Raw genomic sequence first — 72089 nt, 5'->3', positions numbered from 1 at the left:
AAACAACCTGATTTCATTAAATTATTACCAAAAGGTTTTCAATTCAGTTAAATTAAAGTATTCCCAGAATCACATCACAACATAAACATGAGGAGCGGTACAATCACGCCTTTGCCTTGCCACGGTCTCCTGAAGAACCTGAAAAACACAAAATCACTACTGTAAGCCTGAAAGCTTAGTGAGATATCCCCAAAATACCAACCACATATACCATACACGCATAACATGCCATATTATATCCGATCACAGAACAGCCATGCACTTCGGGTCTACTGTGTGACTGGTCCGCCGCACCGGCCAACAGTCCACCTGGTCCACCCTCCCAGTCTAGCCATATACCTCGAGTCTGCAGTGTGATTGGTCCGCCCGCACCGTGCCTTCAATCTACCTGGTCCACTCTACGAATCTAGCCACATACATCGTGTCTACAGTGTGATTGGTCCGCTCGCACCGGGCCTTCAATCCACCTGGTCCACTCTCTGAGTCTACACTATGACTGGTCTGCTCGCACCGGGCCTTCAGTCGGCCTGGTCCACTCTCCGAGCCTCGGCATGTCTGGTCCGCCCTCTTGGGGCCTACAGCCTATCCGGACCGCTTGCTGGGCCTTCAGGACAATCGATCCGCCCTAGGTATCTTGGCCTACAGCACAAAGCAGGACCCGCCGCAACCCAACTCCAGTCCAACAACCATGTGCACATAAACATACAATCAAATAAAAATTCACAGTCAACAAACCGATGAAACAGATCACATAACATTTCATCATCCTAACTAGGATACCGACCTAACCGGTCACTAGCATAGCATCACCCTACATCTCAGGATACCGACCTCAGCCAGGACTCTAACATATACCACCCTAGCTACCAGGATGCAACATATCAAAGCAATATCATAACAACAAATACTCGGATCTCAATCCGATAAAGGGCCGACCTTGGTGCCTTAGATCCTGTTGATATAGTGAGGATAACTCACCTCGAAACTGCCGAATGAACAGATAACCCAAGCTGCTCCGATCACTGATACGATCTCCACCACTGGCTAACCACCAAACACTGAACTCAAAACAATATCCAACAATTACCAAAATGCCCCTGGAAGTCAATTGGTCAACCCTTGGTCAAAGTCAAAGTCAACCCCTGACTGACTCTACTCGCCGAGTCAACCCGATGACTCGCCGAGTCCCCATGCTCAAAACTTTCCCCAATCCACGACTCAACTCGCCGAGTCACCCCGAGACTCGCCGAGTCCAACAACTATGAGTCCTTTCATACTCGACTCACCGAGTCATCCCTTGACTCACTGATTCACAGCTCAACCAGAAGAAAAGGATAGGACCTTACGACCAGACTCGCCGAGTCCAAGAACAGACTCACCGAGTCCAAGGCTATCTTCAACCTACTCGCCGAGTTGTTCTTTCAACTTGCCGAGTTCCAAACCATCTTCAAGCAACTCGTCGAGTACACCTTTGTGACTCGCCGAGTACTACCAGATTTGAATCCATACAGAGGCTTTCCAAGCCATGCAAATGTTCTAAACCATAGATCTATCCTTCCTTAAGCTATCCATCACGTAAAGTGGCAAACTTTATGTGAATCCAAGTAGATCTAGGCATTTTACACTTTAGGGTTTTGGTTTGGGACAAGATAGCTTCACCAATCATTTATCAACAGGGACTTTATGCTATTTTGGATCATCACTACTCCAGATCTGAGGCAGCATCCTCAGATCCATCTTCAAATCCCGAAATGACTCATGAAATCCTCCAAAAACCCCAAAACAACCACCATGGATGACAATAAGGGAAAATGGGTTCAAGACAGAGGATTCTTACCCTAAAGATGAGCCTAAACTGATGTAGACTTCAGATCGACAAGCCCTCTTGGTGCTATCCTCGAATTCCTCCAACTTCTCTTCACAAATTCCTTCATCCAAGCTTCAACTCTCTCAATAATGGAGTTTCTCACGATTAGGGTTTTCTCTGGAACTCTCAGGGTAAATAGAGGCTGAAGAGAAGGCATAACATCCTTTAAATAGGGGGCAAACATCGAAGATTAGGGTTTTCTTCACCCAGCACCAACTCGCCGAGTCCAGCCGCCGACTCGCCGAGTTGGCCACTTAACACGCGACCAGAGTCGCGACTCTACTCGCCGAGTCCACCCATGGACTCGCCGAGTTGCCCTTTTATATTTTCACTTTGAACCCTGAACTCGCACTCCTGAACTCGGGATGTTATAATTCTCCCCCACTTAAATTAGGCTTCGTCCTCGAAGTCTGCGACAACTCAACTCCAGATATACTCCCGCAACGCACCACCTGGCATTAACCAAACCAGTTTCCTTAAAGCACAACCATAGAAACCCGAAACTCACTTTTCCTTCCCGCGGTGTTCCGACCACCGCTTCAAGCCGGCCACCGGCTTCGACCTCTGATAACCCCACTTATCAACCGAGTACTACCCATAATGCAACACTGCTCCGAATCACAACAATCACTCAACCCATATGAGCTAGATATAACCCTGAACCACCGGGTTCCCGATCCGAGTCCTACTCTATCCACTCCATGCTGACAGAATGACACATTCTTCAGCTTCAGAGCAACTCCCATGAGTTCTCCTCTAGCGATCACATGCACATGCTGAACTAGCTCTAGTACCCTTGGAATGGGAAAACCCGCCACACTAACGACACCTCTAAACATCCCCCAGGAAGAATCACCACTACATACACAATTCCTTGATCAGAATCAAACTGGAAATCCAAGACTCCCTCCCAGCATCCTTTCCGAGCCTCTTGGCTCTACCCTCGCGGAAATCCTTCCGTAACCTCAGCAGACATCCCATCCGGATGTGATTCCATACCACTGCCGCAATCATGCTGCTCAAAGACCCTAATTGGATCACTCCAATCACAACTCTGCACTGCCGCTTTCACTCCCGTGAATTTACACTCCCTCTCGGAGCTACATTCCTCTCTCTTTCCCTACCAAGGAAATCCACTTGGCCGCCTTGTCACCGCGACAAGTGCCAAGGTGCTCGCTCAACGCTACATCACTCCTTTATAGCGTAATCGTTATCCATGCAACACATGCTCTGAATCTACTCGCAAGGATTCTCGAGTCCATGCACCAATTCCACTAATCAAAATCAATACCCGAGGCCAGACCTTCTAATGCTAACACATCGCAACAAACAAAATCCCTTTCCTCGAACCGGTCTAACGATACCTGCAGAGTCTTCAGCATGACCGGACCGCCTTACCAGGCCTTCAGTCAATTTGGACCACTCTTAGAACCTTCAGCCAATCTGGACTGCCCTGTAGTGCCTTAAGTCTGGCTGGACCGCTCTCCGAGCCTTTGGCCTGACTGGTACGCCTACCGGCCTTCAGTCTATCCGGACCGCTCAACCAACATTCATTATTCCGAGTTATCTCTCCGGGAAACCCTCCCATGCGTACTGTTCTAGCCCTCTAGGGATTCCGAACTCTATCTCCATCACACAAACTCAAACCCGACCTGATCCCAGGCCCTCCCCAATCAGGTACCCTAGGTCTGTATCTCACCCCGCACGCCTGCCATTTACTCATACCAGCCTATGCTCTTGGCTGACAGAACACTACTGAATCCCTTACAGCTAAACAACCTTACATGCTCATCGATCTTCCGGAGAATTTTCCAATCCTCCCCCACTTATAACACTGACTATCAATCACCGGTCGCTATCACCGACCTCCCAAAACAACCCTGCACAAAACCAACACTTACACGCGGACTGATTCCCACTATCACTAGCAACTTTCACAAAAATCACATTTCCACACTGATCATCCTGCTCGAAAGAAACTCAATCTTCAGCTAACTACTCCTCAGACTGCAGATGCTACCCGACATTCAGACCAACGCCATATTTCCCCTAATAACCCTCATGAATGATAACCAACAAAATTCCAAACATTAACCCATAACCCTCAAAGAACAACGAATACCACATCAAAACCACGAAATGAAACTAGCAGGTAAACAATGCTCCTCAATAAAAAAAGATAACAAGACATCAAGAAAGAAACATACCCGCAGCTGCATCCGACACTGCTCTGACCTCCTCTGCTGTAAGCTGAAAAGAACGACCCTGAGCCCTTGGGGGCTCCGCTCCACCCTGACCTCCACCCATGATCCTCAAAGTGCCCGGTGCTGGAGCCTGCACCGGTCCTGCAGCAAGCTGTGGACAGTTGACCCTCAAGTGTCCAACCTGACGACAATGATAACAAATCCTCAAATCCCGAACTGGCGTTGCCGACAATCCCTCGCATAGTGCCCCTCCTTTCCGCACTTGCGGCATGCACCACTGGACCTACAAACTCTGGTGTGACTCCTCCCACACTTCCCACAAGTGTGGCTACTCAGATCTCCCATTCTAGAATCAACGGTCTTGGACCGTTTTGGCGCCGGCTGCGACTGCACCGGAGCCTGCCTCAGCTCACGCAACTGCAACTCAATCTCTAACTCACGCCGCCTGGCGGCCTCCTGCAACTCCAACAAAGTCTCGCACCTCTGCGTAGACACAAACTGTCTGATATCCCTCTTGAGCATGCTCAGATATCGAGACATCTGAGCCTGCTCCGAAGCGAACTCAGGGCAGAACATCGCCCTCTCAGTGAACATCCTGGTTATCTCAGTCACCGACTCCGAACCCTGCTTCAGCTCAAGGAACTCCTGAGCCAATCTTTCTCTCTCAACTCGCGGAACATAACGAGTGCTGAACATCTCTCTGAACTGATCCCATGAAACCGTAACCCTCTGTGCATCCGAATATGACCCCGTGGTCAATCTCCACCAATCCTTCGCCCCGAGCCTCAACAGGTTTAGAGCACACCTCACCCTCTGATCAACAGGGCATGAACACGTGATGAAACACCCCTCCACGTCCGATAACCATCTCATAGCAACAATTGGGTCCTAAACTCCATCAAAGGTGGGAGGCTTCGTATTATCGAAGTCCCGATACTGAAAACCCCGACCAGCTCCTCCCCCTGTCGTTGCTACAGCCGCTGTAGCTGCCGCGGCAGCCGTCTCTGTGAGAGCTGCATAGCGCTCATCAAAATACTCAACCATGGCGGTCTTGATCGACCAAACAGTTCCGGCAACTCAGCCCGGAACAACGCAACAATCTCATCACGCAGGATCTCATGAATCCTTGCATCCAACTCGCATGTGCTCATCTGACCAATAACCTCGGGCGGCACTGACCCACCCGGAACTCCCTCTCCTGCTCCCGATCCTGACCCGGATCCACTCCCAGCATGCCTCGGAATCTCCATACTGAAAAACACCACAAAATCTCAGACACTTCCCACTAACTCGGGAACCAACTCTCAACCCAACCCTAGAGGTCATGGTTTCCCTGATACACGTATGGGTCCTGTGCTTTCAGTAGTATGGGCCCATACTACCTTCCACACCTACCCATATTTGTATGAAGTACTACCACAACACCCTACTGAAAACATGCATAACAAACGCTCAACCCTCGCTACTAGAGGAACTCTGGAAATCTACCACAAGGAAACCCTAGGCTAACAGGCATCAAAAATCAGGCAACACTATCATGAAATCCTGTAGATCCCTAGCCTAGCACTAGCATGCTGTTCTATCAAAGCTCAAAAACAAATATCATGTATGGTATTTTGGGGTTACTTACTGGCTCTGGCTGATCGTACCTCCGCGTCCTCCTTTACTCATTTTGAAAACCATTTTAAATTCTCTTTTGAAAACCCTCCTTGATTTGAGACTGGAGTCACACGAGTGTTCCTCCAATTCACTCAAACCAAGGCTCTGATACCAACTTGTAACGACCGAAAAATTCCAACCAATTTAAACTTTTCAAAAACAACCCGATTTCATTAAATTATTACAAAAAGGTTTTCAATACAGTTAAATTAAAGTATTCCCAGAATCACATCACAACATAAACATGAGGAGCGGTACGATCACGCCTTTTCCTTGCCACGGTCTCCTGAAGAACCTGAAAAACACAAAACCACAACTGTAAGCCCGAAAGCTTAGTGAGATATCCCCAAAATACCAACCACATATACCATACACGCATAACATGCCATATCATATCCGATCACAAAACAACCATGCACTTCGGGTCGACTGTGTGACTGGTCCGCCGCACCGGCCAACAGTCCACCTGGTCCACCCTCCCAGTCTAGCCATATACCTCAAGTCTGCAGTGTGATTGGTCCGCCCGCACCGGGCCTTCAATCTACCTGGTCCAATCTCCGAATCTAGCCACATACATCGTGTCTGTAGTGTGATTGGTCCGCCCGCACCGGGCCTTCAATCCACCTGGTCCACTCTCTGAGTCTACAGTGTGACTGGTCTGCCCGCACCGGGCCTTCAGTCGGCCTGGTCCACTCTCTGAGCCTCGGCATGTCTGGTCCACCCTCTTGGGGCCTACCGCCTATCCGGACCGCTTGCTGGGCCTTCGGGACAACCGGTCCGCCCTAGGTATCTTGGCCTACAGCACAAAGCAGGACCCGCCTCAACCCAACTCCAGTCCAACAACCATGTGCACATAAACATACAATCATATAAAAATTCACAGTCAACAAACCGATGAAACAGATCACATAACATATCATCATCCTAACTAGGATACCGACCTAACCGGTCACTAGCATAGCATCACCCTACATCTCAGGATACCGACCTCAGCCAGGACTCTAACATATACCACCCTAGCTACCATGATGCAACATATCAAAGCAATATCATAACAACAAATACTCGGATCTCAATCCGATAAAGGGCCGACCTTGGTGCCTTAGATCCTGTTGATATAGTGAGGATAACTCACCTCGAAACTACCGAATGAACAGATAACCCAAGCTGCTCCGATCACTGATACGATCTCCACCACTAGCTAACCACCAAAACACTGAACTCAAAACAATATCCAACAATTACCAAAATGCCCCTGGAAGTCAACTGGTCAACCCTTGGTCAAAGTCAAAGTCAACCCCTGACTGACTCTACTCGTCGAGTCAACCCGATGACTCGCCGAGTCCCCATGCTCAAAACTTTCCCCAATCCGCGACTCAACTCGCCGAGTCACCCCGAGACTCGCCGAGTCCAACAACTCTGAGTCCTTTCATACTCGACTCACCGAGTCATCCCTTGACTCACTGATTCACAGCTCAACCAGAAGAAAAGGATAGGACCTTACGACCAGACTCGCCGAGTCCAAGAACAGACTCACCGAGTCCAAGGCTATCTTCAACCTACTCGCCGAGTTGTTCTTTCAACTTGCCGAGTTCCAAACCATCTTCAAGCAACTCGTCGAGTACACCTTTGTGACTCGCCGAGTACTACCAGATCTGAATCCATACAGAGGCTTTCCAAGCCATGCAAATGTTCTAAACCATAGATCTATCCTTCCTTAAGCTATCCATCACGTAAAGTGGCAAACTTTACGTGAATCCAAGTAGATCTAGGCATTTTACACTTTAGGGTTTTGGTTTGGGACAAGATAGCTTCACCAATCATTTATCAACAAGGACTTTATGCTATTTTGGATCATCACTACTCCAGATCTGAGGCAGCATCCTCAGATCCATCTTCAAATCCCGAAATGACTCATGAAATCCTCCAAAAACCCCAAAACAACCACCATGGATGACAATAAGGGAAAATGGGTTCAAGACAGAGGATTCTTACCCTAAAGATGAGCCTAAACTGATGTAGACTTCAGATCGACAAGCCCTCTTGGTGCTATCCTCGAATTCCTCCAACTTCTCTTCACAAATTCCTTCATCCAAGCTTCAACTCTCTCAATAATGGAGTTTCTCACGATTAGGGTTTTCTCTGGAACTCTCAGGGTAAATAGAGGCTGAAGAGAAGGCATAACATCCTTTAAATAGGGGGCAAACCCCGAAGATTAGGGTTTTCTTCACCCACCACCAACTCACCGAGTCCAGCCGCCGACTCGCCGAGTTAGCCACTTAACACGCGACCAGAGTCGCGACTCTACTCGCCGAGTCCACCCATGGACTCACCAAGTTGCCCTTATACATTTTGACTTTGAACCCTGAACTTGCACTCCTGAACTCGGGATGTTACACTGATGTTAAAAAGTGTTTTCTCAACAGATGGTGAATACTTTTTTTAGGTTGAATTTTAGAAAATGGTCATTTTACCTCTTTGTTTGGGGATAATTAAAAAAGAATAGATAATGGATAGTCCTATTGAGCAAATTGACCACCTTTTTTTAGATTTAGTACATCAATAGTGCAATTGTCTGGAGTGCTTTTAATCTTGATTTGCTTTTTAGCTCCAATAGACAATACTAATGATGGCTGGGAAGTTGTAGGATTGCATGGAGTGCAATTTAATGTTGATTTGCTTTTTTGTGCCTTATTAGGTTATAATTTGTTTGTTCCAAAAAGGTTTCTAAGGAAATTTTATAAGTTTAATTAACATAGATTGTTATATCAATTAAGGTAAAACTAATTAACCTTCTATTTTGTGAGAGTTGAGAAAACAAAAAGAATAATGAAAATAAATCCATAAACGTCATGAAGTATGCATTTATATAGATCTTACAAGTTCAATGAATAATTTGAGTTTCTATTGGTAAGAGATTAAAAAGGATGGTTGAAAGTTCAGGATTATATGGAAAAATACATTTATTTAGACTTTGAAGCCCAAAAAGTCATATTTCATGTACTGTTATCAAGCTTACTAAATAGTTGATCTTTACTAAATGCATTATTTTATGGATTAATGTCATAATTTTAATCTAGACTATAATAGTTATTGGTGTCAGAAGTTGCCTTTTTTGGTTTGGAACAAAAAGTACAAGTCTTTAATGGTGTGGGTAAATTAAAAAAAATGATGAAAGCACAACTAGCCATTTTTTTTGTATTTTCTCTGTAAGTTTCGAAAGGTGATGCTTTTGACTGCAAAAGTCAAAGTTGACTTGCATCCTTTTTGAGTGGTTGTCTATTAAAAAACTTATAGTATTAGTATTAGCTTTATGTTTTTATGATCTGTTCGTGATTTATCAATATATCTTCATTGATTTTCTTATTATAGCATCTTACTTTCAATTTATAACATCGTCATAGGGCAAAATGGAAGTGGGATGTTTTTTTAGCACATAATTGAAACTTTTCATTGCTATTTTATCCTAACCGATACATAGCAACTTACTTTCATTGATTTGTTTATTATAGCATCTTACTTTCAACTCTACAAGGTTGTAATATAAAATAATGAAAGTGATGCCTATTTTAACCAATTTTAAGTACATTTTTTTTATTTAAAAATAGCAAGCTGCTTCCAATGATTTGTTTATTAAAGCATCTTACTTTCAGTTTTACAACATTGTAATAGAAAATACGAAAAGTGGAATGCTATTTTAAACACATAAGTGAAAATACGTTACTATTTTAACCAATAAATGCAAATGTATTTTGTAATTTAAAACAACTCTAATCTTCAACTATGTTTCACAGTGAGCTATTTTTTTTGTAGGGACCATGTTTTAGTTTGGGGAATAAGTGTTGGTTGAAGGAATGCTCGAAGGATGTTATCTATATTTTTAGGTGTTGAAGTTAATTTTGGTCACATGTGTTGTTATATTGAGTTGATTTATTAGGTTGTAGACTTGAAAACAAGTGCTGACTAATTTGTCAAGTATGTTATTTTACTTTGTAAACCGTGGTTTCCACGGGTTATAACCTAATATTATTATATAACCTTACAATCAACAAAGTGGCATGAACAGTATATTATTATTTATAACTTCTTTAACCGTTTTAGAGATGTTTTATAAAGAGTTTTTGTCATCTTTCTAACGAGATAAAGACGCGAAAGACGAGAGGATGGTTGGTAATTAAAGGCATGCTATGAGGTTTTTGATTACATAGGAACAATCCTATGCTTCGACATTAATCTCATACAAAAACAAATTTAACAAACCCTTTAAATATATATTAAATTAATTAAATATAAACAAATTTATATTTACCTTCTTGGAAATGAAAACTTTGACTAAAAATAATATTTACTAAAAACATTTGTTCCTGAATAAAACGTTCTTGGTTCACAAGGTCTAAATGGTTGTAAAAGTTAGGTTTTTGTATATAAACGTAAGATCTTGACAATACAAAATGAAATGTTAACATGTCCATGACGTTTTTGTGGTTACAAACTTACAATAACGTTTTAAGGATACTATAATTTAAACAATTAGTAAATTAACGATACAAGCTCCAATGATCAAGTATATATAAAAGAAAGAACCAAAGGGCATAATAGTCTTTTTCAGAGTAAATATTAAGTTGCTAGTTTGTTATGTTTTATGTTAAGAGGTTGGTGACATAAAAGGAAAGGGGTTATTCAGTTAAGTCTCACTATTTTGTATGTTTCAAGATTTTGCCACAATATTAATTTTCTATAGTTTGACAATCTTGATTTTATCACAATACTTTGTATAGTTTGATAATTTTAGTCCATATTTTGTATGTTTCAAGATTTTGCCACAACACTTTGTATAGTTTGACAATTTTAGTCTTTGGCATGTTGTAATAATAGATTGACCCATGTATTTTAACATTTGCTACTTTAAGTTCCATTCTAATTGTACTCAACTTAATGGCAGTAGTTCCACTCTAATTCTACTCAGTTCTTATCAAGTTACTTCCTATTAGTATCAATTAGGGAAAATGATATTGTAGCCCTACAAACTTTTGGGTTTTGTATTAAAAGCCCCCTTATGTTTTTTTTTGTAGTTTAGGGGTTTAAACTCGATTTTTTGGGATTATCGAAAAAGTGAACGGGTAACCCGGTTACCCCTTGACTAGGATCAGATTCATTGTTTGAGCTCGATGAATCGGACGCCTAGAATGTTTATGTGTCTCATGCATTGCATAAGACAGTGGAAGGTTCTTGGATCACGAGGATGTATTCATTGGTGGCGGTGAAGCGAGGAGAGCTTGGAGGAACAACATCGTCATTGTCGGTCAATGTTCTGGAATGGTCTAAGATACTCAAGAAGGATTACAGGGAGCATCGGAAGAGAGAGAGAGAGTAACGACGACGACAACGGTGATGATGATGACGATGACGAAGATGATGATGATTGCGGTGGAGATTGGATTTCGCCACATGATTTTCTGGAAAGGACGAGAATTGCGTCATTTTACGTTCATGAAGAAATCGGTAGGACTCTGAAATGAAGAGATTTGAGCAAGGTATAAAACATAATTAGGAAGAAAATCAGGTTTGAAGATTAACCAAACCGATCCTTATTCCATTTCTTCTTACCAAATATTTGTGAAACCTTAACGCTTAACAGAGAAATCTCCATCTCTATTTTTCTTTAAATTATTAATTTATCAACACCAGTAAATGCCGTAACATCCGGTTTCGGGAAGTTTCTTTTCGGAATGACGGATTTTAAATTAGTCAAAAGCAGCTCTTAAGATTCAAAGGATAAACGTTGGACCTATTTAGATGTATATAAATTATAATGTGGGTTAAGTAATTTAAGCCTCTGGATTGTGTATTGGAGCCAAAAGGGTAAAATGGGAAAAAGTGATATTTTAGGCTTTTTGCATGTATTAATGAATTAATTGTTGTATGAATTAAGTCAAAAGTAGTTGTATAGAATCATGGGGCTTGTCAATACCTTCACATGCATATAAAGATAACTGAAAATGGGTTTAGTATGAAGAAGTTATGATTGTTCGAAGCTGAAAGTTGAAAATATGGAATTATCCACAAAAGCGCAGAGCGCTTCCAGGCCAGTGGATTGTCCCTTTTTTAGGGTTATGAGGGTATTTAAGGGTCATTAACCCTTAGGGTTGATCATTCTCAGCCTCTAACACCTTTAGATCATTTATTGGTGGAAGCCTTAGCATCCCTTAAGTGTTATGAGCTTATCCTCTCTTTTTAAACCATTTTGGTGCTTATTTGGGTATTTTTAGTGAAGCTTGAAGACAAGAATGATTCTTTGGTTGTATGGATGGTGTTTTCAAGTATAGATCCAACAATCTTACTTTATTTTTGGACCTTTTTAAGTATATAGCTTCAAACTTTCTCTTTGGTTTGGTAGATCTTGCTATTTGTTGTATTTTTCACTTTTTGGTGCATTTTGTTGGTGATCTTGGAGTTGGAAGAACTACAACACCTTTTTAGCACTTTGGAATGTCCCTTGAACCTTTTGGAGTAATAAAGTTGGGATCTTTTGCTTTCCCGATTAAGTTATGCAAGTGGTATGGCCATTTAGGTCACTTTTGAGTGTCAGAACTTGCATGTTAGGGGATATCTTGATGGATAAAGTTGGAAACTTTATCCATTAACAGATTAGTGAGAATCGGATCTGGAAGTTGAGTCATGAGTTAATGGATTAATTCGATTTACCCTTATGAAAAAGGTCAAAGTGTAGCGTGTCGGACTTGGGCAATGCGTTTTTCGGGTTTTTCCAGTTGCGCGTCTGATTATCTGAAAACACGACTATTTTGTCTTTGTGTGAGTGCGGGGGGCCTGTTGACCAGATTGATGACTTTTCAACTGAGATTGTTGACCATTGACTTTTTGACCAGTTTGACTGTTGGGTCAAACTTGAAGGGTTTAAGTTATAGACTGAGGTTTAGCTTGTGTTTGGTTTACGCAGTTTGTGTAGCTAATTCTTTGAACTTCGAGTAGTCGGATTCAGCTATGGAATTCAGGTGAGTCTTCTCACTATACTATGTAGGACGTTTGATGCTTGTTGCCTTTGTGACTCTTGCATGGTTGTTTGTATGTATGTTGGGTGGGGCCCATTTATATGCTTACTAGGTGAGAGCTGTGGGCAAGGCCTGCTTACATGTTTATTGCGCAAGGCCCACTATGGTATGTGGTATCTTGGGAAACTCACTAAGCTTCATGCTTACGGTTTTAAGTTTAAATTGTTTTAGGTTTTCTGGTTACAAAGGAAGGGTGTGGCTTGATTGTATCGCATCCATTGGAGATTTCCGCACTTAATGACTTTTATGTTTATACTCTAATCAATGTTTGAAATAAATGGTTTTATTTAGATCTTTGAAGTTGGTTTTGGAAAAAAAATGATTTTATTATTAAATAAAATTTTTACTATGAATTCTGGTAGGTTACAATGCTCATTTTGTGCCAAAAATTTGTTGATCCATCTTAACAATCTCTTCGTTTTGGTCTAATTTTGCTTTTTTGTTAATTATGATGGTGAATGTGTTTCATGGATAACCATGTGAAGTGACAATCGGTAGTTAATTGAGAATGTAAATTTTGGATTTTGATATGAAATAGAGATGGTGATTGGTTGGTGATTACCCAGAATATGGAAGGGATATGGCAGCAATAGATGTGCACACTTTGTTAAGAGAAGGGATCCCTTGTTCTTCTAATTTTGTGACCGGAAATGGAGGACTGCTAGACACACACATACATGGAGAGGAGGTTGGAGTAAGGGTGGTAATCGTGTCGTGTTTCGCTTGACAGGTCGTGGGTTGGCAGGTCAAAAAACAACACGAACACGACCCATTTAACTATACAGGTCACAGGTTGGCGGGTTTGGAACATCAACCCGGATACGACTCGTCAACCTGTTTATCTATACGTGTTTGTGGGTTCGCGGGTCATATTCGGGTTCATGGGTCAAATTCGGGTTTGTTGGTAAAATGTATGGCTCTTTTTGCCTAGTAAAATTCTCTTGTATTTTTATTATGTATAGCGTTTCCTTGTTCACATGGAATTTTTCTTAATGCAGTGACATCTTTCTGTGAGTTTTTAATCAATCATCTTAATTCAGTAGTTTTGGAATTTTATCACAGAGAAATATGAATACAATACACATTTTTCTTTTGTTGCTTTAAGCCATGTAGATCCAGATTTCTCACAAGAGTATGCATTAGTAATGGGATACATGTGAAAACAGTTTTCTACTTTTTTTTCATTTCGATACACCGCAAAACAATTTTTTTATTTATCGTTTTTTTTTTTTGGGATATGCACGCTCATACCCAATAAGACCATGTTGAGCAAGAGGAGCGTAGAGAGAAATAATCGATATCCTACTTAAAACATTTAAAAAAATATAATTTTTTTTATTAAAATAATAACACGTCACGAGTCAACCCATATTTTTTTGGCAAACCCATATATGAGTCGTTCAATAAACGAATTAGTAGGTTGTGTTGGGTAATCTTTATTAAATTGAGTTGTTTCATGGGTCATTGGATTAAATTATGGATGCTTGTTTTTTAATAATAAAGAACCAGGTAAAAGTTAAAATAAGATATTAGGAGCACATTAGGTAGAAAGAGTCGGCCACTTACCTAGTCTTTAGGTAGAATTAGTATTATATTAATTTACTCATGCTTTTGTAAAACTATAAATATAGTCATCTACATGTGAACAAAAAATGTGCAGTTTTTTGGACAAAATACTTTCTTCATGTATCTTTCTTTTATCAGAATCACAAAGCAAAAAGTGTTGTTTTACATTGTTGTTTGTTGCTGCAGTGAAGTGTGTATAGAGAGCTGCCTCCTACATATTGTATCAGGGCAGGTTGAACGGGGTTGGTTTGAGAGTCGACTTTCGAAGGAGGGAGGAGCCTTTGGTTACAGGGCAGCGAGAGCAGAAGCAACAGGTCGGCAACAGAAACAGGGTTTGATTGGCAACAATTGAAATAAAGAGATAAAGAAAGAAGCAATAAACGCAAGTATCAAGAAGTAGCAGATAAATCAGCAAGATAACAAGAAAGTAGTTTGTAGCAAGTAGCAAACAAGAAAGAAATCAAAAATGAAAGATAAGCAGCAAGGCAGATCATGTTTGTTGATCAGAAGAAAGATGCAACAACAAAAGTTTGTTGTTTGTTAGCAGGTAAGAAAGAAGAAGCAAGCAACAAGTGATTAAGAAGCAGGAAAGGGTCAGTTCCAAGCAAGAAAAGCAAGATAACAAGCAAGTGGTTTGTAGCAAGTAGCAAATCAGAAGTATGTAGTATGTAGCTAGTAGTGTTGGAAAATTTAGTATAAATATTTATAGTTTTACTAACTTGGGATATATATATATATATATATATATATATATATATATATATATATATATATATATATATATATATATATATATATATACATATGTAGTATATATAATTAACTTTAAGTGGTTTGTGTTCTCTTCCGTGAGAACTGCAGGGAAATTTAGGGTTTTTGGTGGAGATCTGGATACCAGCTTAGATCGTGATATCACTTTCCGAACTGATATTTCTACCCTATGTCTGGGTTACAAAAAATTCAGCCTAGGATAATCTAAGTGGACACTTACATTTCTAGGCACAGAAAAACGTAAGCCAATATGCTAGAGGATTCTGTAAAAGTAAAAACAAGAGCTTAAGATCGTAAGCCTCTTCTGTAGAGGAAGAGTTGTTTATATATTAAACAAGATTAGGTTTTTATTAGGGTTGGGTCGTCATTAGTTGCTTCTAAAGCAAGTAATGTTAATCTAAATTTAATGAGGATTTAGGGTTACCAAAACTAACGAGTTTCGTTAGTTTTACCATAATCACCCTCAAGAAATTGAATTTTCCATTATGTTCCCATATGTAAAATTCGGTGAGGGTTTGGGGTGCGGCCCCCATCCAGGGGCTCTGCCCCTTGGACCCCGCTAGGGGCGCTGCCCCTTTGGAAACCCCAAACCCGGGGGCGTTGCCCCCGTACCCCCGACTGGTCGTCGAACCGGCTTCTAATTCGATCTTATACATGCGTGCACTCCGTACAACTTCGTACATATATTAGAGTACAAATTATGAAGCCCCTTAGCTGAAATGTTAGTTCCAGTTACTTAAAATGACATGGTGACACTAAAATCACCAACAAGAATTTCGAAACGATATATTATATGTCTAAATGGAGTATATGTAAATGAGATATCGATACTCAAAGATGGGTATTTGAGAATAAATTTAGCAAAAGAGATGAATGTGGGAATGAGTCCCACATTGATAAAAAGACCAAAATCAACAAGGTTTATAAGCTTGAATGCATGAAAGGCTTACATGCTTGTGTCTATGGTTTTACTATAATTCCTACCCGCGCGCAGGGGGGTGCAAATCTTGGATTTCGTAGACCAAAAACACCAAACTTGTGCATGGGCGCGACTCGCGGACATGAATGTAGCTCCGAAAACTCAGACTCGCGCTACCCTTATCCGACATTACACACATTTTTAAGGTTGTTGTACACACATTGTTAAGGTTGTTGTACCCTGGGAACAAACGGCGAAATCTGTTTAAGGGAATCGAGTCAAACTCGAGCCTCAACCACCACGTTTGCTACTAATCTTTTGTTTACAAGCAACTTTCAAGAGGAAAACGAAGTCCTTACACTAACAAGTAGCGGTCAAGAAACATAAGAAAGCAACCAGTAAGGATGTCACATTTTCGCAAAGAAAGAGGCATGATACAACAAGAAGTTTGAGTAAGATTATGAGGATGAATGTTGGGTAATCTTGATTAAATTGGGTTGTTTCATGAGTCATTAGATTAAATTATGCATGTTTGTTTTTTTAATAATAAAGAACTGGGTAAAAGCTATGACCGGATATTAAGAGCATGTTGGGTACAAAGAGTCGGCCACTTATCTAATCTTTATGTAGAATTAGTATTTTATTAATTTCCTCATGTTTTTGTCGGAATATAAATATAGACATCTACGTATGAATGAAAAGTGTGCAACCTTTTGGAGTTACAAATACTTTCTTCCTTTATCTTTCTTTCATCAGAATCACAAAGAAAAAGGTGTTGTTTTACATTATTGTTTGTTACTACAGTGAAGTGTGTATAGAGGGTTGCCTCCTATAGGTTAGCGGGTTGAAAAACTCAACTCAAACCCATTTATCTTCATTTTGGGTCATGGGTCACGGGTCGTATCGATGATTGTCATCCCTAGGTTAGAGGAGGTAAGGTGGAGTCTACAATGACATTAAAACCTATTATAGTGGGTTAAGTGACCTTAGTAATAGGTAAAACGGGCTTTAAGCCCTAAACTACAAAATAAATAAATAAATAAGGGACTTTTAAAATAGACATGAAGCGTTTGTAGGGCTGCATTATTATCAATTAAACCATAATTTCTTGTTAAGTGTTTTTAACAACGTTTGTTTTTGTTTTTTTTTTAAGATTTAGGTGATGTTTGTTTTTTTTTAAAATAACTTCAGACCACTTATTGTTGCGCCGCACAACACACATGCACTACTTGGCCTTTTGCAGTTGTTTGTTTTTCAGAAGACTTCAGACCACTTAAAAATTGTTGTCCATGTCTTGCGTGGCGCATCAGTAGACCAATTGCTTCAAACCTCTTCACACCTTACTTTAACTTACTGCAATAGTTTGTAGACGTTAAAAAACAATCAAACTTTTTATTAAATGTTGCAGCCGTTTGGTCCACCTCTTCTGCTACAAAGGGTTGCAGAGGTGGTTTGCAGACTTCAGACATTTTCGCTTCGAAAAAACAAACAACACCTTAGTGTTTTCTCGATATGCTCTTTTATCAAACTCAATTATCTCCATGTCGAAATAAATACTATTTTAACTTAATAATTTTTTGGTGAAGAAAAAAGCATCACACCTGCATCAACAATTTAGCATGATTTGAGATTTTTGATTGGTTCATCTATACTTTATAACTAATATACAATTAAATATAAGTCTATAAGTTTGGTTAATAATGGATCGGTTACCCTATCAAACCAAAAATGCTATGTACTGATTGTATAGCTAAAATTTGGAATTGAACCATCTATTTTAGTTATCATGTTCATCCTTACTTTACACAGGTAGTTGTTGATATCGTGAAAAATGGTATTCCAGATGCTTCTACACTGATCATGGATTTTGGTGGAGCATTTTACATGTATATCAATGTTAGTCCTCTCCCTCTTGCTTGTTGGAGAGGTGGACGCCATCATTGGTCACATTAGTGTCTTGAGTAGGTTCGGGGTTCATTTTGTGAAGCTAGCTTGCTTAATTCTAGGCATTGTTGTGTTGCGTATATACTTGAGAGAAGCTAAGGTACAACATCATTAATTGTTAGCCTCATGCACTAGCTCTTTTTTTTTTTTTTTTTTTTTTTTTTTTTTTTTTTGAAACGGCTAACGATTTTATAAAAGGGTCACACCTAACAAGAAACTAGATGAGCCCAACAAGAAAAAGTACAACAGAAAGATTACATGAGAGAAAAAAGGAAACATAGAAATACACCGCATTATAAATGAGCACATGGAGACACGATCCAATCACACCACCGAATGTTCCTCATTGATCCCCTATATTTTAACGAGTAGAGAACCAATGCTTGTATGTCATCCATAACCTGAGTCGGACTCCTTTTCACCTGGTTGAAGATCCTCTCATGCACTAGCTCAACAAAACAAAATTGATCGGTAGCATCATTAGCACTTAGCAGAAAGTGTGAAATGAAAGTAACCTAAAATAATTAAGAAAATGAATATAACACTATAAGACTTAAATCGAAAAACTTAACTAATCACATTAGAGATTAAAGACTTCCATATATAATTTCACATGTTTTATAAATAACAAAAATAAGTCTACTTTTCATATATATATATATATATATATATATATATATATATATATATATATATATATATATATATATATATATATATATATATATATATATATATATTAGGGATGAGCAAAAGGACCGAATCGGCTGGAACCGGCCAGAACCGGACCGGACCCGAGAACCGGCTTCAGCCAAAATCAAGAACCGAACCGGCCCAGCGGTTCTACCGGTTCCTGGTTCCTACCGGTTCTTGTCGTGTCTTCAAATGTTGGAACCGCTCCTTGAAAAATAACATCATACGGTTCCGGTTTTTGCCGGTTCTACCGGTTTCAAAAATCCACAAAAATAACGTCCCGGTCCCGGCCCGACCGGTTCCGGTTCCGGTACCGGTTCCGGCCGGTTTCCCGGTCCATATGCTCATCCCTAATATATATATATATATATATATATATATATATATATATATATATATATATATATATATATATATATATATATATATATATATATATATATATATATATATATATAGTTAGGTTCATGTGAGACGGCCTAATTTTGTGAGACCGTGAGACGCATTTTTTTATTTATTTTATTTTATTTATTTATTTTATTTTAATTTTAGTTAATTCAAGTTCCGAAAATAATATTTAAAAAAAGAATTATTGGATTTGTCCATTTATTTTGCATTTTAAAATTATTTTTTAGAATATGTACAGTGTAATATTCTATTAGAATATTTCACGTATTTTAAATAAAACAGGATTTTTTTATTTTTTTTAGTTAATTCAAGTCTCGAAAATAATATTTAAAAAAAGAATTTTTAAAATTTTCCATTTATTTTGCATTTTAAAATTATTTTTTAGAATATGTACAGTATAATATTCTATTAGAATATTTCACGTATTTTTCGAGAAAAAAAAACGGAATTTTTTTTTATTTTTTTCATTTTTTTTTAGTTAATTCAAGTTCCGATAATAATATTTTAAACAAAAATGATTTTTGTATTATTCCATTTATTTTGCATTTTAAAATTATTTTTAGATTTCGTCTCACGGTCTCACAAAATTAGAATGGTCTCAAATGAACCTGAACACACACACACACACACACACACACACACATATATATATATATATATATATATATATATATATATATATATATATATATATATATATATATATATATATGGCAAAAATTGTCCTTCCTTTATATATACATGTTCAATTGTGTCTCATTTTAACTTTGCTAAGGATTTGACAAAAATGGTCATTCCTTTATATATACATGTTTTTTTTGTCAATTTTGCCCCCTATTCTTTAGTTATTTTGACACATTTTGTCCTTCCAATCAAAATTTTTACATTTTTTAGAAACCTTTTAACATTCAAAGTTTGGCCACAAAACTTTAAGGAATTGACAACTTTGGCCACTTTTCTAAAAACTTTCTAATTTCAACCCTTTAATTTTTTAGTCATTTTGACATTTTTGGTCCTTATGGTCTAAACTTTTACATTTTGTCATAAAAAACATAAAACACGGCCCGGGGCAATGTCCGGGTTTGTCCTCATATTTAACTATTATTGTTTTTTCCTGTCCGTTCCATTTTTTGCCGACTCTCATTTTTTTATTTTGGTATATTTTTTATATATTGGTCCGCATATTTATTTTTTTGTTTTTTTCCTGCCTCTATCTATCCGTCTCCGTCTGTGAAAATTAAGGGTCGAATTATCCCACCTACATCTTTTAACAAAAACAACACTCAAATCAGACGCACACTGCACATGCGGAGCACAGGGGCGTAGGTAGCATGTTACAAGGTGGGTCCTAGGACCTACCTTTTTTTTTTCATAGAACAGGATATATAAAAAAAAATTAGGAACTACCTAATTATTTTTGGCAAATTTTTTTTTATCATTAACCCATATATTTTATATTTAATAGCCCAATATCTTAACCCACTTTCATTAATCCACAGCCCAATCTAATTATTTTTGAAAAAAAAGGTTTTGTGGTTTTGGTAACTAATTTTTGCAAAAGAAACTGAACGTCGGCTGCCTTGTGCCGACTGCCATCTCCCTCCATTGGTCCAAACTCCAGCCACAACATTATATAGCATTAAAGCCTAGTATTAGTAATTAAGCTAGACTCCAGCGAAAGTCAAAGAAGCCAAGTGAATGATGTGATCAACACTTAACAGGTTTGTATTTGTAAATTGTAATGTTGTATTAATTATGGTTGATTCATTGATTTGTATAATTCACTAATTATCCACCACAAGCTTTTAACTTTACACGAATAATGAATTAATGATTGAATATTGATTCATTTATTTGAAGAACATGTATTTATTACTTATTAGCAAACATGATGAGAGTAATACTTGAATTTAATTAGATTAAGGTGTAGTTAAATGACCCACGTATCAGTGTAATTATTTAGAATTCTTGTCTTGATTAGTTGATTAACCTTCTTAAAATTTTATTAATATCCATTCAATTTCATTATTTATTTAGACTTGAAATTTGAGCACATTGTTAAGTTGTTATTGTTTTTATTTTATGATATATATATATATATATATATATATATATATATATATATATATATATATATTGATAACAAAATATTGATAATGGTTATTAGTTTGAGACTCTTGTAACATACAATTTCATAATTCAATTTCAGAATCCAGAATCAAGAATCATTGAATTAAGAATATCTTTGCATAAGTTTTATAAAAAGAAAGAAGATAACGAACAACAACATAAGTATACAAAGGTGGATTTAAACTCATTACCTGTTGATCTGTTTGAACGACCAAGTATAGAGTTTTATCATGTAAACCAAAGAGATGAAATTATAAGAGCATACTTGCAAAAAGGGTCTTTCCAACCTCTAAATCATAAATTCCCACCATGTGATTTTGGAGGTAAACCTCGAAGATTTATTCAATCTTGGTTTGATGATAATAAATATTGGTTAGAATATAGTATAAAAGAGGATGTTGCATTTTGTTTATGTTGTTATCTATTCAAATCAAGTATACCAAATCAAGGTGGATCAGATCATTTTGTAAAATCTGGATTCAAGGCCTGGAATAGGAAATCAGGAATAGATAAACACAAAGAAGGAACTCCACACACTATTGTTGTCCAAAAGTGCCAAAGTTTGATGAACCAAAGACAATTAATCACGTCTGCTTTTGAGAAACAAACTACTTTACAAGAGAAAGAATATTGTATTCGTTTGAATGCTTCAATTGATTGTGTTAGGTTCCTACTTCGGCAAGGGTTAGCATTTCGTGGTCATAACGAGAAAGAAGACTCGGATAATAAAGGTAACTTTCTTGAATTATTACAGTGGTTAGTCGATCGATGTGATGTTGTAGATCGTGTTGTGTTAAAGAATGCCCCCAAAACGCACAAATGAAATGCGGTGAAATCCAGAAAGATATTGTGCAAGCATGTTCAGATGTAATTTTAAATGTTATTATGGGTGAGCTTGGAAATGATTTTTTTGCAATTTTAGTAGACGAGTCATGTGATGTGTCATGTAAAGAACAAATGGCATTGGTTTTGCGATTTGTCAATAGAAAAGGTGAAGTTGTAGAAAGGTTTGTTGGCCTTAGAAATGTTAATGACACTTCAGCTTTGTCACTAAAGGCTACCATTTATGATATGCTTTCAAAACGGAATTTGAGTCCTAGTAGGATTAGAGGACAAGACTATGATGGTGCTAGCAATATGAGTGGTGCATTCAATGGATTAAAGACTTTGATTATGAATGAAACAAAATCTGCACACTTTGTTCATTGATTTGCTCACCAGTTACAGTTAGCCCTAGTGTTTATTGCAAAGAATCACACGACGGTTAATGATTTTTTTGATGTGGTTTCTTGGCTGTTAAATATTATTGGATCTTCTTACAAACGACGAGCTAAGTTAAGAAAAAAACAAGCAGATAAAGTTATGGAAGCATTGGCTGAAGGTATGCTTTATTTGGTTTATTTTCATTTGTTTATGCTAATTATTCGACTAATTCATTTCTTATGTGGTTTATTTTAGGTGAGCTTGAGAGTGGTACCGGTTTGAATCAAGAAGTCGGTATTAAACGACCGTCTGATACTCGATGGGGTTCTCATTTTGCATCTTTATTAAATATCCAAACCATATATGCTTCCATTTGTGATGTACTTGAAGATCTTGGTGAATTTGATAGTGATCGTGATCGTAGAGCTGAAGCAATTCGCATCTTAAAATGGTTAAAATCGTTTGATTTTGTGTTTTGTCTACATTTGATGATTGATATCTTGGGAGTGACGGATCATTTGAATACAATACTACAAAGAAAAGACCAAGATATCATAAATGCCATGAATCAAGTAAGTAGTTCAAAAAAAGCAATTCAAGAAATTAGGGATATAGGATGGGAACCACTTTTAGAGAAAGTTAATTTGTTTTGTGCTAAAAACGAAGTTAAAGTTGTGGATTTGGAAGATTAATATTTTAATGGATACAGTCGTCGCAGAGGTTCACAGGTTAGTAATGTTTCTTATTACCAACTACCACACTGATTTATAAATTTATTGTGTTTTATTGTTAGTTATTAATATATATGTGTGTGTGTATATATATATATATATATATATATATATATATATATATATATATATATATATATATTTCAAGGTTAACAACTTGCACCATTATCAAGTTGATGTATTCAAGGAAGTGAATGATATGCAACTTCAAGAGCTGAACCAACGCTTTAATGAAGCAAACACGAATTTACTTCTTTGTATTGCTTGTTTGTGCCCAAGTGGATCTTTCAAAGCCTTTGATTTAGAAAAAATAATGAAAATGGCTTCACTTTATCCGGAAGAGTTTCCTATAGAATATGATCGTCGAGTTCTTGAAGTGGAACTTGGAAATTACATTAAAGATATGCGAGAAGATGAACGATTTAATGATTTGAAGAGTATTGGAGACCTTGCCAAAAAGATGGTTGAAGAAAAGAAGCATATAATATTTCCTAAGATTTACCTTCTTATGAAACTTGCATTGATCTTACCCGTAGCAACAACAAGTGTAGAACGCGCATTTTCAGCAATGAAGTTAATAAAGACTGATATACGCAACAAAATGAGTGATCAATTTTTGAGTGGTAGTTTAGTGTCTTATATTGAAAAAAATGTATTAAAAGGTATTGGCAACGATGCAATTGTGACAATGTTTCAAAATATAAGACCTCGTAGGGTTCAATTGTAAGAACTTTATTATAACTATTGAACTGATATTTAAATATTTTAGTCATACAACCCGACCCGTCACCGCTAGTATTTTTTACACTTTCATATTTTTTTTTAGTTTTATTTACATAAGGAACCATGTGGTTTTTGGTTCTAAATTCGCCACTGGCGGAGCATGGACAACATATCTAGTTTATATAAATAAGTGATAGAGACGAGAGGAAATCAATATCAATATATACTAATATTAGCAAACAAAACACAAAATAAAAATATATTTTCATACACAAGAATACAAAGATAACATCACTAGACACTATGTTGATGGAAAAGTGGATGAATCTAGTCGGTTTGACCAGGACCTCCAGAGCTAATCGGACTTCTTGGGGGAGGAATGGCCGCAAAGGTTTCCTGCATGCCATTTCACTAATATACATCATTATCAACAACATACAATTTAATGTAAATATAAATGTGTGTATGCAACACATACACCATGCCTATGGTCTCATATTTTTTTCTTTTTGAATCAAACACACATAACCCCATGTTACATTTTGTTCAAAGATTACAAAAGTTGGTTATATAAAATGATTTTGTATTAGTCTATATGATAGTTTTATTTTTCAAATAAAATATGATAAAGTTCAAAGTTAATTACATATATGGGCCGGTATCAAACTATCTAAGATTTTTTCCATTTAAGTTATCTAAGTTCTAACTGTGTTCATTGAAACCGTAAACATAAGGGCAAACTACATAAAAAGAACATAATATTTTGGCCATTGTTCTAAGTTCTAACCACTTTAATAAAATTTATTCCACTAAAATCACCCGACTTTGTAATTTTTCTAAATATTGTGGCCACTTTGACCTTTCTATTGCCGGTAGTATAACCAGTTAAGTTGATGACTTGAATTTTTTTAGTGAAGTATCATCCATATAAAAGTCATTATATATTAGAGTAAATTAAAGTAACAGTCCTATGGTTTAGGATAATTTGCGCGTTTGGTCCTTAACTTATTTTTTTAACTCGGAAGGTCCCTACTGTTTGTTTTTGTTACGCGCTTGGTCCCTGTCTTACCTAAAATAACTATTTTGCCATTGATTTTTTAATTTATTTAAAAAAACACAGCCACAACCTCACTCTCATCACCTTACCTTACATACCGTACCATTTTTCCTTATCTAAATAATACTCCATCCGTCCCAAAATTATAGTCCATCCTTCCTTTTTGGTTTGTCCCAAAATAATAATCCACTTCTAATAATAAATAATATTTTTACCAAAATACTCTCTCATTATTACTTAAATAACTAAGCATTTAATTGGATATTAAATGCAAAGTAAGGATAAAACTGTCATTTTATTATATAAAGTTAATGATAATTAATGTTTTTCTTAATCTGTGTGTTTTTTGTCTGTGGACAATAATATTGAAACGGAGGGAGTAGTCTTTTTAGGTAATACAGAGACCAAACGCGTAACAAAAACAAATAGTAGCAACCAAGTGCGTAACAAAAACAAACAGTAGAGATTTTCCAAGTTACAAAAATAAGTTAGGGACCAAACGTGTAAATTACCCCAAACCATAGGGAGTATTTGTGTAATTTACTCTATATATTATTTAAGGGATAATGAATTGCCAAGGTAGTTACCTTTTTGTCTTGTTCATGATTAGGTAACTTCATTTTTTCTGTATACATTTTACTATTTAACTTGTTAAATTGTCAAATTTTTACAAAAAAAGAAAATTGTCTAAATATGAACAATCACAAATATGTCATTAACCATCACAAATATGTTGAAAATTCGTCACGAATCCGTAAAACTTAATGTAAATTTGTTGGTGAAACATCTTTACTAACGGATTTTGTGATAAAAATTGCCGTTGAAAATGATTTTTTTTATAGTGTAACCCTTACCGCTGCCTACACAACCTTTAGAATTATCCTCTCTCTCTCCAAGGAAGTACGACAACTATTATTTAAATTTCGATTTGATGTGGTCTTTTTTTTTACTTCCTATTACCGAGGAAAGTGGTATTAAACTAGTAAAGTACAGTATAATGTAGTGGGAGGATAGAAAATAATATCAATAACCAGAGAAGTATTCTTCCTTTGGCTCGTGAATAAATATCCTACTCCGAGCTTCAAGAAATAAGGAAAATGGTTTGTTGTGACTAATAAAATCGTCAATAATATGATAAAAGAGGTAATGTGTAATAGGTGAAATATTTGCATTACAAGTTCTATTTTAATGATATGGGATACAACATCGTCTAACGAATTAACTAGATTTTTTTAAAGTGTGACACTAACTTGTGAGATAATTAGCTTTTTTTATATGTATCTTGAAGCTAAAACACACGAGACATTTTGTTGTTTAAGAAAAATACATAAATTTTGTCCGATAAATCTCCTTCGATGCAAGATTCTTTAGTAATAATATGGAGGATATATGAATCACAAGTATTGTAAAACCAAGTTTTTATTCTAGAGTGGGTGTGACTTTTCATTTATACGACCTAGGCACTTTCACATATCATCAAGAGAGATCAACACGAGAACAACACCAGATATTACATTTGGAGCTACGAATTCATAGTGCAAATCTAAACGATCGAAAACATTGATAATGGAATCGAAAAGGGCATGGAGGAAGGAACAATAGTAAAGGAAGTTTTTCACTACCATTCGGGTGATTTAGAGATTCATAAATGCCATGATCTATGGTTATTAGAATATGATGAAACAAAGTGATTGTTGATTTGATTGAGGAGTTCTCTTTTCTTTGGTAATAGAAAATAGATATTACTTTGGTTAGCTAGTTACAAAACCCAATTACATGTAATTTTCACTAGCTCCTTACTACTTTGGTTTCCAATGAATGTTGGTTATTCATGAAAAAAGAGGGTGTCGAGACAGTCATATTTATTTTATTTTGTGGTTTTAGGGTTTATGATAATGAACAAACCCAAAAATTACATAGAAAAAACAAAACATAAAACAACAATAAGAGCTACATATAGTCATACCAACATTTCAAGGCTCATAAAAGTAAAAGGTGACGTCGGAAGGGTTGTTCAGAATAGTTCACAACACGATGCTTGATTGACAATAGAAAGTGAGCGGTGGCAGTAACATGAGAGGTTGTCACAGTTATTGAAACCAAAATAGATTAACAATAAAAGAAGATATGGTGCAATAGTGAAATAGATATATGTTGGTGTTGTTGCAGGCAACGCCAACATTGACACAATAATAACTTCACGAAAAGTCAACAACTAGATGGGGGTCGATGGTGCAGTACGAGGGCGGCATACATAATGCTAAGAGAAATAGGTTATGCAATGGTTGTAAATCGACGGTGGCAATTACATGTTGGTGCAAATATGAATTATGTTGTTAATTGGAATATGGTGGTTTAGAAGTTTGAAAAGTCTTGATAAATTGGAAAGTGAATTTGTTTTCTGTAGGAGAAAGGTCGACGTGGATTAAATATGTTCTTAACAATCTTGGTATTTATTATATATGTTTATGTTCAAAGTGTCAGAGTATGTGATTAGTGCTTTAGAGTCTTTGCGATCGCGTTTTTTTAGGGTATGAGTGACTCGTATAGAGAGATTGCTTGGGTTAAATGGAATTTGGTGTTAATTCCAAGGAAAAATGTGGTTTGGCTATAGGGAGTCTAAAAGATTTTAACATGGCACCATTTGTTAAATGGAGGTAACATTTTTTGTAATGACTAAGAAATGCTTTGAGTAAAGTTGGTACAATTAGTATTAACTAGTAAAGAGCCCGCGGCTACGCCGCTTTTGGGGTAATATGGAAAAAATCGGCAAACTTTAAAAGATATGTGTTGGAATTGTAAATCACCACAAATAGGGGAGAAAGTCGACAGCCCCTAAAATTACATGTCAAAAGTGTACAATCGAAAGAATGGACATTGCTGGAGAAAATTCAAAAATGTTGTGGCAATAATGTTAAAGTTGCCAAAATTGGGAAAATATGGTGACAAAATTCAATAGCAGGTTTTTTATGTTAAAATGTAAAGTTTTTAGTACAAGGACGAAAAGTGTCAAATTCATTAAAGATTTGTGGCAAAAACATCAAAAATATAAAACTTTTGGTTGCAAGGACTAAAATTGTCAAACTCACTAAAGATTTGTGGGGTAATATGGGAAAAAGCAGCAAACTTTAAAAGATATGTACTGAAATTGTAAATCACCACAAATAGGGAAGAAAGTCGACAACCCCTAAAATTAGATGTCAAAAGTGTACAACCGAAAGAATGGACACTGCTGGAGAAAATTCAAAAATGTTGTTGCAATAATATTAAAGTTGCAAAAGTTGAGAAAATATGGTGACAAAATTCAAAAGCAGGTTTTTTATGTTAAAATGTGAAGTTTTTAGTTCAATGACGAAAACTGTCAAATTCATTAAAGATTTGTGGCAAAAACATCAAAAATATAAAACTTTTGAGTGCAAGGACTAAAATTGTCAAACTCACTAAAGATTTGTGGCAAAAACCAAAAGGCATAACATTTTAGTCAAAACGCAAAAGTGTAAAAGTTTTGAATTTAAGGGTGAAAAGTGTTAAATGCACCAAAGATTTGTGGTAAAAACCAAAAGCCGAAAAAGTTACTATTGCTAAGGCCCTTGTGATTTAATATATATATATATATATATATATATATATATAAAAGTCAAAACACAAAAATGTAAAAGTTTTGAATTTAAGGGCGAAAAGCGTTAAATGCACCAAAGATTTGTGGTAAAAACCAAAAGCCCAAAAAGTTACTATTGCTAAGGCCCTTGTGATTTAATATATATATATATATATATATATATATATATATATATATATATATATATATATATATATATATATATATATATATATATATAAAAGTCAAAACACAAAAATGTAAAAGTTTTGAATTTAAGGGCGAAAAGCGTTAAATGCACCAAAGATTTGTGGTAAAAACCAAAAGCCCAAAAAACTACTATTGCTAAGGCCCTTGTGAATATATATATATATATATATATATATATATATATATATATATATATATATATATATATATATATATATATATATATATATATATATATATATATATATATATATAATGATGTTCATAGAGTGTTGGTGCGGTTTTTCCTAAAACTACTTGATCCTTAATTGCACATGTATTTCACATAAGACTTAAACCCTTAATTTCATGGGAGGACATATCATCATACCGTTAAGCTAAAGGTTTTTGCTATACTGCAAAAAATCTCAATTAATTTAATGTCAATAATTAATTTATCCTCTCTATGTAGTATTTAATTAAAATATAGATACATTTAAAATCCTAAATGTTATAATGCAAAATTGTCCATTATTTTATAACGTACCCATATTCGTATTAAACCAACAAGAAGTTGATTTTTTTCCCAGAACTATGACAGTATATATATATATATATATATATATATATATATATATATATATATATATATATATATATATATATATATATATATATATATATATATATATATATATATATACACACACACACACATTAGATGTGTACCCGCACAAAACGACGGTGATTAATCGCTTTTTTGACAAACAATTTTTTTGGGGAAATAATAATTATATTTTATTATTGGTTATTATGTAATAAAAAATTACTGGTTTTAAATAAAATATTTATATTCATACCTTATTTTTATATTACATGTTTATATTATTGATGTAAATTAATTAATATTAGTGTTTAGTTTAAGAAATGTAAATTAATTTATACATATGAATTTAATACTTTAAATTTTTCATTTTTCTCCAAATTGAATTTCTTAATTACTTTTCTTAATTCAAGTTCAAACTTTTGGCAACTATTAATGAATTATTTATGCATAATTGATTTGTACAAAATGTTTTATAACTTATACTTCTTAAAATTCAAGATATGACCAATGTGCTTTATAATATAGTATAAGATATATATAGGGCTAGGTGATAATGTGGATGAACAACTATTATGTGGACGTGTGGATAATGTTATTTTATGAAAATTACTAAGAGAATATGTTGCTTAGTAATATGAATACGTTCAATCTCACAGAACTATTGTTATTTTAATGGATTCTCACCAATTCTAATTCATTTTTGTTCTCATTCATCGTTTTTTATTTATTTTAATTCTTACAGAATACGACTCAATAAACATTCTGATAACATTATGACAGAATGAGAATAATTAAAAAAAGTGTATAATAACCTTATAGACGATTTAATTATTGAATATGCTTAATAATTAAAATAATTATATAAGATTGAACGTATTTTTATTATCAAACAACATATTTTCTTTGTCATTCTCACATAATAACATTATCCACATATCCACACAATAGATGTCAATCCACACTTGAACCTAGGTCTCTCTCTCTCTATCTCTATCTCTCTCTCTCTATCTCTCTCTCTCTCTCTCTCTCTCTCTCTATATATATATATATATATATATATATATATATATATATATATAGAGAGAGAGAGAGAGAGAGAGAGACAGAGACCTAGGTTCAAATGTTGATTGACATCTATGGTATGAACATAAATATTATATATATATATATATATATATATATATATATATATATATATATATATATATATATATATATATATATATATATATATATATAAAGGAGTAGGATCAAATGAGAACGCCTAAAAGGTTGAGAACGCGAGAACAGATCTAAGCCCTCTAAATTTTAAAATCAAAGGTTTATATTAACGAGTCATTTATATAAATTCTGAAAGTCATAGGATTAAACTGTAAATTTTTAATTGACTAAAAGGGTACTATAGTCATTAGGTTTTATCCTATTTTTATCAGCTCCTAAAATCTCTCTGTCTCTCTCACATCTCACTTACGTTTCCTTTAAACCCTAATCGATGGAAGCCAACACTAAAAAAATGTACGCCTCTTCCCTCTCATCTCTCCATTGCCGGCCGACCCTTTGAGTTTTCTTCATCTTAGCCACCGCACAAGACACAAAAACACCAACACTAAAATCTCCATGGAACAGCCATCATAGAAGCCGATACCACCAATAGTTTTTTTATGCATCGAGACCCACCAAAAAAACCCTACAGTAGCCGCTGGACAAAAGAAAACCCTACAGCATCCACTGGAAATTACAATGTTGAATCTAAGCCTTTTTCAAATCCTAGAAACCCGATATCAACTAATTCATGCGAATCAGAAGGTCTCTGGGGAATAAAAATCAATGATTTTTGTTAAATGCATAAAAAGGTTCACTTCTTAATCTCTATCCGGTAAGATGAATCCTATTTTTTGGTTTTTGTTGTTTTGTATTTTAATTTTGAAAGAATATATTATCTACGAGTTTACTTTTTGGATGTCTTTTAAAGTTTAAATATTTAAGATATAAGAATTTGGTATTCTGAATTTTACAACGCTAATATTGCTTAAAATTTTGAACTTTGTCATTCATTTGAGTTTTCTGAATATGCACATGGTTCAATAATTTAATATATATTGATCTCAATATGTTTTTAATTTGTTTGTCAAGTTGGTATTTTGGAAAAAGCCCCCACAAATAACATGCTCAACAACTTGACAAAAATTAATGGTTTATACTATGATATTAATTTATGATTAGAAGTGTATTATTTTTTGTTAATGATATATATAAATATATAAATATATTCATGTATAAATATAAATATAATTATACGAATTCATATGTATTTTATATTTTGTTCATGTTTCTTCATTTATAATTTGACATAATATGTGTTTTTCTAAATCCTTTTCATTTAATTGATTGTTCATTGTATTTATTTCTTTATTTGATGGTGTATAGAGGAAATCGAAATGCTTCTACAAACGGGATGTTGGAGTGTTAATATACAACCAAACAATACAAAGTGGAAAAGATCTCGCCTTATTCATTGATGATTATATAATAATAGTTTATTATTTTTATTCAAATTTTTGTTTATGTTATATTCATATGTGATTATAGAAAAACAGATATGCATTACATTGTAACTTTTTGTGTTAGTACTTATGAGTAGATGGATAATCTATATATATATATATATATATATATATATATATATATATATATATATATATATATATATATATATATATCCAATATGTTCTATTTATTTATGATTATAGTTATATTGTAATTTTTTCCTATAAATTGTGTTATATTCGTTTATTATTACAACTTAATTCATCTATTCAATGACGATTACAACAAATTCATATATGATTACAAATATGTTTTATTTTTGTATGAATACACACATTTAGTTGAAAATGATAAATTCATTAATTTTTTGGATATACTGCTAAAAAAATAATAATAAAAAAATGCTTTTTTAATCATCGTAAACAAAATTTTTTAATAATCTATTTGATTAAAAATAGATTAAATTCATTTATAGTATTTAGGTAAAAAATCAATTAATTAGACAACATCCCATGATTGTAGGATTTAATTAATTATCTATATTTAATTACATTGTAAAATTCCTTTTATGCCCTTATGGAATGGATGGTCTACAATTGTTCTCGCGTTCTCAACCTTTTATGTGTTCTCATTTGATCATCTCCTTGTATATATATATATATATATATATATATATATATATATATATATATATTTATATATATATATATATATATATATATGTATATATATATATATATATATATATATATATATATATATATATATATATATATATAAGCCCAAAATTTCTCGCATAATTATTGTTGAAAAAAATCATAAATGGTCCCTGTGGTTACCCAAAATCTGAAGTTTAGTCCCCGTGGTTTAAAAACCTCATAGATGGTCCCTGTGTTTTCAAAACTTTTGATGTTTGGTCCTTTTTGCTAACTGGGGTTAAATTTGTCCGTTAACTGAAGGGTATTTTCGTCAATTCACAACCACAAGGACCATTTATGATGTTTTCTCGTATTTTAAAAAAAAAGAAAAAATTAAACATAATTAAATATATAAAAGCTCTCTCTCTCTCTCTCTCTCTCGTATAACTAAATTAAGGTCTCAAAGGTCCATTTTAGATCTATCATACGTACATTCAACATATCTAATATATATGTAGCTATCTCTCTGGAAAGTAGACTTATAAGGAGATGTATCCTTCCTCCTACAGCAACCAGGACACCTCTTTCTCAAGTAGTAACTACCCAAAGACTTCTTTCATCAACTTTAATCTTCAAAATCATTCAAAATTACCTTCTCAAGATTATTACCACCCTACATCCTCTCCTCACAGAACTTGAATGGCCCTCATTACATCCCTTTAGAAGACGAACCTGAGATTTTCCAACAACAGCATCGGCCCTTCTCTACTAATCATAACTATCACGACACTGTCATTGTAGCTTATGAACACTCAACTCGGAAGACTAGTAATCTGCAGTACACCATGGAAAAACTAACCAATAATAACGGAAAATATGCTACAACTATTGGCAACGATCACCTTAACACTCATGTAATTCTTCAGAATAACTCTTCAATGGGAAAGAAAGCTTCCAAGAAAGACCGTCACAGCAAGATAAACACAGCTCAAGGCCTCAGGGACCGAAGGATGAGATTGTCTCTTGATGTTGCGAAGAGGTTCTTCAGGTTGCAAGATATGCTTGGGTTCGATAAGTCACCTTTCTTCCACAATCCAGCCCTAACATATCGATCGCACTCACAAATTTCTCTCAGCGTCGCCAACATCAATCCAATCGCCAAGTCAGCTACATCATCGGTCAACACATCAGGTGTATTAGTAACCCTAATCCCTTTCTGCTTACAATGCCCCAAATCCACCTTCTCTAACCCCACGCTAAAATTAGATACAATCCCTAAAGCTGGTAACGAGTCGATCAATTCTCGGTCTGCACCGGCGTTGGCGTTTCCGACAACGTCTCGAATTGAACCGAAATTCTCCTTGAAGAAGTCGTTTTTCTGGGGGAGATTCCATAAACGGAAGAGATTAAAGCGTTTGTCGAGTTCTTGTTCGAGGTAAGAAGACATGGGGTAGGTCATGAGGACACCGATGGCTTCCATGATCGAGGTCGGTGAGTAACTGAGGTCCACTGGTGTAGAAACGCTTTTATTCATCTTGGAAGAATGAAACCTGGTTCAAGAATCTTATCAAAGGGGGACGAGGGTTACCGGGGTACCAAGGAAGAAGAGGGGAGGAATCGATGTCAACAGAGAGAGAGAGAGAGAGAGAGAGAGAGAGAGACCTTTTATATATTTAATTATATTTGATTTTTTCTTTTTTTAAAAAATACGAGAAAGCATCATAAATTGTCCCTGTGGTTGTAAAATGACGAAAATACCCTTCAGTTAACGGACAAACTTAACGGAGTTAGCAAAAAGGACCAAACATCAAAAGTTTTGAAAACACAAAGACCATCTATGAGGTTTTTAAACCACAGTGACTAAACTTCAGATTTTGGGTAACCACAGAGACCATTTATGATGTTTTTCATTATTGTTCTAGCCCACTTAACGAGTTTTATGGTTAACCTGGTTAATTTTTTTTGCAAAATCTGTCCTAACAAGTTCAAATTTGGTTCATGAGGTTTGCAATAAATTACACCACATTGTTTTTTAACATTATTTTTTGTTTTTTGTATACTTTATTTATTTTCGGGTTTATATATATATATATATATATATATATATATATATATATATATATATATATATACATTTTTTATTTTCTTTTTTATATATATTTTATTTATTTTCATTTTTTCACTTTATTTTTCAACAATTTGAACTTTTTTTTTTACCTTTTTACCTTTTATTTTCTATATATATATTTTTCTATTTTAGTTATTTATGATTTTTCTAATGTTTTTATTTATTTAGATTCAAGAACTTGAATTCAAATTAAATTACTATAACAAGTTTTTTTTTATAGAGACCGACTATTATTATATTTGTGTTCTTTCTTTTAGTCTATTATCAAATTGAAAAATATTATGTTGAATTTAAACTATTGATATCACATATAAAAAATATGATTTAATTTGCAAGTTATATAACACATTGCAACACTAAATCTCAACGAAAATCTATTTTTTTTAATTTTTATTTTTTCTTAACATAAATATAATAGCACTAAAGAAAAAAAGAATAAAAAAAAAATAAGTTGGACCGAAATTACAAATATAAACATAACTATTTTATTTACTTGAGTAAAAATAAAAAAAAAATAAAAAAACTATAAATTATCAAAATTGTAATACACTCTAATATATGAATACATTTTACATTTTTTGAAAAATGTCAATTAAAAGTTAAAAATACAAAAAAAATAATAACAAATAATTGAAATACAAGTAAGAAAAAAATAAATAAAAAGATAAAAAGTTAAAAATATAATATGAAAAGAAAAATGAAAAAAATTATGAAAAAGAAAAAAAAAAACTTTAATATGCTCTATATATACACTAAAAAATAGAAAACAAAAGGTAAAAAAAATCAAATTGTTGAAGAATAAAGTTTAAAAAAATGAAAATAAATAAAATATATATAAAAAAGAAAATAAAAAATGTATATATATTTATAAAAAAACTCGAAAATATACAAAAAACGAAAAATAATGGTAAAAAACCATGTGGTGTAATTTTTTGCAAACCTAGGGATCAAATTTGAACTTTTTAGGACTGATTTTGCAAAAAATTAACGAAGTTAACCATGAAACTCGTTAAGTGGCTAGAATAATAATTCTGTGAGAAAGTTGTGATCATAACAATAATAAAAAAAAATATTAGGGTTTTTTCCAATTACACATTAAAAATTTAGAGCTTTTATAATATATATATATATATATATATATATATATATATATATATATATATATATATATATATATATATATATATATATATATATATTAAACAAAGTAACTCAGACACACAAACATTGAGTACCGACTTTTGAACATGAAACATCTGTATCAAAAGTCCTAACAAAAATGTACGTGTTACATTAAAAGGTATAAAGACAGGATAAATTATTTCTTGACATTAAACTAGTAAACACCTCAACTTTCGCATGTGTATATTGCTGGTCATTTTTGTACTATAAAATTATTGAAATTGACTTACCTGTCAATGTTTTAAAAATAGATCAGAAAGTATGATTTTAAACATTTTAAAAAATTGAATCTTGTAATAGAAACAAATAAAATATAAACCATTGGAAGCTTAAGAATAGTACTAGACAAAATTTAAATTTAATCTGGTCATACATTCATTAAAGCAAATTATGAGATGCATAAAAATGTGTGAGACAGAGTAAAAAGTAAGAATAAACAATGGCCATATAATATATTATTTTATGGTTCTGTGTTTTGACAAAGAATGGTTTTTGCTTGCATAAGTTTAATATAGCACTTACAAATGTTATTGTATGAGGATTATGGCTAGTAGATGTCGATAGTGGCAGCGATGATGATAGTGGTGGATTAGCCTCGTTTTCTTCGTTATCACCATCAGGAACATCTGCTTTTATATTTCTCCAATTTTCTAACCCCAAACATCTCAATATCGACCTCAAAGCTTGTTGTATATGCATGCAATACACAAACTCATCCTCCATTTTAGATGCTAAAAAGAAGTGATTGATCGAGACTCGAATCTATCGATTTTTATCTAAGAATCTGAAGCGTATATTTAATAGGTAAACCGTAAAGGCACTTAATATGTGGGGTTGTTATTACGCATTAATGCTCATAAAAGACAAGAATAGAGTATTCAATATGGGTACGTTGGTGGTGGTCTGGTCGTGGACATCAATGCTTGAGAACAACACTCAAAATCTAAAGTGTTATAGTCATCAAGAACCACCAACACTTTCCTTTATGAAAGTCAAACTATAAAAAAAAATTTTAACTTTTAAATTGGAGGTCCGGGTTCTAACTTCTAATCCACACATTGAGAGAAGTTCTCTAATTAATATAACTTGGACCAATCTGCTTCTATAAAATTAAAACTTAAAGCAAATTAGAAGAAGAAGAGGAAGAAACCTAGAAAACTGTTGTAGCAAATCATATGAGTGTGATGAAATTTTGAATGACCATAAACCTTCGGGGAAAAAAATTACACTTTTCGTTTCAAAATTATTGTTCATATTTGACATTTTAAGTCTTTTTTGTTAAACTTTTACTTTAAATAATTTATTTTTTGTTATATAATTTTTTATACAAGATATATTAATAGATTGTTTTTTAAATGTATTTTCATTGCTATAAGTTTCATCAAAAATTATATAACACAAATAAAGTTATTTATGACCAAATTTTAAAAGTCAAACATAGATAATAATTTTGGAACAGAGGATACACACATTAAGTCATGAACAATAGTTAAGATTTATTGCCAAACCCTTAAAATAAATACTCATTAGACACGGTCGCATGCCAAGAAGCAGTGGTGAATTAAGAAAGAAAAGAATTTAGGAGTTGCATTAATAGAAGAAAAAAAATGCCTCAATTCCGACGGAAGTTTCCGTCACTAAAGAGTTTGCCGACGGATTTACACTTATATTTTGTGATGGATTTTCAACGGATATGTGAGGATTTCCGATGGATTTTTGACTGATTTCCAACAACTTTTGTGACGAATTTACAAATTTTTATACTTTTTGGACGAAATCTTATAGCTGTTCACGCGTGGAGAGAGGCTCCACGTAAGCAAGTCACACGTCACACGTGAAGCTCCCTCCACTACGGATAGCCTTAATATATATGTCTGATCGGATTTTATTTTTCCAATGTAATAATTGCATATAATAAGTGTTTTTAGACTTTCATATGGGATTGTCCTTTTCTCTCTCTCTCTTTTTCTTTTTGAATAGCAAAATTTCATTAGAATTTAGACAATGGGTTCGGCACCCTCTTCTGCAATGTTGACGTGGCTCGGCAAACCCCAACCCACCTCATGCCGAGCTTTAATTGCATCCCATCTCTCTCTCTCTCTCTCTCTCTCTCTCTCTCTCTCTCTCTCTCTCTCTCTCTCTCTCTCTCTCTCTCTCTCTCTCTCTCTCTCTCTCTCTCTCTCTCTCTCTCTCTCTCTCCAAATTGGTCCAGCAACAACATCATCTTTGTTGGAGCTGAGGTGGAGCTCGACAAGAGCAACACCACTCCCCCAGCCTTATAAACAACAACTCTAGCATATGGGATTCTCATGCATAGGCATGGTTGCAATAAGCTAATACTGGGTTATAACTTTTATCCATTACAAAACTTGGGTTTATTGGTTCCTTAATTTGTAGTAGCGATTTCATTTCAGTTGTTTCATCTTGTATTAGTTTCAGGGTTTGATTGTGTTTATCTGCTTAGTAGTTTTCTTTCCCTGCAGTGTTTAGTTAATTTCTGGTGTATAATTATTCATATGGCCTCAGAATATATATATATATATATATATATATATATATATATATATATATATATATATATATATATATATATATATATATATATATATATATATATATATATATATATATATATATATATATATATATATATATTTGCCATTTTCGATGAAAATGTATATATCAACTATCAAGCAAATAATATGAAACCACACTATCATGCATCACCAGTTTATTATCTTTTATTTGGATATCTACAAAATCAATATTCAGAATATTAAATTTACATTAGCTACCAAATTGTACAAACCAGAATATATAAAGACATGAATAGGACCAAACCACACATACGAAAAAGAGACCATAGTATAACTTGGACATACATATACATTAAACATGTGATGATGTGAAATGACTGATGATCACAAGACCAACAAACGTACTGTAATTTATTAGTGGCCATATCTATTGATTGGTCTTACCATCACCACTGCATGTGATCACCATCGTTTTTTTTTTTTTTTTGATGCTTCAATGGTTTTTTCCACCACCCCCGCTGCTAATTAGACGAGTAGTAAGGAGGCTCATATTGTTTGTACCATTGTCCAGTAGCTCAACATAATGTGCTTCAGCGGTTGTGCCTCCACTTGTGTTCATAATTTCATCTATAGTAACCATACTGAAATTACTCTCATCACCACCAATATCCCTTGTTGATACTACAGGCTTCTCAATCTAATGGCAATTACACATAATTAATGTATTAATATAACAACAAATTTTAATTAAGATATATGCCAGATTGAAACGTTATTTAATAGACACAAAATCAATTGCGTATAACTCAATTAATTATCCACCATGTCTCTAGATCTAGATGACCACCTTATTTTCACAACAAATTCAATAAGTTTGTCATAAGATGTCAACAACATATAACAAATACAACCCTGAGAGCATAATGAGCTCACTCAATAGAAAAGTACTAAAAGAAAATTAAAACTGCAAAAATGGTAAATAAAGCAACATAATGGATGAATATTCTTGAACATCCCAAATTAGAGATAAAGGGCCAACTTTTTTTTATAGTTCTATGTGTGGTGGCGGGTTTATATATAATACTTTATATGCCAACTAGTTTGGTAGTCGATTTTACGTTCAATTCGTATACGGATTAGGTGTAACAATATGATCTAATTTTCTTAGAGTCTTAAGAGGTTCGACTTAAGTACTTCTATACTGAAAACAAAACCACTGGAATCTTCAGTTAATTCAACGAAGGGAACATAATATATATATGCAAGAGAAGCGCTTGAGAGCGTCATTATAGCTGCAGATAAATTTATTTGGAAGTTACTTACAGATGACGTCAGAGCTTCAACGAGTGGATCGGTGGTAAACGGATCATCTACAGAGGGTAGGGGTTCATAAGTGGTTTGTGGTGTCGGATTAAGTGGTGGTGGAGGGTTATTCACGACCTCTCCTTCAACGGGAGGAGTGTCTTTTCCTCCTGTACTTTCTAACCCTAAACACTTGAGAAAACCTCTCAAAGCTTCTTGTATGAAACCAACTCTTCCCTCTTCCATTTTCTTTCTTTATTTTTTTTTTTTTTTTGATGTAAAAGAAAAAGTTCAGAGTTATTGCCTGTCTTCTTTCAAGAGAACAAGAGCATTTATTACAGGAGTTATTGCCATGTATTTAAAGGCATTGAAGGTTTCAAATATTTGTTTAATATTTAGTTTGATAGATTTACGAAGAGGGGCTCTTCTGAAAATTTAAATATATTTTCAAATGTTCGGGACCAATCAGGAAAAAAAAAAAAAAAAAAAAAAAAAAAAAAAAAAAAAGCTGTTATTGTTATTATATTATTTTAATTTTTAAATAAATATGTACGTATAATATATAATAAAAAAATTAGGCTGTTGTCATATATATATATATATATATATATATATATATATATATATATATATATATATATATATATATATATATATATATATATATATATATATATATATATATATATATATATATATATATATTAATTCCAACATGTGCATCTGCATCCTTTTTTTTAATAAAAAATGTTTGACCCTCTTTTAGATATGAGAATCACTTTCACACTTAGTTTTTGTAGTTGAACACTATATGTCTGGCTGTAGTCTTGAATCGATTTATGATATTATGTTTTTTTTTTTCAGTCTTTGATGAACCATTAGGATACTATGTCTTTTCTTTTTTTTGGAAAGGGAACTTTCCTAACGAGGGTTTCCGGGCTAGCTTACGCGCACCGACTAATCCCCCGCTGCAAACATGAGACTTTGCCTCATGCCCTGGAGTCACTGCAGGCGAACCTCCATGGCCACAAGGGCTGAGTAGTGCCAAGATTTGAACATGAGTCAATAGGTTATCCACCATATCTTCCACATGTCTTTGGCAACCGGTATTTGATGGTAATTGTTTTGTTTTGTTCTTTTTTTCGACCCGGTTTTTGTTTAGACTAAAATTTGGTTTGGGGTGGTGTTGGATAATATGCTTGCATAATCTTCATTTCCTTCTACAGTGTCGACAATGAAGCTTTTACATGTTTCTACAACATCGGTGTTAGTATATCTTCATTTACATGTTTCTACAACATCGGTGTTAGTATATGATGACATTTAACTTTATTTCCATTTTGTCTTCCCAAATCTCATGTTCCATGTGGCTTAAGCCTTCTTCAAGTTTGTGTGGTTTTATGTTCTCTCCATCATATCATAAGGCCGAATGGTATAATAACCACGAGCCACTTCGTGGTTGAGGTGGCCACGAACCACGCTCGTGCACACCGCCCCGATGGTTCGTGGTTAGTCGTGGTCGTTGTCATTCGTGTTCCTGACGACGGACTCAAACGAGAATTGTTATTGGTGTTCGAACTTTTTGGCCGTTGAACGGCTATTTTGGCCGTTTTTTTTTCAAACACAATTTACTAATATAAATAACACTTCTATTATACCAAAATTTACACCACATTCTATTCTCTAAAATCACAAAACACATACACATGGATCCCACAATACATATGGAATTTTTAAAAAGTTTTGATTCGGATGACGACGTAGAATTTGTCGAGACATTCTTCAATGTTGTGCAACACGTTCACGCCGAAGACAGTTCGAATGCAGCGCGTACAAGGGCGGTCGTCAATCGTGATCGCCAAGCCGCACACGACTTATTGGTACGTGATTACTTTGTCGATAATTGTCTTTATAATGACGACTCATTCGAACGTCATTTCCGTCTGAATAAGACTATATTTTTACGTATTAGTAATGCTTTAAAATCTCGTTATGATTTTTTCAAACAAAAACCCGATGCTAGAGGAAGAATGAATTTTAGTAGTATACAAAAATGTGCGGCTGCTCTTAGGTATTTGGGATACGGTATAGCATTTGATGCATCTGACGAATACTTGAAAGTATCCGAGAGGACCGCAGTTGAATGTGTAGATTGGTTTTCTGCATGTGTTTATGAGGTTTTTCACGAAGAATATTTGCGTAAACCTACTCAACGTGATATTGAGAGATTATATTCGGCTCATGAAGAGAGGCATGGATTTCCTGGTATGCTTGGCAGTCTAGATTGTACGCATGTGGCTTGGGAAAAATGTCCAACTGCATGGCGTGGTCAGTTCACTCGAGGAGATATAGGTGAACCAACTATCATCCTAGAAGTTGTTGCATCTCAAGATTTGTGGATATGGCATGCCTTTTTTGGAGTAGCGGGGTCTAACAACGACCTTAATGTTCTTAGTCAGTCTCCACTTTTCAACGATATTTGGACCGGAAAAGCACCTGATATGACGTTCACGGTAAACGGGCACGCGTACAAATACGGTTACTACCTTGGTGATGGGATATCCCCGGATTATTCTACATTGATGAAGGCATACTCGGTTCCTCGAAGTGAAAAGCAATTTTTTTTTACAAAAAACAGGAATCGGTGAGAAAAGATATCGAAAGGGCATTTGGAGTCCTTAAGCAAACATGGCATGTAGTGAAATATGCTACACGACTCTAGGATAAAGAAAGAATTAAACGAATGGTCCTAGCATGTATTATAATGCATAATATGATTATTGAAGATGAAGGTCGAGCGATTTGCACGTATGATCCGAACGACGTTGTCGTTCCAATTGATGAGTTTGTACCCGGAACGAATGCTTTTTTAGAGCGAGTTGTTGAAATTCATAACAATGAAACGTGTTTCAATCTTCGAGAAGATGTCGCGGAACATTTGTACCAAAATAGCATGAACGACGATTAGGATTTTTATATATACGTTTGTTCGTTTTCTTATTAATGTAATGTTTTTTTTTCTAGATTAACTATGTAATGTATTTTAAAGTTGTTATTTTATTTTTATAATTAATGAAAAAATAGTTTTAAAAAAATGAATGCTTTTTAATTATAAAAAATGTAATTTTATTGTAATTTTTGAATTAAAAAAAAAAGTAATTTTATTGTATTTTTTAATTAAAAAAAATAAAAATAATGATGTGGAGTGGTGTCTTAGTGGTAGGTATCCCATGTTAGTGGTAGTGGAATGTGGTGCTGATGTGGCACCCACCACATATGTGGTATGTGGTGGGTATAACGGATGGTCTAATAATAGTTAAATTAAGTGTTACGTACATTTGCACCGTTTCATACTTCAACATACACTTTTTTTTGCACTTAATATCTCGCAACTAAGAGACAAACAACATCTCCAAGCTATGGTACTCACTTGGAAATGTAGTACATACCTAGTAAGATTTTATATTAGGGAATCTATAAAAATGTTCAAATATTTTGAAAATATCTATTCTAATAAATAAAAAATCTTTTTGCACATGTCATATTCTCGTTGATTTGGCCATATGTTATTTTGTGGTTACTTTTACTTAAATTTATTCCACATGACATTTTGTGTTTTTTTTTTCCATTTTATTAAATTCCACATAATATTTAAATGTAATAATTGTCATAAATGTAATAATAAATGTTTATCAATATCATTAATTGATATTTCTTTTAATTTCAAAATTTCTAAATTAAGGCTCATTAGTTTCCTATGTTTATTTATCTAAACTATTAGTTTAAATTAAAAAAACATATTAATTTTAATAATTCAATATTTTTCTAATTTTTGTTATAAATTCAAATTTTTCAAAATGCTAAGAATTTTATATTCAATTTTTCTTTTAAATAAACTCATGTAATACATGGGTTTACAACTAGTTTTTAATAAAGTCCTAAATTTTATTATTTAAATAGAAAAGTCCCGACTTTTTAACCTTTTGAATAGAAAAGCTTAAGAAACCGACTAACTTATTCATTTTAGCAATTTTTGACTTGTTCAGTAGGTTGTGAGACAAAATCGTTAATTTTTCCAAAATAATAGGATTTTTCTGAAAATTTCGTCAAAACTTGTATAGAATGTATAAACGTATTTTTTACGTATTTATATATATATATATATATATATATATATATATATATATATATATATATATATAAGTATTTTACACATTTTAATTGTAATTTTATGTGTTATTTTTTTATGTATTACGTATTTATATATTTTTTGTATTATTTATTTATTTAGGTTTTTATATGTATATGTTTATATATTTTTTTTATGTATTTTAAATGTATATACATATTTTTTTACGTATTTATATGTATTTTTAAGTACTTTACACATTTTCATTTATTTTTATGTGTTATTTTTTGTATGTATTACTAATTTACGTATTTTTCAAAGTTTTTTATGTATTACATATTTATATGTATTTTTACGTATTTATCTATTTTTTAAAAAGTTTTTTATATAGATATTTTTGTATTTTAAATGTATAGATGTATTTTTTTTACGTATTTAAGTATTTTTTTTATTTCAGGTCATGTAAACCATTTTATCCAATTCGTATAACTTTTCATGTATGTCTACATAGTTTCCCACATACCTACATAGTTTAAGTTTGTCTTATTCATTTATCTTAAAATTAAACATCGAATAGGAAAAACTTAAATCATGTGGATATATAGGAAAACCATCTCGACATATTCGAAGAAGCTGTGCGAATTAGATGAAATATTGAAGACGACTTGAAGTAAAAAATACATAAATACTTCAAAATAATAAGGTTATACATTTAAAATACATAAAAATAAATAAACATTTATATAAAAAACTTTTAAAAAATACATAAATACGTAAAAATACATATAAATACGTTATACATAAAAAAACATATAAAAATAAAAAAATATATATATGTAAAATACTTAAAAATACATCTAAATATGTAAAAAAAAGTATATGTCTATACATTTAAAATACATAAAATACTATAAAATGTATATAAAAAACTTTAAAAAATACATAAATACATAAAAATATATATAAATACTTAATATATAAAAAACACAAAAAAATACATTTTATATATGTAAAATACTTACAAAAAATACATACAATACGTAAAAAATTACTCATATATATTTAAAATACATAAACATCTATATAAAAAAACTTAAAAAAATCCATAAATACGTAAAAATACATATAAATACGTAATACATAAAAAAATAAAACATAAAAATTGATAACTTATTTTTTTTCCTTATTTTTATTGGTTTATTTTAGTATTTTTAGCTCTTTTTATTAGTATTGCATTGTATATTTTTTATTTTCTTTATCATGGATCGTATCGGGTACTTTCTATTTTGCATGAGATATTTTGCACTGTTTTGGAGTGTAACATCCTGAGATTTTGCAGGTATTTCTGAATCATCTCTTTTATTATTTTGTCATTTGTAGTCTGTGGGGGTTAAAGGAGTCGACCCACGAGAAGCCTAAGGGTTAAAAGTTGCAACTTTGGGAATCAAGAGAGTACGCTAAGCGTACATAGGTACGTTGAGCGTACTAGGCGCGCCCTAGTACGTTGGACATACACTTGTGTACGTTGGGTGTAAGACCCCGAATTTAGAAGGTCAAGAAAGGAAAGGAAAAATCCCAAGTCAAGAGGTCTACTTGTAGAGTCCAGGGAGGAACTCGACGAGTAGGAGCAAGTTCTGTGTCGCGGATTAAGTGGCCGACTCGGCGAGTCGGGGGACTGAATCGGCGAGTCTGGCCTGGGTTGGGAAACCCTAATTTCGGGACTTGGTGCCCTATTTAAGAATCATATTCTCATTCCCTCAGCCTCATCTTCAGCCTCCAGAGCCCAAACCCTCACCCACAAAACCCTAGTGCACCTTGTGAGTGTTTGAGCCGCCTTTGTGAGATTTGTGTACTCTTGAAGAGGAAGAAGGAGAAGAAGGAAGTTGGAGGTTCAAGAAGGAGGAAGTAGATCCAGAAGATAAACTCCAATGGCTACATTTCTTGGTAATCAAGTCTTCATCTTGGCTTTTGATTTAATAGATCTCTTTATTGTCCCTTTTATGAAGATTTTGGTCCATGAATGGGTGCTTGTGGGATTTGGACGTCCCCAAGCAAGATCCTTTCAGATCTGAGAGTATTGTGGATAGTTAAGGCATAAAAGTCGAAGCTTTATGCCATTAAAACTCCCCATGCAAAGTTTAAGAGGTTGGTTTGGCCTTTTGAGAAAAAAGGGTCATGCATGGATGTAAAGGCAGTATGTTTGCATGTTATTCCGACCCTAGAAGGTTAGATCTAGGTCCTGGATGCTTTGTGCTCGACTAAAATCGTCTAAATATATTTGGACATAGAGTGACTCAGCGAGTCACTTATAGGACTCGACGAGTCAGGCCGTTTCCTTGCCCAAAACCCTTCTGCTAGCAGGTATGAGTTGAGTTGGTTAGGAACTCAGCCAGTCTGGGTGCATAGTGGACTTGAAAATTATCGTACTCGACGAGTTCAAGGATGAACTCGGCGAGTCCGAGGCAATCTCCCAATCCATGAAGACGGACTCGACGAGTTGTTCATAGAACTCGACGAGTCATAGATTGGACACGTTTATATAATGAAGATGAACTCGACGAGTTCAAGGATGAACTCGACGAGTTCAAGGATGAACTCGGCGTGTCGATTGAAGATGGTCCCGATGTTATGGTTGAAGGTGAACTCGTTGTGTTCTTGCTAGACTCGACGAGTAGAGTCGGGGGTTGTATCATTTTAGAAGAATAGGGACTCGACGAGTTGGTGGACCAACTCGGCGAGTCAAGTCAATTGGATGTTGACTTTGACCAAGTTTGACCTGGTCTTAATTTTGAGGGTATTGTGGTCTAAGTGTTATTTTTGGGTATTAATAGTTCGGGGAGCCGAAGGATCAGCAGTTCAGGAGTCGCCTGATAGCAGTCAGAAGTGTTCAGCTAGTCTTCAGCAGTGCAAGTTGAATCTCCTCACTGTTTGTATGGGTCTAAGGCACCAGTGCCAGCCCATTATGTTTATGTTTATGTATAGTAGGAAGACTCGGGGTTAGCCCTAGGAACGTATTGTATATGTTCTGGGTTTCAACCTGATGTCGGGCGAGGCCCGAGGAAGGTTAGAATGGTAGAGGTTTTTGTCATTCTTGCATGAGTATGTATGATAGACTCAGGACCGAGGATCCAATGTCGGGGTAAGCTCGTGGTATGTTAGATGATAGTATGTATCTGGGTCGGGGGTCTGATGTCGGGGCAATCCCGAGTAAGATTCTTATGTTGTGTATTAGATTATACTTGTTGTCTCTGTGATACTTGTATGTGCCTGGTAGGGAGGTGAGTGTGGGCGATGTCCCGTTTCTCATCACTAGTTGAGTATGGATGGGGTTCCATATCTCAACATTAGCAGAGTAGGGGCGAGGCCCATGATAGGAAGGGAGTGACTGTGGGCGGGGGCCCGTATCTCACTACTAATAGGAGTATGGACGGGGTTCCACAATTTTAGTAGCAGGACAGGGGCGAGGCCCTAGTTAAGCAAGGCCTTAGATCAGGGAACAGTTGAAAAGTGTTTATTTATTAGTATGATATTTGATTATATGCATGTATATAGCGGGCGAGGCCCGAAGGTAGGCGGGGCCTAAGAGAGACAGATTTGTATACCGATCAGGGCTCGATGCTAGGTGGGACCTGATGCCAGGCGGGGCCTGATGCCGAGCGGGGCCCAATGTCGGGCAAGGCCCGATGCAACGGGTGGGGTCCCAGTACGTGGTTATGTGTTCATGGTTATGTGTATATGGTATGTGGTAGGTTGGGGAACTCACTAAGCTTCGTGCTTACGGTTTTCAGTTTTGGTTTCAGGTACTTCCGGTAGCGAAGGGAAGAACTCGGGGTGATCGCATTGCACACACACACACACACCAAAGGAGTTTTAGCCTGGGATGTTTACTCTGATAAAACGAACAAGTGTTTTGAAATGATACTCTGTTTTGTTATATAATCCTTTAGACATGGTTGAAATGAATTAATACTTATAGTTTTATTAATGTTTTAAAAATAAATTTTTGTTCATGATTTTGGGATGTTACACTGGGCGTACTCACGTCAGGTGGAAACCTTAATATTTAGGTTTTGAGTACTATATAAACAACCTTATGATCTCATAACCCTCCCTTACCTCAGCTTCTACTGTTTAAAGTCGTTTTCCCCAAACCATAATCATTTCCTTGAGTGTGTGAGCTTATAGAGTGTATTTTGAGTAGTTTGAGAAGAAGGTGTTGCATCAAGGAGTTGGAGAAAGAGAACAAGCTAGTAGATATGAAGTTGTTTGGTGCCCTAGAAGCTCCAGAAGGTAAAAAGCTTCAAACTTTATGCATGAATGTTATAGATCTTTCCATTTTAGCTTTAAGGAACCATTTCTTATCCTAAAAGTCCCAAGTCGGTGCATGATATGAATTGGACGAAATAAATGTCCTTCAAGACTCTTGAAGAGGTCCTAAGTGAGAAAAATGAGGTCCCAATGGCTTAAGATGTCCCATCATGTAGTAGAAAGATCTTAATGGATTAAGACCATGGATTAAGAGCTTTCTGGACGTCCAAAGTGATAAAGTTCGAGACTTTATGGTTCTAAGACACTTTTGGTCGATGGATCTGAAATATGGGCTTAAGTGCTTAAGCTATTAAGCACTTATTAGGGTTTTGGCAAAACCCTGCGTAATTTCTGTACACCCAGCGTACTAAGTCAACCACCCCGATGGTGGTCAATGCAAATGGAAGTAAGCCCAGCGTACCAGAGGAGTACACCCCGCGTACGCCCTCTGTTGGGCTTTTGACATTTTGGGCTTCGGAGTTGGGCCAGTTTGACATGGGCCTTCCTGAACTTTCTGAATAATAATGTTTTGGGCCAGTTTTGGTAATGGATTTAGATTAAGGACCAATTAGGGAGTGGGGCCCAATTTGGAAAATTGGGCCATTAGTGGGCTTATGTATATGAACTTTTAGATAGTGAATTTAATATTAGGCCTTGGCCCAAATTAGGGAAAAAAGACGAAATGGACTATGTGGACTCTTAGTCAAGATTAGTATTCCCATTGTTTTGACTTAATATTCATTATTGGATAGTTTGGGATTTTTGGGGAGTCAGCGATTCGGGAGTTCGGTTCATCAGTTGAGATCGACATTTGCGAAGTGAGTTTTCCTCACTATACTCAAGGGTCTAAGGCACCAAGGCTGGCCCTTTTGGATTGTTATTCGGATATGTTATATGCTTGAGTATTGTATGATCTGTTAGATCAGTATCTTGGTAGATATGATGATATATATTGTTATGATTCGTTAGATCAGTATCCTAGTAGATAGGATGTTATATGTGGTTATGATCTATTAGATCGATTTGTCTGTCTAGAGAGTGTTATTTGGTTATCTGTTATTTCTGCACATGTTTGGTTGATGGTTGAGGCTTGCCTGCTTTGTGCGAAAGCCAATAGACATGGTCATTCCAACCTGATGGTTATGGGTCGTCAATATTCCATCTCGAGGATGATTGGACTCGTAGTATGTCGGAATTCCAACCTGTTGGTTGTGGGCCTAGGGTATTCTATCCCGAGGATGATTGGACCCATAGTATGTTGGCATTCCAGCCGGATGGTTGAGGGCCTGGGGTATTCCAACCCGATGGTTGACTTGACCCATCGTATGATGTTTGTGATTATATGTGTATCATTGTGTGTATGGGTATTTTGGGGGAACTCGCTAAGCTTTGGGTAGTTTCAGTTTTGTTTCGGGTACATCAGGTGATCGTGGGAAGGCAAATGTGTGATCGTACAGCCCCTCATATTTATGACTTTTGTATCTGGGATACTCTGATATTAGACTATTTTGAAAAAAAGTTTTGTAATGATTAATGGTTTTGAAACGCTTTTAAAAGTTTAAATTTGGCATGATTTTTATGAGTGTTACATGGAGCTCATTGCGGTTTGACTGCAGTTGGGCTTGGTGGGCTTTTTGATGCATTATTTGGCTTTACGAATCCATTAAAGGAGATTTGGGCTTAAAAGTTGAAGATTTGGATGAAGTGGGCTTGTGAAGATGGGTCATGGATTCCTAATTATGGCTTGGACTATCCATATTTGAAGCTTGAAGATGATTGGTCAAATTTGAATCATGTGAGGCATGGAGGGGACCAAGGGAATCTTGGGTAGTGGGGTGTGTAGTGGAGACAAATGGGCTAATAGCATTCTAGCAATATTTTCAAAGGTGGAGTCTCAGTCGCACAACACTTGTGCGAGTACCCACGCAACTACACACTTTTGGGAATTTTGGTCATTTTGTTCACCGTTAACCTTGGAGGGGGGGGGGGGGTGGATCTTTTAGATACACCCTGATTTTCCACCATTGGAGACCATTAGAGGCTATTTTGGAGCTTGATACTCATTTTCTCATCTTTCTAAGTAATTGACAGTTTCTTGATGCAATTATACTTTTGTGATTGTTATTTTGTTGCCATGAGTGGCTAATTTCTCTATTTTGGTTAACTTTTTCTGAAACTCTTGGATATTTGTGGGTTTTTGAAGGATTCATGCTTAATTGTCATTTATCTTATGTTTATGATTCTAGTTCATATTTCTTATGCTTGTTTAATACTTTGATCATGAACTTGGTACTTGGATGAGCAATTGTTGGTTTATTTATTTGGTTTAGCATTGAATCATTGAATTCACTTAGAGCAAAGGGCTTTATGATGGTAGAAATCATCTCTAGCTTATGAATCATGACTCCTTTATGGATGTGTAAGCATTTACATCCTCTAGGAATTGGGGATTCCTTCATTCTTAAGGCTAATAAACTTCTTGGGTTTAATTGCTTCAATTGAATCCTTGATTTTGATTATGAAGGTGTGTTGTGGGCTTCCCCAACCTCCATACTACCTATGGGGAATCTTGGCATAACATGCTTCATGATTGTTATAACCAATTTGGGATGAATTATAAGCTTCATATTGAATCCTAATGATAAACACACAAATGTTCATTGTGTTGAATTGCTTTGGTTAACCAATTCTCTCCAATATTTGAGCATCTCACCATCTTGCTTAATTACAAGGTTTTTAGTTATTCAAGTATTTTAGTTTTCAAGCAATCACAACGCTCCCCTTTTAGTTTAATTGTAGTTAGTTAGTTTATTTATACTAGTTCTATTGGATTGCATTGGTGATTGAATACAACCATTTTCCCGAGGATCGATACCCTTTTTTACTATTATATTACGTTTTATTTGCAAACAAATAGTGCAATTTGCTTGGTGGACTTGACATCCCACCAAAAATACATAAAATATATGTAAAATTGTTAAAAATACATATACATACGTATAAAATATGTTTATACATTTAAAATACATAAAAATACAGAAACATATACATATAAAAACTTAAAAAGATACATAAATATGTAAAAATAGATATAAATACGTAAAAAAATATGTTTATATATTATATACAAGTTTTGATGGAATCTGTAGAGAAGTCTCATTATTTGGGAAAAATTAACGATTTAGTCACATGACTTGCTGAAAATGTGAAAATGGTTAAAGTGAATGAATGGTTTCTTGGATTTGTGTAACATCCCGAGTTCAGAAGTGCAAATTCAGGGTTCAAAGTGTAAATGTGAAAGAGCAACTCGGCGAGTCCATGGGTGGACTCGGCGAGTAGGGTCGCGATTCTGGTCGCGTGTTAAGTGGCCAACTCGGCGAGTCGGCGGCAAGACTCGGCAAGTTGGTGCTGCGTGGAGAAAACCCTAATTTCGGAGGATGAGCCCTATATAAAGGACATTATACCCTCTCCCCAGCCTCTTTACCCTCTCTTGAAGTCCAGAAAACCCTAGGGAGCGTTTATGAGTGGTTTGAGAGCATTTGAACCTTGGAGAAGAGATTTTGGAAGAGATCTTGGAGAGTTAAGAGGCTTGGAGCAAGGGGATTTGCTAGGATTCAGATTTCTCTTCTGTTGGAGTTTCCTTTTGAGGTATTATTTCGTTGCTTGGGCTTTTATTCTTCATTTTGAGGTTTTTGGAAAAGATAGCATGTGGTGTTTTGAGTTGGAGGTTAGACCTGAGGTTGCTACCTCAGATTTGGAATGGAGAAGGTCTAGAGTGCATTAAAGTCCCTGTTATTGAGTGATTGGCGAAGCCATCTTGTCCCAAACCCTAACCGTAGAGTGTTATATGCTTATATCTCATTGGATTCACTTAAAGTTGGCCACTTTACGTGATGGATGGGTTGTAGAAGGGTAGATCTATGGTTTGGATCATTTGCATGGCCTGGAAAGCTTCTGTATGGATTAAGATCTAGAGGTACTCGGCGAGTCACAAAGGTGTACTCGGCGAGTTGCTTGAAGATGAGCAGGAACTCGGCGAGTTGGAAGAACAACTCGGCGAGTTGGTTGAAGATAGCCTTGGACTCGGCGAGTCTGGTCGTGAGGTCCTAACCTTCTTCTGGTTGAGCCGTGAATCGGTGAGTCAAGGGAGGACTCGGTGAGTTGAGTGCAAGGGGACTCAGAGTTGTGGGCTCGGCGAGTCTTGGGGTGACTCGGCGAGTTGAGTCGCGGTTTGGGGAAGTTCTGAGCATGGGGACTCGACGAGTCGACGGGTTGACTCGGCGAGTAGGGTCAACCAGGAGGGTTGACTTTGACTGAGGACTTTGACTTTGACCAAGAGTTGACCAGTTGATTTCCAGGAGTATTTTGGTCGTTATTGGTGATTATTGGTTTCGGTGATTCAGTGGTGGAGTTCGTGACGCTGGTCGGAGTAGCGTGGACTGTTCTTCAGTCGGCAGTAGCAGGTGAGTCTTCTCACTATACCTTACCTAGAGTGGTAACAGAGTTATGTGATAAAGATATTATATGTTATCTATGTGATGTGTGGCACTGCATTATTTCTGTGTGATTTATGTTGTGTGTCTATCAGAGTTAGGACCGGAAGGTCCACAGAGCTAGGACCAGAGGGTCCGCAGAGTTAGGGCCCAAGGGCCCATAGAGTTATAGCCTCGAGTGGCTAATATATATTATATGTGGTATTGTTAGAATTATGTGCCAGTGTATTTGTATGTTGTTTATGTGTTGAGACTTATTGTGATATGTGATTCAGAGTTCTCAGAGTTAGGACCTTTGGGTCCATAGAGTTAGGGCCAGAGGGCCCACCGAGAGTTGGGACTGGAGGGTCCCACTGAGACACACTGACCAGAGGGTCAACAGAGTTATAGCCTTGAGTGACTAATATGTGTTAGAGTGGTATTTTGGGGAACTCACTAAGCTTCGTGCTTACAGTGTTTTGTGTTATGTGTTTCAGGTTTTCTCCGGATCACGGGACGGCACCGGCTCAATTGTACACACCAGAGGAAGCGGTTGTTTTGAAGATCCTGGTTTATTAATTGATTGAACAAAAGAGTCATGTATTGTAATTTAAACAAAAATGGGATTTTTATGAAAAGTGTTAAGGAGAAAAATAATTTTAAATGAAAATTTTGTTTTGAAAATTTTCGGCGTTAAAAGTTAAAAAATCGAGACTTTTCTGTTTAAAAAATAAAATTTAAGACTTTATTAAAAATTTTCCCAAAATATTGATTTGCATTAAATTATTTAAAATAGTTGAGCATAGTTACCTTTGTTACATTCCTTAAATAGTGTATTTAGATCAAAATCAAAGTGGCATGGGTACTACTACCTTCTCCTTTGAATGGACCAGATTCTTAAATGGAATTTGGCCTTGAATTAGGATAAAAAATCGATAAACACGTGACAATAAGGATGCAAAGTAAAATTTAGAAACACACAGAATTAGTGTGTTAAACACAATCAGAGTGATCGTGCTAAATGCTAATTTACGGGCGAACTAGCTAGATATATTATACATAGAAATATAGATCCTCATACACACGCTTTCTACTTACAACTACAGGGGTATAAAAAAGACTATTTATAAAGAAAAAAGTTAACATATGACTATTTGTGGGTCAGGCAGACAAGCCCAAGATGTTTTCATCTGAACAAGCCTCCAGATTCGGGCACCGCAGATCTTTCTATTGAACATTGTTGACCTTACTCAAGCAACACAATTGCCACTGCAAAACACCATAGTGGCAATGAGGTTAAGGCGCTGAATACGCTACACAACTTAACAAAACTAGTACCTTTTCTTTTTTGTCTCTAGGAAATTAGTTTGATAGTGTGGTTTTTTCTCATACGGTAGTCCATGGAAATAAAAGGTTGGGGCCTCGTAAGATCAACATTTTTATGTGGCATGTGTGGTTAGATAGATTGCCAACGTGCCTCAATCTTCATAAGATATGTGTCACTCTTACTACGGTTTGCTGTCAGATTTGTAGTGTGTCTGATGAGTCCATGTTTCAATATTTATTTGTGTTGTGTTCATTTATTTAGGAGTTATGGAGTTCGCTCTTCACATGGCCTAAAACTCATAAAGCCCTCTATTTCATGTTAGTTCAAGAATTGTTTTAGAACTATTCTCTTCCATGTTTATCAATTTCACAAGTGAAGACGCTACATAAAAGCTATCTTTGCAGCTTTTTTGGAAGGTTAGGAGGTACATTAACAGAAAGTTCATGTAATTGAGGCTTTATATGTCGCTGGATAGTCGTAGTAAAGGGAATTTAAAGATAAAATGGTTAGATTAATCTTGTAACACATTTACGTACTCTCACCTAATCTAAATTTCTTGTAACTTTTTCTAGTACCTTGTTAATGTTTTTAATAATTTTTCATTACTAGAAAAAGGCTGTTGTTACTCCCAAAATTTCCCAGAAATTTTCGCACGTTCCTACGCATGTTCGATGGATTTCCTAGAAATTGTGAAAAATAGCTTTCCTCAGGAAAAAAAATAAACATGTTGCCAACGTTATAGCATATAGATGAGATTAATGTCGTAGTAATGTCTATAGAAAACAAAAATAATCATTAATTACATGCATGTGAACTTGTGAAACAGAAATAAAAATTTATAGTTGTCTATTATCCCACCTCCCAATTCGTAAAAAATGATTTAGTTGACTATACCACATGCAAGTGTTTCCTTCAATAATATTTTCAAAGACCATAATAATGTTAAAATCCTTCTTTTAGTCCAATAATGTAAAATCTTGATTTCGCACCTCTATATTGTTTTTTTTTTCTTTTTCTTTTTTCTATAGCTATTTAATTTATGTAATCCACTGAAAATTCTTACGGTAATATATTTATAGTTTCACAACAATATCGATTAGACAAGTTTGATCTGATTTTAACGAACATAACTTATATACCTTGTTAATTTAAAACATAATTAGTATGTCTAAAGAATTACTTAGGGAGGAGGAAGTCGTTCCCTCCCAACCCACTGAATTCATTGTCATGTCAATTTTTGTCTCTTCTTTTTCTTTATTTTTTCCAACCCACAACACACGGAAATCATATATTTCTCAACTAATAGCAATAACTTTATAAGTGTAGACTTAGTCATATAAACGTGAGCATTAAATACTTCCGGTCAATAGATATAGCGTAGATACATGAGAGAATATCTCTTCTACAGTTCTCAATTCTTGTATATAAATCGATGTACAGCTACATATGAAGACATGTGAAATTACTCCTATCTGATTTCCTTTATGGTATCAAAGCTCAACTTCTAATGGCGTTAGGTTCACCAAATTTCCTCAACTTAGCTACCACTACCGCCTCCAATCTAAACTTGCAAATACCTTCTATTACTGTTAAACTTGATCGATCCAACTATCCTCTATGGCGTACAACAATCATCTCGGCACTTGAAGCCTTTGATTTGGACGATTATGTTCTTAACCCTAGACCACCATCTGAAACAATTGGCGTACCTGTTGTTGCCGTCGTCCCGGCTACGACCACATCACCTGCTATTGCAGTTGTTCCTGCCACCACCGCTCCAAATCCAGAATACACAATCTGGAAGAAAAGAGATCAATTCGTACTTCTATGGCTAAAATCCACAATGTCAGATAATCCTCATGCCCTAATTGCTCGCACCAATTCCTCACAGCAAGCATTGAAAATGATTGAAACACTATTTCAATCTCAAACCACGGCAAATTGAATGCAGCTCAAGACTCAATTACAGACTCTTCAAAAAGGATCTATGTCTATGATTGAGTATATTGAAAAGAAGAGATCAATTTCTGATTCTTTGACTGAAAATCTTCGTCCGATTGATGATGAAGATCTCATTAGCTACATACTCGGTGGCCTTGACTGGTCCTATGGACCATTTATCACCGCCTTCATGATGAAGACGAAAAATCTCATTGTTGATGCTCTTGCAGGTTTTCTATTGCAGGAAGAATCCAGACTTGAACAGGAGCATCTACGCCTTGCTACCACCACACAATCTGTCCCTGCTCTTACAGTCAACCGATCAAATCCACACCAGCAGAACACAAACACTGGTTCTGGGTCAAACTTCTCCAATGTCTCCCGAAATCAAGACTAAAGGAAGCGACTGCCTGTATGCCAAATTTGTACTAAAGCAGGACATGAGGCCATTAACTGTTGGCAAAGAGGGAATTAAACTGATTTTCCATCCAGAAAACCAAATCCCAGGAATCATCAACGTCAAGCAAATTTGAATCACAATTTATCCACTGCCATTGATCCCTCCTGGTATTTTGACACTAGAGCAACAGATCATGTGTCTCGAGATATCACCAAATTGAACACTGTTGATCCATATGTGGGTGATGATAAGCTCCAAGTGGGAAACGATAACCATTTGTTCATTTCCCATGTTGGCTCGTCTTCTTTGCCTAATCTCAAATTGCCTAATGTGCTTGTTGTCCCTGGACTAACCAAAAATCTTCTCAGGGTCTCTAAATTAACAGATGATAATGATGTTTTCATGGAATTTTGGCCTAAAACATGTTCTGTTAAGACATTGCAGAGGCAAACACTTCTTCACGGGGATAAACATAAAGGCTTATATCGTCTGCCCTCACAGAAATCCCAACAGTCTCCCATGGTTCTTCAGAGCAGTCGCATATCCTTACATGGATGACACAAGAGATTAGCTCATCCACACGAGCTTATCCTTCGTCGTTTGGTGTCTACATTTAAATTACTTGTTTCTTCCAATAAATTTCATAATATTTGTGACTCTTGTCGATTAGGAAAAAGTCATAGATTGCATCTTCCAGTTTCTTCATGTTATTTATTGATGATTGTACCAAATTCATATGGATTTATTTTCTATCCCAAAAGTCTCAAGTTTATTCCACCTTCTTGAACTTTAAAACCATGGTAAAAACCTAATTTTCAAGTGATATCAAAAGTGTACAAACTGATTGGGAGGAGAATATAGAAATGTATCCACTTTCCTTAACAATCATGGTATAATTCATCGAGTTTCATGCTCCCATACCCAAGAACAAAATGGGGCTGTAAAACGTCGAAACCACATCATAATTGAAAAAGGACTCACTCTCTTGGCTCAATCTTCTCTTCCTTAAATTTTCTGGGAACACGCATTCAAAGCAGTCACATACTTACACAATTGTACCATTACACCCATTCTCAAATATGAGTCACCATATCAGCGGTTATATCATAAAATTCTAGATTATAAATTCCTAAAAACCTTTGGTTGTTAGTCTTATCCATACTTACTACCATACAACTCACACAAAATTGATTTTCGCTCTAAACCATGTATTTTCTTAGGCTACAGCGCGTCCCATAAGGGTTATATTTGTTATCATCAAGTTACATCTAAGATATATCTCCCGTCACGTTGTATTTGATGAAACTATATTTCCCCATGAAAAATTACCCACAATTAACAAACCCCATAGTTCTTCACAACCCGAAAATACACCATCAGTCCTAGCCAACATTGATACCCAACAACCTGTTGGATTAGTGTCTAAGTCCACAACTATTTTGGTATGTACTTGACCCGATGGTGCATGGTCCTTTTGGGTTGCCTTCACCAAAGCAACTTGATTGGAGAAATAAATAAAGAGAGAGGTTATTATGATTTATTAATATGTTATAAGAATAATATATTAAAGGAGAAATCATATTTGTTTAATTAATATTGGTCAATAATTAATTAAGAATTAATTTTGTGATCAAATGTAATTAATTAAACTAGAGGGGCTAAATTGTAATTATGTGATAGTTGCAAAATAGGGCAGTGGTTATCCTTGTTAAAGGATGGACGAATTCAAGGATAAGGATATCCTTGAAATCGTCCAAGGTCCAAGAGATAAGGGTTTTCAAGGCTTATCTTGTGGTTGTTTGGTGGGCAAGTAACTGGATAAGGATAAGGACTGAAACCCTAATCCCAACCCTATATAAAGACCCCTAAGGCCTTAGGAATTCGTGCACTTGATCCCTAGAGCATCTAAGGATGAATTCTTATACCTCTCCTCTCTCTTTATACCTTCTCCATTTGCTCTTGGTGTTTGTGAGCCATTAGAGGCACTACACTTATGGTTCTTGCTTTCAAGACTTAGGGTTTGAAGATTTAAGTTGTTATTACAATATAACAAGAGGTATGTGTTCTAACCTTCTACATGAATTTCGAAAATTGTAGGCCACATTAGGGTTTCTTTATGTGTTCATAATGTTGTGTATCTAATAGTGAAAACATAGATCCAATTCTAGGGTTGCATGCACACATAGGATTGTTTGTACAAAACCCATCAGTGGTATCAGAGCCTTTGGTTAACTTGTTTTCAATTAGTATTATACAATTGTATGAACTTGACATATTAGGGTTTATAGCCAATAAACCCTAGGAGGCTAGAAATTTCGAGATTAGGGTTTCTATACCCTAATTTGCGAAAATTTGAAAGGGTTTCAAATCCTTTACTTAAGCCTCAAGATTTCGAAATCTAGGGTTTGAAAAACCCCATGATTTTCAAAATTAGCCTCCTCCCCAAGATAAGATCCTAAATTTTAGGGATTTAGATTATCCCATATCTTGTAATTATCCTCTAGTTGTTATATATGGTAATTATAGATTTTGCATTATCCTAACCATAATTTCGAAATCTAGAGAGATAATTAAGGGATTAGGATATCTTAAATGTATAAATGGTAATTATCCTCATGATTTAGATAATCCCTTATGATTTAATAATTTAAATTAATAGTTTAATTCAAGATAATTATTAAATCAAGAGTTTTAATATGTAAAATTTTAATTTAAATAGTATTAAATTTCAAAAATTTTAAAGTGAGATTAAAACCTAATTGTGTTGAAATGTTTCAAAACTTGCCCTCAAGTTTTGGAATTTAAAAGTTGATTAAAAGTTTAATTAGGAATGTTAAATTCTAAAACTCTAGTATAGTTTTGAAAAAGTTCAAATCACACCCTTATGGTTTTATTAATTAATTAAGGTGTATAATTAAAAGAAGTTTAATAAATCCATAAAAGTTTTGGTTTACAATTTAATTGAATTAAAAGTATAATTGTTAAATTTAACCACCTAATATTTTAAAAGTGTAAAATACACCCTATACTATATATAACATTAAAAGTCTAACATTATATGTATGAGTAAAAGTCAGTCTTACCGTTAGTAGGCCTCATTCACGAAGCTGGTCTATAAGGGGTATTTAAGGAAATTGCCTATAAAATGGAGATTGAATGGGTATCCACTCTTACCCACCGCACTCTTGACTAGTGGAGGGTCGTTAGCCGAACGGGTAGGATAGGACGAAACCTTCCATTATAAGTATAATGAATTATTAAAGTAACTAAATGTTTTCATAAAATTCCCAATCTTAGTTACTTAGGCAAAAGTGAATTGATGCAATTCCATGAAATTACACTTTGTGCCCTTGCAAAGACGTTAGTGGAGCGTGTGTGGTTTACCGGCACACTAAATGGTTCTGAGCAAAGGTAGCAAAGGGTGACTCAATGTTTGTCATAGTTTGGTGGAGCGTGTGTGGTTTACCGGCACATCGAATAGGTGACTGTAACATGTGAGGGCACCATGTAAGTTCGCATGGTTATTCACACCCGCTTTGTGATCCTCGGCATCCCAGTCACAAACAAGAGGGGCATATCGAGATTTAAACATGCCATTGAAAGTTCAATGAATCTCAAAGGATCTAGGAGTTTTCATAGATTTAAAACTTAAATTCTTTTTCGTTTTTCGTGGTGGAAATTAGTGAATCGTCATTCACTTACCTTCAAGTATTCTGCAATTAGGGTTACGACATCCCTCTCCCAAGTTGTAGAATATTGTGTTGGGTCCTAGCCTTAGTAACTCATTTGGGTTATTTACTAAGGACTCAATCAATCAACTAACTTGAATTCGTTTTCTCCCGTTTTGTAGATGTCAAAGTTCGACAACTATGGTCTTCCCAAATCCCGTGGAACAAGCTTTCCACATGAAGATGATATTCCACGATTCGATCGAGGAACAAGAGATCATACTTCACTTCCTCCTCCTCCTCCGATTATTCTCCCTAACCCACAAGTTCGAAGGCTTGAAAAGTTCAAGATCACTCAAGCCCTTTTGGCAAGTAAACATAAAGAAGGAAAGTCGATGTGTGCACACGTCATAGGGATGAAGTCACACATTGATAGGTTAAGAATGTTGGGATCCGTTGTCTGTGAGGAAATGGCTGTTGATTGGGTTCTTCAGTCACTTCCTAACTCGTATAGTGAGTTCGTAAGAGAGTACTATATGATGAACCACGACGTGACCCTTATAGATCTCACTTATATGCTTATTGCTGCTGAATCAACAATGGTTTGGCGCAATAGAAAAGCAAAGTTGATTGGTGAATCTGCCTTCAAGACCTCTATGGATATAGATAATGGCAACGAAAGACATGCTATGATCGAAAAGTTTGATCATAAGAGAAAGGCAATGTCTGAAGTAGTACCATGTCATGTTCCAAAAGAGTCAATTTGCTGTTATTGCCAAGAGAAAGGGCATTGGAGACGAAGCTGCCCTATTTACCTAAGAGATCTAAGAGATGGGAGAGTCAAAACGTATGGCTTTGCTTTAGGTAAAATCCATTGACTAACTCTTTTAAGCTTCTATTCTAGATTCTTAATACATAATGTGATAAGATTACAATTGATGTTTTGTAGGATCGAAGAAAAGAAAGGAAGCTTAAGGGAAGAAGTGAGCAAAATCTAACCGTGAAGGAATGGATTTCGATCGCATTTCTTGAAGATTAGATTCTTGAGCTACTACTTAGAGTTAGAATTAGATTGCTAAGAAAGATGTATTTGATGGGTTTTATCCATAAGAACTTTCCTATGTGCGCATGCAAAACCCTAATGCTTGGATCTAGGCTTTCTAATAAACATGCTTTGAATCCAAGTCTTCTAATGACTAATTAGGTTAAATAACAACATTGAAACAGATCTAGAATCATACCTTTGATTTCCTTGTTGATCTTGAGGTCTTGGAGCTTCTAGAGTCACAAATGTCACTCCTATAATGGCTTACAAACACCAAAGCAAGAAGAATGATTTAGGAGAGAGGAGAGGGGAGGAATTTCGACCAGAGGTTCCTTACTTTAGGTCAAGTGTCAAATTCCATCAGCCATAGGGTCTATTTATACTTGTAGACTCCTTAAGGGTTACAACCTAAACCTTAATCGGATAATCTTCTCTTAAGGCTATCCAAATCCATTCCATAGATAAGCCTTTGGACGATTTTGGCTATCCTAACACTCTTAGAATTCGTCCAAAGCATATCCCAATGGATTTACAGTCTAAAGCTTAACTATCAAACAATTGACAATTTATACCCCTTTATTTAATTAATCTCTTTAAGTCACCAAATTAATTCTAATTAATTCTATGACTTATATTAATCAAATAACAAATATATTATTCACTATATTATTCCCATAATATATTAATAATATTTACTCTCTCTTAATAAATCATCCTATCAAGTTGCTATGGTGAAGGCAACCCAAAAGGACCATGCACAACCGGATCAAATACTTGCCCAATATAGTTGTAGCCTTAGACACTATTCCAACAGTCTCCCACTTGGATAAGTCTAGTAACTATACAAGTACAATTCGGTTTGCAATCGTAGCTCTCAAAGAGGCTGTCAACTCTGATCTAATCAATCTTGTCCTTTAGATAAGGGAACGTACAGTCCTCTGTTAGATATCATGCTGACAATCCTATGGAATGGTTAGTCAAGCATTTAGGTTTCTCGATCTCTGATTTATTTGACATAGAACTTAATCGAACACATCAATTCAGTTCTGACCGGGCCCGGCACATAAGTCAAATCAAATCATCGAGCGGCCGAGATATCGCTTTTACCTTCTTAGATAAAAGTTACAGATAAACTTCGACTTATATGCATTTACTTATTCATTAACCAACTATACACAACAACACGTTTTATAACACCAAGTTACTGATGCGTTTTCGTATTATAAATGTACAATCAACAAACAAATAATAAACCATATATCTAGGTTTTAAGACTATATGATATTATCGTCTTGCGATCACCTTTTATATCGTATTCCATAAGGTGATTCCAGCAAGCGCGGGTTTATTCCAATGCTCAAAACTAGTTCATAAGCACTCATGAACATTGTAGCAATCCTTTGCTATGTCTAATACCATTTAGACATTCTACACATCAATTCATGACAATCTTCATTCATATCTACTCCCAACATATGAACGATTGTGGACCATTTGAACAATTCGATTATTCCTAATAAACTCAATTATTCTGGAAGTCAAAACATGCAAAGTGAAACAATAGCTAAACAATTAACATAAGATAGTAACCTTACTCATAAATAAAACTCCTTTATTTAATCATCAAATGTCAATTACATTTATCTATTACACGTTTCTAATACTATCTAATCTATGCTAATATCATCCTTCAGCCCAATACTCCTAGCATGCTGCAAGTGCTTAACCCTACTCAGTCCCTTCGTAAGCGGATATGCTGGGTTATCTTCTGATGATATCCTCTTCACTACGAGTTGTCCTTCTTCTACACGATGTCTAATGAAGTGATACTTTCTGTCGATATGTCTTGATCTACTATGATCCCTCGGTTCCTTGGTCAAGGCAACCGCGCCTTCGTTATCACAGAAAATCTCCATTGGTTCCTTTATGGCAGGTACAACTCCAAGATCACCGATGAAGTTCTTTAGCCATATTGCCTCCTTCGACGCTTCGCTCGCTGCAATGTACTCTGATTCGCACGTTGAATCAGCTACGGTTTCTTGCTTGGAACTCTTCCATGTCACTGCTCCTCTATTTAGGGTAAAGACCCAGCCCGACTGCGAACGGTAGTTGTCCCTGTCGGTCTGAAAACTGGCGTCACTATACCCTCGCACCTTCAAGTCATCATACCCTCCGAGGACTAAGAACCATTCCTTCGTCCTCCGAAGGTACTTAAGGATGTTTTTCACCGCAATCCAATGTGCTTTGCCAGGATTCCCTTGATATCTGCTAACCATGCTCAAAGCGAAGGCTACATTAGGGCGAGTACAAGTCATAGCGTACATGATTGAGCCAACTGCGGAAGCGTATGGTACTCGGCTCATTTCCGCTATCTCAGCTTCGGTACTCGGGCTTTGAGTCTTACTCAATTTGGCATTACTTTGTATCGGTAATTCTCCCTTCTTTGAGTTTTCCATACTAAAACGTTTTAGTACCTTCTCTAAGTAAGTGTTCTGACTAAGTCCAATTAGTCTCTTACTTCTTTCTCTCACTATCCTTATTCCCAAAATGTAAGAAGCCTCTCCGAGGTCCTTCATAGCGAAGCACTTCCCGAGCCAGGACTTAGCTTCCTGCAGAGTCGGGATGTCGTTTCGTATGAGTAATATGTCATCGACATATAGAACGAGGAAGCTTACTATACTCCCACTGGCTTTGACATATACACAAGATTCGTCTTCGCTTCGTACAAATCTAAACTCTTTGACTTTCTCATCGAAGCAAAGATTCCATCTGCGAGACGCTTGCTTAAGTCCATAAATAGACTTCTCAAGCTTACACACTCTATTCGGATGCTTCGGATCCACAAACCCCTCTGGCTGAGCCATGTAAACATCCTCAGCCAACTTTCCGTTAAGGAAAGCGGTCTTGACATCCATTTGCCAAATCTCATAATCATGAAATGCGGCAACTGCTAGCATCACTCTAATAGATTTAATCTTCGCAACTGGTGAGAAGGTCTCATCATAGTCAACTCCGGGAGTTTGAGTAAAGCCCTTCGCGACCAATCGCGCTTTATATGTGTGTACGTTCCCATCCACGTCGGTCTTCTTCTTGAAGATCCATTTGCACCCAACGGTCTTACGTCCGGGCACGTAATCAACCAAATTCCAAACTTGGTTATCATACATGGATTGGATCTCGCTATCCATTGCCTCTTTCCACTTTGCAGACTCTGGGCCTGCCATGGCTTCCTTATAACTATTAGGTTCATCAAGATTTACTAGTGTACCATCACAAATATATGTGTCCCCTTTGGTAGTAATATGAAAGCCATAAAACTAGGGATGAACTCTAACTCTATCGGAACGTCTAAGAGGTAAGGATTTGTCAATCGGTTCAACCGGAGTTTCCTCCTCGTGTTGAATGCCAGTGGTAGAGGTTCCTTCATCTATCGACTCTTGAATCTCTTCAAGTTCGATTTGCCTCCCACTGTCTCCTTGGCTTATGAGTTCTCGCTCTCAGAAAACTCCTCTCCTCGCAATGAAGACAACATTGTCCTTCGGTCTATAGAAGAGATATCCAAAGGATGTCTGCAGGTATCCGATGAAAATACATCGCTCACTTCGAGGTTCAAGCTTGTCGTGAGTATCTCGTCTTACGAAAGCCTCACAACCCCAAACCTTGATATGTGTCAACGAGGGAGCTTTCCCTGTCCACATCTCGTGAGGTGTTTTGGCAACCTTCTTAGTAGGGACTCGGTTAAGGATATGGGCAGCAGTCTCTAAGGCATACCCCCAAAAAGAGATAGGTAGTGAAGCACGACTCATCATAGAGCGAACCATATCCAATAAGGTTCGATTACGCCTTTCTGCCACACCATTCAACTACGGTGTCCTAGGAGGCGCTAATTGTGAAACTATTCCACACTCCTTGAGATAATCGTGGAATTCAAGACTTAGGTACTCTCCTCCTCGATCGGATCGAAGCATCTTGATTTTCCTGCCCAATTGATTCTCCACTTCATTCTTGAACTCTTTGAACTTTTCAAAGGTGTCTGACTTTTGCTTGATTAAGTAGATATACCCATATCTACTATAGTCATCGGTAAAAGTCACATAGAAGCGGTTCCCATCCTTCGTGGTTAATCTAAATGGTCCACATACATCGGTATGTATTAGGTCCAATAGACCCTCGCCCCTTTCACATGTACTCGTGAAGGGTGACTTAGTCATCTTTCCAAGTAAACAAGACTCGCATGTGTCATCTTCCCTAAGGTCGAATGACTCCAACACTCCATCCTTTTGGAGTTGGGCTATGCGTTTCTTGTTGACATGTCCAAGATGACAATGCCACAAGGATGCTATATCCATACTAGTGGAAGAATCAATATTCAAAACATCATTTCCTAAGTTATCAACAATCATAACGGTTTCATATATTCCATTACATGGTATAGCTTCAAAGTAAAAGACACCATTTAGATAAGCCAAAATGGAACCATTCTCATTATTAAAAGAAAATCTAAATCCTTGTCTATATAAACCATGAAATGAAATGATGTTTGTATCCATTTCTGGCAAATAGCAACAATTGTTCAAATCTAAAACCAAACTATTCCTAAGCACTAAAGAATACACTCCAATCTTGGTCACAGGCGACGATCTTCTGTTCCCCATGATTAGATTGATCCTTCCTTGCTCCACATCCCTACTTCTTCTTAGTCCCTGCACATTAGAACAAATGTGATAACCACAACCGGTATCAAGAACCCAAGAAATAGCATGATTAGAATCGTTAGATTTGATTGTGTATATACCTGCGAAAGATGGCTTGATCTTTCCCTCTTTGATTGCTTGCAGGTAGTCCGGGCAGCTTCTCTTCCAATGTCCTATCTTGTGGCAGTGGTGGCACTCTGCCTCCTTCGGGTTAGGACAGGGCTTAGCGGGATCAACTTTGGTCCCACTAGAAGAGGCACCATCTCGGGCTTTCACCTTGCGATAGTTCTTCGATGAAGCTTTCCTCTTCTTTCCCTTTCCTTGACCAATGGCCAAGACAGGAGCAGCGGGCGGATTGGGAGTAGGTGCAACAGACTTGTCCTTGAAGTTGCTCTCAGCAACCCTCAAGAGACCTTGGAGCTTGCTTAGGGTGACCTCTTCTTTGTTCATGTGGTAGGTCATCCTAAATTGGTTGTACATCGGAGGCAAAGAGTGAAGCACCATGTCGATCGCCAAGTCTTCACCGAAGTCAACATTTAACTTGCGAAGGTGGTCGACATACCTTTGCATCTTTTGCAAGTGCACGGTAAGAGATTCTCCATGACCCATCTTCGCGGGAATCATGTTAGTGAAAATCTCATACCGCTCTTGTCTCGCGTTTTGGTGGTACCTCTCCAATAAGTCTTGGTGCATCTCGTACGGGTACATGTCCTCGTAGGACTTTTGGAATTCGAAGTTCATGGTGGCGATCATGATGCAATGTACCTTCGTTGCATCTCGCTCATGAGTTTCAAAGGCGGTGATTTCGGCTGGAGTAGCGATTTCGGTGTTGATTTTCTCGAGCTTCTCATCGAGGACATACTCCTTATCCTCATAGCGAGCAATGGTGCGAATGTATCTTATCCATTCACTAAAGTTTGTTCCATCGAAGGTGACCTTTTGGCAAAGGCTCATCAATGTGAAGGAACTAGCAGCAGCGTTGTTTGCGTTTGACATCTACAATTAGAAAAGGACAAAGATAGATTAGAATATGAATCCTTAATTATCACCCAATAAGAAAAATTAGGGTTAGGATCCAACAATAACATTTACATATTAGAAAAGGGATGCCGTAATCTAACATGCAAATAAATTGAAGGTAAGTGAATGACGATTCACTAATTCTCCATCACAAAACCTAAACTATTAGTCCTAAGTGTTTTTGAGAATTCCTAGGTTCGGATGAGATTCATTGAAACTATTCAATGGCATGTTTAAATCTCGATATGCCCTCTTGTTTGTGACTGGGATGCCGAGGATCACAAAGCGGGTGTGAATTACCATGCAAATTCACATGGTGCCTTCATTGTAACGATCACCTATTCGATGTGCCGGTAAACCACACACGCACCATCGAACTATGATAAACAATGAATCACCCTTTGCCACCTTCTCTTAGAACCAATTAGTGTGCCGGTAAACCACACACGCTCCACTAACATCTCAGCATGGTGCAAAGTGTAATTTCATGGGATTGCATCAATTCACTTTTCCTAAAGTAACTAGGATTGGGAAATTTTAAAAAATATGTGTAGTTACTTTATATTTCTTATTATACTTTTAATGAGAGGATGAGGTTGCCCTATCCTACCCGTTCGGCTAACGACCCTCCACCAATCAAGCAAGCGGTGGGTGTGAGTGTACACCCATTAAGCGCCATTTTATAGGCCGCAACCTTATACCCACCTTATAGATTGGCTTCGTGAATGAGGCCTACTAACGGTAAGACTGGCATTTAGTTATACATATATATATTATTCTAGTAATATCATATTAGTATAGGGTTGTATTCTAAAACTTTTAAAATCTAGGATTTGAAATTTAAGTCGTCTAAATTAAAACTTTTAATCACAAATATAAATTTCAAAAACTTGAGGGCAAGTTTTAAACATTTAAAACATGGAGGATCAAATAACAAATAATTCCAATTAACAATTAATATCCTAATTATCTATATTTGATTTTATTCAAGATAATTACCAAAATAATTAATTAATTATCATATAAGGAAATTAAATATTTTATTAGTTGATAATTACCTTTAACTAGATCAAGATAATAGTCATATATATCAAAAAAATCGGATTTAGATTGATCTATTATGATTAAGGTAAGTTTCCACAAGATAATTATGAAAAAATCCCGAATCTGGCCATTCCTGACGCCTGGACTCGCCGAGTGCACAAGGGGACTCGCCGAGTCAGGCCTACTTGCCGAGTCCACCTTGGGACTCGCCGAGTCAGTGACTCAGAAACCTAAAAATCGAATTTTGCAGGTTTGTTTCAGTTAATCAAGCAACAATTTAAAGAAAACCAAGCTAGGCTCTAATACCACTGATGGGTTTTATCCATAAGAACTTTCCTATGTGCGCATGCAAAACCCTAATGCTTGGATCTAGGCTTTCTAATAAACATGCTTTGAATCCAAGTCTTCTAATGACTAATTAGGTTAAATAACAACATTGAAACAGATCTAGAATCATACCTTTGAGTTCCTTGTTGATCTTGAGGTCTTGGAGCTTCTAGAGTCACAAATGTCACTCCTCTAATGGCTTACAAACACCAAAGCAAGAAGAATGATTTAGGAGAGAGGAGAGGGGAGGAATTTCGACCAGAGGTTCCTTACTTTAGGTCAAGTGTCGAATTCCATCAGCCATAGGGTCTATTTATACTTGTAGACTCCTTAAGGGTTACAACCTAAACCCTAATCGGATAATCTTCTCTTAAGGCTATCCAAATCCATTCCATAGATAAGCCTTCGGACGATTTTGGCTATTCTAACACTCTTAGAATTCGTCCAAAGCATATCCCAATGGATTTACAGTCTAAAGCTTAACTATCAAACAATTGACAGTTTATACCCCTTTATTTAATTAATCTCTTTAAGTCACCAAATTAATTCTAATTAATTCTATGACTTATATTAACCAAATAACAAATATATTATTCACTATATTATTCCCATAATATATTAATAATATTTACTCTCTCTTAATAAATCATCCTATCAAGTTGCTATGGTGAAGGCAACCCAAAAGGACCATGCACAACCGGATCAAATACTTGCCCAATATAGTTGTAGCCTTAGACACTATTCCAACAGTATTAGCATAGTTTTTCAATGAATTGCATTGTAAGGACAAAAAAATTTCCGCAATAAAATAAATTTTGATTTTATATTATTTATTTATCCTTGCAATGGCGTATATGAAAAATTGATGTTTGGATGTTTCTATTATTAGCAATAATGGATTTGATTCTTATTATGTTATTTATGGAAAGTCGAGAATTTACCAAATAGGGAGAGTTTCTCATCGCCCAAGTTTCAATTGGACAGAAACTTGGAATCATGCAACTTGGTTGCACGATGAATGAGAAATTTCACATTTGGAAATTAGACTAATTCATTGACAAAGTGTCAAGTGAAGGACTAGGAGATCGAGCACACAAAGTTGCGTGTTGATCAAGTCCACCATAAGAGTAAATGTGATTATACTTACAAGATTAAGTGTAATTCTAGATTGATTGAAAAAAGGTTTAAATCAATAGTAGAACGAATAAGAAGAATCAAGTAGGCAGAAAGATAAAAGTTTCTCCGTTCTAAGAAGAACGGAGAGTACCTTTTATGCTTTATGATGGGTCTTAATGATTAAGAACCATATCTCAATTGATCCTCTAAGTGAGTCTTAGTACAATTGTATGTCTAAGAAGAGGAATCAAGAATTGAAGAAATGGTTAAATCAAGAAGTCAATCATACTTCGTTCCAAAAACAAGTCTTAGAGTTAAGATTGTGAAATTGAGTGATAAGTATTAAGAAGGTTTATAACATTCATCAAATGTGGAAAGTTGTGATGTCTTGGATAAGACAAAGACCAACTAGGACCAATTTATGAAGTGTTTGATAAAAGCTACACTAACTCTTCAATATTTGTTTGTCAAGAAATGGTTGTTGACAAGAGAATCTTATATGTCAAGGAGTCAGTGGGAGTCTTAATGGTCTTGAAAGGTTTCAAGAACAAATCAAATAAACCTTATCGATCATCACTAGCACACGAGTTGAGGTTTACAACCTATCGTGTTGACATTATTTTGTTTCTGTGCCAATCCAATCGAGTTAATTATGCATGTGAATCCTATAAGTTCTCATTTGAATGCATAAAAGGCAAGGACCTTGATCAATGGAAAGTACATTGATAAGAAAAGGTGAGCTGCTTAACGACTTGGAAGACATGGTGGGCAGCTGTGCTACCATAAGGCAAGAAATTGAGATTAAGAAAGTTAGATCCATATGAGTTTGAATTTGTCGTAAACTTTGGTTTTGATAAATTCACATGGATAGGAACAAATACACCGTTTAAATCTAAGTGTCATAAGATTTCCTCCTTCATGAAAATGATTGTGAGGAAATGCTTTCACTAAGAAAGATTTAAGAAGATAGTGATTGTAAAATTGCATTCTCGAATTCGATTATGGTTACGGTATCCCTTTCCATAATTTGAATTGTGAGGTTTGGCAATTAGTCTTAAGTGTTTAGACACACATATGAACTATCGAAGGCAAAGGTGTATAAGTTCAAGAAGCCTTGATAAAAGATTATCAAAGCACTAAGTATGAGAAACATGAACTTAGGAAATTCAATAAGCATTGTTTTTTTGAAAGTTAAGCTGTTTCTGAATACATGTCGAAGCTAGTGGGAGCATAAGTGTTATGTTTATAATAATCATCATGATAGTGGGAGCATAAAAGTTATGATTATATGATTATTAAGGCACCTATTGCAAGTTGGCAATATTAATTATAGAAAACAAGAGTTATACCTTGCAAAGTCGTAAGGGTTGTAATGTTGTTTTGCTATAATTAAGGGAGAGAATGTTATGCTTCATTTCAAATCTAAAGGATTAGGTTGAGAAATGTTAATAAATTTAGTCAAAGGTAAATAGTGTGTTATTAAATTTTCGATTATGATTACGACATTCCTCTTCACAATTCGAATTTTGAGAACATAGCAAATAAAACATTATGCGTCGTGTCCCATACGCTTCGAGTATAGGATCAATTGCAAATGCTTTAATGTTTGACCATTCTAAAATTTTCCAAATGTCTAGCGCATTTAGAGGTAAAAAGGACTAGAATCGGTTTAGACTAAAATAATTAAACAACTATCGAAGGACAATCCAAGTTCGACGAGGATTGGTTGCTTGTGAGTAGTTGGAAGTATAGTATTGGAAGATATGGAAATGTTTTCATATTGGATGGACCATATCGACATTATTAGGAATAGATAAGATTCTATTAAGAATACGTTGTCATATGGAAAATATGGAAATGTGTCCACATTGGGAACTGAATATTGATAATCTATGACTAAATTAGAAACTTTTATGCAAAAGGATGTTCAAAGGAATGTACTTTGAGTGAGAGACATCATATCTAAGGAATTGTCTTGTAACAATTTACGATAAAAGACTTTGTAATATCATTGGCAATAGTCTTTGTGACTTTTGTGCAGTGACATTACGAAAGTATAAGTTGCATAGAATGTTAGAATCTAGCATATTCTATAAGTAGCAAGAATTTGATATTCTTTCACTTATGAAAAGGATTTGGAGTTGTGAAATGAGAATGATTGGAAATGTGTTCAATGTGATCTATTTCACAAAGTAAGAACCATAGGTAAACATTGTGTGCATGCTAGGAGCATGGGACAAGTGTTGTAATTCAAGTAAGAAGTTGATTACCCGAAATGACAAATAATGAGTAATCAATATGGTGATAAATAAAAGGTGTTTTATTTATACTCAAAGGTTTGAGGCCATATGGGATTAGTATTATTCTTGTGTTTCACATTTGCATGTTTTGACTTCCAGAATAATTGAGTTTATTAAGAATAATTGAATTATTCGAACGAGCCACAGTCATTCATATGTTGGAAGTATATATGAATGAAGATTGTCGTGAATTGGTGTGTGGATTGTCTAAAGAGAATTAGACATAAGCAAATGTTTGCTGCAACGTTCATGAGTGCTTATGAATATGAATTTGAGCATTGGATTAAACCCACACTCACTTGGATCACTCCATGAATTGTATCACGAGTGATTGGTGAGATGATAACATCTTATATTCTTGAAACCGAGATGTGTGAGTTGTATCTTGCGAATCGGTTGCACATTGATAATATGTAAACGCACTAGTAACTTGGTGTTATAAAACATATTGGTGTGTGTGATTTGGTGAGTGAGTGCAAGCGAGCATTGTATCAAAGTTTATCCGTTCCTTTTATCCAAAGAAGGATAAAAGCGATATCTTTGGGCCCCTCGATGATTTTGTGATGACAAACGTAAATGCTCGGCCGGGCTTGGGCTAATTTGATTTGTTCAATTAGTCAGTCTT

The 72089-nt window shown here is 35.4% G+C and overlaps 5 protein-coding genes across 5 annotated transcripts; 4 read left to right on the top strand and 1 right to left on the bottom strand.

Annotated features, from left to right (window-relative positions):
• Positions 1 to 22050: 22050 nt before the first annotated feature.
• Positions 22051 to 22440, top strand: LOC128126906 (uncharacterized). The gene has a single exon (XM_052765077.1). The coding sequence runs from the start codon at positions 22051 to 22053 to the stop codon at positions 22438 to 22440; it is 390 nt and encodes a 129-aa protein (XP_052621037.1).
• Positions 22441 to 22593: 153 nt separating this feature from the next.
• On the top strand, positions 22594 to 23126 carry LOC128126903 (uncharacterized). The gene is made up of 2 exons (XM_052765072.1): positions 22594 to 22612; positions 22690 to 23126. The coding sequence occupies exons 1-2, from the start codon at positions 22594 to 22596 to the stop codon at positions 23124 to 23126; spliced, it is 456 nt and encodes a 151-aa protein (XP_052621032.1).
• Positions 23127 to 23364: 238 nt separating this feature from the next.
• LOC128126901 (uncharacterized) lies at positions 23365 to 23892 on the top strand. Its single transcript, XM_052765067.1, has one exon. The coding sequence runs from the start codon at positions 23365 to 23367 to the stop codon at positions 23890 to 23892; it is 528 nt and encodes a 175-aa protein (XP_052621027.1).
• Positions 23893 to 38537: 14645 nt separating this feature from the next.
• LOC111875991 (uncharacterized) lies at positions 38538 to 40008 on the bottom strand. The gene is made up of 2 exons (XM_023872516.3): positions 39695 to 40008; positions 38538 to 39068 (listed from the first exon to the last, which is right to left on the bottom strand). The coding sequence occupies exons 1-2, from the start codon at positions 39917 to 39919 to the stop codon at positions 38865 to 38867; spliced, it is 429 nt and encodes a 142-aa protein (XP_023728284.1). The 5' UTR covers positions 39920 to 40008; the 3' UTR covers positions 38538 to 38864.
• A 1389-nt stretch (positions 40009 to 41397) lies between these two features.
• Positions 41398 to 42395, top strand: LOC111876001 (uncharacterized). The gene is made up of 2 exons (XM_052765065.1): positions 41398 to 42261; positions 42312 to 42395. Exons 1-2 carry the CDS (start codon positions 41398 to 41400, stop codon positions 42393 to 42395), a joined length of 948 nt encoding a protein of 315 aa, XP_052621025.1.
• The last annotated feature ends 29694 nt before the right edge of the window (positions 42396 to 72089 follow it).

This window comes from Lactuca sativa, chromosome 1, assembly GCF_002870075.4.
Source record: "Lactuca sativa cultivar Salinas chromosome 1, Lsat_Salinas_v11, whole genome shotgun sequence".
Classification (NCBI taxonomy): Eukaryota; Viridiplantae; Streptophyta; class Magnoliopsida; order Asterales; family Asteraceae; genus Lactuca; species Lactuca sativa.
This window is presented reverse-complemented; position numbering and strand designations above follow the sequence as displayed.

Coding starts and splice junctions, on each gene's coding strand:
- LOC128126901 (XM_052765067.1), top strand. CDS start 23,365: ATGCAACTTCAAGAGCTGAACCAACGCTTTAATGAAGCAAACACGAAT.
- LOC111875991 (XM_023872516.3), bottom strand. CDS start 39,919: ATGGAAGAGGGAAGAGTTGGTTTCATACAAGAAGCTTTGAGAGGTTTT. Junction 39,069..39,694: donor TTGAAGCTCTGACGTCATCT/GTAAGTAACTTC, acceptor AATTGCCATTAG/ATTGAGAAGCCTGTAGTATC.
- LOC111876001 (XM_052765065.1), top strand. CDS start 41,398: ATGGAATTTTTAAAAAGTTTTGATTCGGATGACGACGTAGAATTTGTC. Junction 42,262..42,311: donor ATTATTCTACATTGATGAAG/GCATACTCGGTT, acceptor TACAAAAAACAG/GAATCGGTGAGAAAAGATAT.
- LOC128126906 (XM_052765077.1), top strand. CDS start 22,051: ATGAAATGCGGTGAAATCCAGAAAGATATTGTGCAAGCATGTTCAGAT.